Source organism: Phoxinus phoxinus, assembly GCF_949152265.1.
Source record: "Phoxinus phoxinus genome assembly, chromosome: 1".
Lineage (NCBI taxonomy): Eukaryota > Metazoa > Chordata > Actinopteri > Cypriniformes > Leuciscidae > Phoxinus > Phoxinus phoxinus.
This window is the reverse complement of record NC_136876.1, coordinates 48,247,381-48,313,237: the sequence shown is the minus strand read 5'-3', so window position 1 is coordinate 48,313,237 and position 65,857 is coordinate 48,247,381. Positions and strand designations below refer to the sequence as shown.

At 40.8% G+C, this 65,857-nt stretch overlaps 2 protein-coding genes across 4 annotated transcripts in view; both read left to right on the top strand.

Moving 5' to 3' along the window:
* Positions 1–11,420: 11,420 nt before the first annotated feature.
* On the top strand, positions 11,421–50,447 carry LOC307009442 (kelch-like protein 24). 3 transcript variants are annotated; one of them, XM_079633204.1, is made up of 12 exons: positions 11,445–11,571; positions 11,805–11,859; positions 12,730–13,004; positions 16,182–16,508; positions 18,452–18,595; positions 37,293–37,479; positions 41,125–41,271; positions 42,228–42,356; positions 43,723–43,899; positions 45,920–46,066; positions 47,187–47,352; positions 49,597–50,447. In XM_079633204.1, exons 3-12 carry the CDS (start codon positions 12,747–12,749, stop codon positions 49,766–49,768), a joined length of 1,854 nt encoding a protein of 617 aa, XP_079489330.1. In that variant the 5' UTR covers positions 11,445–11,571; positions 11,805–11,859; positions 12,730–12,746; the 3' UTR covers positions 49,769–50,447. The 3 variants fall into 3 exon arrangements, with proteins under 3 accessions (XP_079489329.1, XP_079489330.1, XP_079489331.1); XM_079633205.1 differs by having other exon boundaries at positions 11,471–11,571; positions 11,805–11,871; XM_079633203.1 differs by lacking the exon at positions 11,805–11,859 and having other exon boundaries at positions 11,421–11,571.
* Positions 50,448–54,232: 3,785 nt separating this feature from the next.
* uqcrc2a (ubiquinol-cytochrome c reductase core protein 2a) overlaps positions 54,233–65,857 on the top strand; it is a 38,617-nt gene continuing 26,992 nt past the window's right edge. Inside the window, exons 1-3 of the mRNA XM_079633189.1 lie at positions 54,233–54,390; positions 56,455–56,556; positions 56,627–56,776. Coding sequence (XP_079489315.1) covers positions 54,358–54,390; positions 56,455–56,556; positions 56,627–56,776 — 285 coding nt within the window. The 5' untranslated portion in view covers positions 54,233–54,357. The remainder of the gene's footprint in view (positions 54,391–56,454; positions 56,557–56,626; positions 56,777–65,857) is intronic.

Sequence of the window (65,857 nt, the reverse complement as noted above, 5' to 3'; positions counted from 1 at the left end):
TCAGCCATGGACAAAATAAGTAATTGGCTTAAATCTTCTTGATTAAAGGTGCTCTAAGCGATGTCACGCATTTTTTAGGCCAAAAATGTTTTTGTCACATACAGCAAATATCTCCTCACTATCTGCTAGCTGTCTGTCTCCTGAACACACTCTAAAAAAACGCGGTCTCACACCCCAGGCTCCACAAACAGCCACAAAAACAAACTGGGCCAACCCGCACCACAACATAACAAACAGTGTTCCAGCCAATAACCGACAAGAAGGATGTGGGGTGGGGTTTGGGGGGTTAGTGCACGGATGAGGAGGAGGGAGGGTCTAGCTAGCCTCCGTTTTGTTTGACTGTGACAGAGATAAAATATCTAGGTGTCCATTTGGACCAAACTCTAAGTTTTAAAAAAACATACAATGACAGTATTAAAAGTATGTGCAACTCTATTAAATATAATATCTCCACCTTTAGACACATTAGGAATAGTTTGACAACTGAAGCATCTTTCATGTATTTTAATGCCATGATTTCTCCACACATCACGTACTGTTTGTCCTGTTGGTCTCAGGCCAACGAGATCGGTCTATAATCAGGCTTTAAAGGTGCTTGACAGAAAAGCCCCTCGCTATCATCACTGCGATATTCTTAGTAAATATAAAATGTTAAGTTTTGACTCCCTAACTCGATATACAAATTTAAGAACCGTTTTCAGAATTGTTAATAATATTGCTCCACCTTCAATGATAAAAATTCATAAAACTTTATTCAGAACAAACAAACCGAACATCCCGCTCCACTGCTCACAGAAATTGTGCTATCCCGAAAAGGTCCTCTGCCTTTGCACAGAAAGCCTTCTCTTTTAAAAACATTAAACAATGGAATCAAATTCCAGACTGTATAAAGTTGTCTGTAGATCTCAATAATTTCTCTCGAAACTTAAAGCTCTGTCGCCATCTCTGTTAGAAATCTGCAATTGCAGTTATTCGCGGAATTATTAACTGTGCATGGGTGGTAAATCGGCATGAAACAGCGCGGATGAACAATGTATTGAGGAGAACCTGTCGCTGCCCGCGTCGCTGTGGATACTGTACTGTCATCAGCAATCTCAGAGTATACTTTTTGAAAGTGTCAACATTAGAATTTTCATCTGAAAATGTCATCTGAACAAGTAAGTAACATTCACTTTTGTTCTGACCAAATTCGGGGGGTGGGGGGAAGCATTGCAGTAGGGTAGGCTACCATGCTGATCAAATCTGACGATTGCTTATATCACGTCAAAACGTGAAAAATATATTTTTTCTGTAGCCAATCTGAAGTCCGAAGTCTTTGGGTTTTACAACTGGTGAATCTCCAGTTGTCACTGGTGATTGTCGCTTTAAACTTTCAGGATCCGCCATACCAAGTGCTGAGCTAAATCTCCACCTCCATCATCCACACACGCTAGCGTACAGAAGTGACGTAATGACGCAAAGACATGCTCGAAATTCCCGCGGAAAACCACCAGTACACAGCAAAAACTCCAGTGTTCACAGAAAACACTCCAGTGTTAAATTAACACTCATGGGAGTTTATATGAGTCCACACTCAAGAGTGTAAAGTGTTAAAATATGAGTGTTAAATGAACACTCAAGAGTGTTAAAGTTAATGAGATAATTAAGTAAATAATTGAGTGATGATTGAGCATTAGTGATGAACACCTGATGTTAACAAGCAGAATCACTGAAGGAGAAAATCACAAATTGTAAGCCACCATTATGGAGATCAGTGTTTGCTTTAGTTGGGCTCTTGACCCTTATTTACATAAAATTCCGTGTGTCTGCTGTTATTAATTTATAACAGACAGATGAACAAAGAAAAAAAGTGATCTGTTGGCTATGTTATGACAATCATAATATGAACTTGATCACTGAACCCTTATTTCCAATTAAAATTTCTGTTGTTTATTACAGCATAACTGTGATTCTACATAAATATCCAGCATTTTTGATAAATAAATATCGAAGAATTTATTTTAAAGTTGTTTTGAAAAAAAAATCTCTCTTTTAGGTACACACAGACATCAAGATTCAGTCTATGCATCTCAACAATGGTGACAAGCAAAATATTCAATTAGGAAAATGAAATGACTTCATATAATTTGTTCATTCCGCAATGCATGATGGGAGCATTAATGAGTTGATTGGTGGCAGCCGCTGCAACATGCTTTATTATTGTCACCATTGTTGAGATTCACAGGCTGATTATTGATGTCTGTGTTTCTAAATAAAGTATTTAAAAGTCTCTTGATCAGAACAATGTTTAATAAATAGTTGTGATTATATTAAAAATACTGAAAATCATACGCTTTAGTATCAAAGAGCTGCTTTACAAACAAGGTATACCAAACTATGTGAATAAGTTTTGTTTATTTCAGATCACAACATTATTGTCAAAACATGACCAACACCATCAGATCACATTTTCTCTTTGTTCATCTGACTGCTATTAATCAGAAAAGGCAGACAAGCAAAATCTAAAGTTAATAATATAAGGGTCAAGAGGCCAACTAAAGCAAACACTGATCTCCATAATGGTGACTTATAATTTGTGATTTTCTCCTTCAGTGATTCTGCTTGTTATCATCAGGTGTTCATCACTGTTCAATAATCACTCAATTAATAAATGAATTATCTCATTAACTTTAACACTCTTGAGTGTTCATTTAACACTCATATTTTAACACTTTACACTCTTGAGTGTGGACTCATATACACTCCCAGGAGTGTTAATTTAACACTGGAGTTCTCTTACGTAGAGTTCTCTCCTACTGCGTCGAAGCGACGCTACGGGAAAGATATTCTTTTTCGAGATTGAAGCCAAAAATTAATCCTTAATTTTGTAAATATGTAAAACGCTTTTCTGTAGCATACAACCTAAGGCGGAGCGAATCGCGCGCCCATTGGCTGCTTAGCCAGAAAAGCACAGCCTATGCGAGGCCAGTGACGCCAACCAATGAGGGCGCACCGCGCCCTCTGCGTCACCTCCCGCCGAAACGGGCGTGGTCTAGGCCTATAAATATGAGCATAGCTGTCTCCACTCTGATTTTCTATTCTTCACGAAGCTACACGCATCGTAAGACCGGATTCGAGCCACCACAGCCGTCTGATACAAGCACCTCAGCAGGACGAGCCCTTACCTGAAGCCGCTGGTCTTCGCCGCCTTCAGCCGCCGTTCCCTGCTGCGCTTCTCCGGCGTGGAATATCCTTTCTTTATCCTTGTGTGTGTTTTGTGTGTGTGTTCGCCCCCGCGTCACACATTTTTTCTCACAAAAGAGCAACGAGTGTCTTTTTAAAGATGCCTCGTGATTCCTGCGGCTCCTGCCGAGCCACGCTCATCGACGGGGACCACCACGTGCTGTGTGTTTCCTGCTTGGGCGAGGAACATGCAGCTATCGCTCTCGGTGATGGCGTCTGCCATCACTGTGACATGATGCCAATCGCGACTCTGCGGACTCGTCTGGCATCTTTCACGGAAGCTGCTCCTCCACCCCCTGTAGCGCCGCGCCGTAAAAAGCGCCGCGCTCAGCGGGTCCCGGAACCCCCCTCCACGAGGAGCTCGCCGCCGCTGCCGCCGCCGCTAGCTCCTCTCTCCGCTTCGCTGGAGTCGCTCTCCGACGGACAAAGGCCGCAGCCCGCCGCCTTGTCTGTCATGGACGACGACCAGCTAGCCGCATCTGAGGGGGATGACGACTGCTGTTCGCTTCTCGCTTCGGAAAGCGAGGGATGGGCGAGCTCCGTGGATCTCCCCTCCCCTGCTGTCCCGGAACGTCGAGGAGGGAAGAAAAGCATCGAAGCAGAGCTAATGCGTCTGCTCGCGCAGGCCGTGTCGAGCCTCGGCCTCGATTGGTCGACGCCCGAGGAGCCTGCCTTCAACCGGCTGGATGGATGCTTCCTTTCTGGAGACCGCGCTTCGCCCCCCTCCAGGCACGCCCCGTTTCTTCCTGAGCTTCATGAAGAGGTGGCGAAATCATGGAAGGCGCCTTTTTCAGCCAGAGTACGTACTTCTGCCTCGCCAGCATTCTCCGTTGTGGACGGTGCTCGAGACAGAGGCTACCATGCTCTCCCTCCGGTCGAGGAGGCCGTAGCGACTCACTTTTGCCCGCCCTCTGCTGGACGGCGGGCTAAGGGAGTCCTACCATCCAAGGCCTGCCGCACGTCGTCAGCTTTGAACGGCCGCGTGTATTCCGCCGCCGGACAACCCACATAGCAACATTTTGTCGGCCCAGATCCGGCCCACATCTGGCACTTGTGGAATGCGGATCTGGCCCACATGCAGCGTGGAATGACGGCCCTTGGGTGGCCCACTCCTGTTTGCCAGATCTGGGCCACAAGCAGGCCATAGCAATGCCACATGTCAGCCAAGAGCAAATAAATAAACCAAAACTGGAGCTTATCTGAGCCACAAAATCTGTGTATATTAAATATGAAGTCATTTCAGCCTTAATAAAGTCTGTTAACAAGTAGAATCACTGAAGGAAAGAAGAGAACAGAAAAAAAAGACAAGCAGAAACACAAGAACTAAAACTGACTTCAGTCACAGCCTTAGAAGAAATCCACTGAAGAGAAAAGACATTCAATCTGTGAAGATCTCAGCAGAGGAGGATTAAACAACTCCACAAACAGCATTACCAGCTTCACTTATTACTAACCAGACTGACTTTATTTCTGTCAGACGTCTACAAAAGTTTTATTGAGAATTAACAGAGGTTTAACTCTGTTTAATTTGAAGTTACCGTAATGGTGATTAGTGTGTCCATTAGTTGGGCTCTTAAATCTTATTATGTTTTTATGGCTGCTATGACAGCGTGTCAAACACATTTTCAGCAGCAAAGAAAGCTAATGTGAATCAGGTCAGGTGATGAAGGTGATCTGTTGATGGTTTTATAATCATCATGAAATAGACTGATTCACTGATGTTTTTTTAATATAACAGTTGTGTTGTTCCATTAGTGTTTGCACATCACAGACCCTGTGTTACTGCAGCATGAGGTCTGGCAATATTACAACATTCAGTTAGAAGATTTTAACAAACACGATCACAAAAAGCTAGCCTGCAATGACACACACAGACATCAACAATCAGTGTATGAATCTCATAAATGGTGACAATCAACAAGATAAACAGATCATTTCAGAACAGCACTGAAAATCTACTAAGTCACAACAAAAACAACAGCAACAAAATAAAAGCTAAATATTTAGAATTAAACAAAATAATAGGACAATTCAGCTGCATAATTTATTTATGTTGCAATGCATGCTGGGAGTTTTTTTTCAATGCTGGTACCCAGCATGCATTGCAGCAAGGTAATTGTCACCATTGTTGAGATTCATACGCTGATTATTGATGTCTGTGTGTGTTATGACTGATCAGATTTTTGTCCTCGTGTTTGTTAAAATCTTCTAACTGATTGTTGTAATATTGCCAGATCTCATGAGGCAGCACAGGGTTTGAGATATGAATATATTAATGGAACATCACAATTGTTAGAGTCAAATGACATTAGTGAATCAGTCTATTTCATGATTAGTATATAACCATCAACAGATCACCATCATCATCTGATCTCGTTTCACTTTAGGTTTCTTTGCTGCTGCAAATGTTTTTGAACAACACATTGTCACAACAGCCAAAATGGACAATACTTATTTTAAGAGTTAAGAGCCCAACTAATGGAAACACTAATCACCATTACGGTAACTTCAAATTAAACAGAGTTAAACCTCTGTTAATTCTCAATAAAACTTTTGTAGACGTCTGACAGAAATAAAGTCAGTCTGGTTAGTAATAAGTGAAGCTGGTAATGCTGTTTGTGGAGTTGTTTAATCCTCCTCTGCTGAGATCTTCACAGATTGAATGTCTTTTCTCTTCAGTGGATTTCTTCTAAGGCTGTGACTGAAGTCAGTTGTAGTTCTTGTGTTTCTGCTTGTCTTTTTTTTCTGTTCTCTTCTTTCCTTCAGTGATTCTGCTTGTTAACAGACTTTATTAAGGCTGAAATGACTTCATATTTAATATACACAGGTTTTGTGGCTCAGATAAGCTCCAGTTCTGGTGTATTTCTTTGCTCTTGGCTGACATGTGGCATTGCTATGGCCTGCTTGTGGCCCAGATCTGGCAAACAGGAGTGGGCCACCCAAGGCCCGTCATTCCACGCTGCATGTGGGCCAGATCCGCATTCCACAAGTGCCAGATGTGGGCCGGATCTGGGCCGACAAAATGTTGCTATGTGGGAAGCTGCATCGGCGCTGCACACCATGGCGGTGCTTCAAATCCACCAGGCTAACCTCCTCCGCAAGCTAGACGAGGAAGGCCCGGGCGCGATCAACGTGCCGGACTTGCGTAGCGCCACAGACCTCGCTCTTCGTGCTACTAAGTCCGCCGCACACGCCATTGGTAGGATTATGGCCTCAGCAACTGTTTCTGAGAGACATTTGTGGTTGACGCTATCTGAAATGGCGGAGTCAGAGCGCTCTGCGTTCCTCGACGCACCCGTTTCAGCGACTGGCCTCTTCGGATCGTCCGTCAAAGACTTCGCGGACCGATTCGCCGAGGTGCAGAAAACATCGCAGGCAATGAAACATTTCCTGCCAAAGCGCTCCAGTTCCGCAACAGGCCGCCCTAAACAGCCGTCTGTTCGAACTCAGCAGCGCCCCGCGCCAGCCGCGCCAACCCAGCAGCAACAGGCCCGAGAGAGACCACGGTCTCGCTCCGCCGGACGCCGCCCGCCGCCACGAGGTCCTCGGCCTAAGATTACACTCAAGCCCGAGGCCTCGGCGCCATCCTAGCCTTGCTAGGAAAAAGACGGTGTTCGAGTCCCGCTGCGGCTGGACTTCCACCCAAGATTCCCGCTTGTACAGCCCTAAGTTCTGTGTTTGTACCAGCGTATTTAGCAGCCAACAAACCGGCCGTAAAGCCCGTTTGCCTGCACACAAACGCCGTTTTCACGGCCACCCAGATAAATTTAAAAAAGAGTTTAATTTCTGGTGTTCCGGCCACGGCCGATGGTGTAATGTGTGTATATGCAATGCCCACCCAGTGCCCATTCATTCACACAAGCACAGCCCCGTACAACACAGGGTTTGCACACATAAAATCGGCTCATGCCGATTGTGCTTTACATGTAGTGAGCGTGCCCACTGTCCAGTGCCCACAACCACTATACACTGCACACTCCGCGGTTTCTGTAAAAACGAAACCAACGAACGATCAGTCAGTTCACAAACACAGTATTCCCGGTGTTATAAGTGTGCCCGCCACCCCGCGCCCACATTTATTCACAAATATAACGAGCCCTACGGGACTCGTCCCGCGCACTCTCTCTCGACTCAGAGAACAGAGCGCACGCGGGGTGCATACTGTGTTAAACATGCCCCCCGCCTCAGACGCCACGGCGTCCATGTTACAGCACACGGTTGCTCTCGTGTCGCCGCCATTTCGCGACCAGGGCCCAGATTACATTCAACCCCTAGTCACGCGTGCAGATGCATGGGAAAGACTTCCCGGGGTCTCAGAATGGGTGCTAGAGACTATAAAAAGAGGCTATTCGCTACAGTTTTATCGACGCCCTCCCCGTTACACGGCGAGAGTCGAAACCACGGTAAAAACAGAAGTAGCACATCTACTTCGAGCCGAAATAGCGAAGCTATTGAGCAAAGGGGCCATAGAGCCTTTATCTCAAGCTCAGAGCGAAGGGGGTCTGTACAGCAGATATTTCCTGGTACCAAAGAAAGACGGGGTCTCAGACCCATTTTAGATCTGAGGCATCTGAACAAAGCGCTAACAAAGCGAAAGTTCAGAATGCTCACGACCAGAAAAATCCTCGCGCAGATTCGCCGAGGAGACTGGTTTATGGCAATAGATCTGAAAGACGCGTATTTTCACGTACAAATTGCGTCACGTCACAGGCGATTTTTGAGATTCGCCTTCGAGGGCCGGGCATATCAGTACACAGTCCTGCCATTCGGCCTGTCCCTAGCACCTCGTACATTTACAGTGTGCATGGACGCGGCGCTGGCACCCCTGAGACTCCGAGGCATCCGAATTCTGAATTATTTGGACGATTGGCTGATTCTAGCTCAATCGCCTTCAGAACTCATGCGCCACAAGACCCTAATACTCGATCACCTCGAGCACTTAGGTCTGAGAGTCAATTGGGAGAAAAGTTCACTGTTTCCCAGTCAAGGGATCTCCTTTTTGGGACTGGAACTGAACTCGCTGTCTATGACAGCGCGGCTGTCATCACAGCGCAGGCAAAACACCCTGCTGATGGCGAAATCCTTCCGCAGCGGTCATGTAATGCCGCTCAAGAGGTTTCAAAAAATGCTGGGCCTCATGGCTTCAGCCTCGGCAGCTCTACAGTTGGGCCTGCTGCGCATGCGTCCACTGCAGTTCTGGCTGAGAGCGCGCGTACCGCGCCGAGCATGGGTTTACGGTCGTTATCGCCTCAAGGTCGATCAGGAATGCATTTCAGCCCTGACACCATGGAGAGCGTCAGATTGGTACCGCTCAGGTGTAAGCCTGGGGACTTCCTCGAGCCTGAAGGTGGTGTCCACGGACGCGTCCACCTCAGGCTGGGGAGCACTGCTCGAAGGCAGACCGTTCTTTGGCCAGTGGGCGGAACGAGTCGAACTACCGCACATAAACTGCCTAGAAATGATGGCGGTGGACTTAGCGCTGAGGCGTTTTCGTCCTCGGATAAAGGGACACCACGTCCTGGTCCGTTCGGACAACACGTCGGTAGTGGCCTATATAAACCGCCAGGGTGGCGTGAGATCCAGAAACCTCTTTAGGTTGACGGAACGCATACTGGTGTGGGCCCAGCACAACCTGCGCTCGCTGAGAGCAATACATGTGCCAGGTCACCTGAACGTAGGACCAGACAGACTCTCACGGGACAACGTCCCGACGGGAGAGTGGTCTCTACACACACAGATGGTGAGTCTGTTGTGGGAAAGGTTCGGCAGAGCGGAAATAGACCTGTTTGCAAACCAGGAAAACGCTCACTGCCCGGAATTCTTTTCAAAGAGCGTGAACGCGCTGGCCAGTGTCTGGCCTCGCCGTCCGCTCTATGCTTTTCCCCCTGTCTCACTCCTGCCTCAAGTGCTGGAGCGGATCAGGAAAAGCGGATGCGCAGTGCTTCTTGTCGCACCATACTGGACGAATCAACCTTGGTTCCCAGTTTTGATGCAGCTGAAGAGTACTGCCCCGTGGCCGATCCCGGTGAGAAGGGACCTCCTCTCGCAGGCCATGGGCTCGATTTTGCATCCTCGCCCGGATCTATGGTCCCTACATGTGTGGGCCATAAATGGGTACCCGCTAACCTCCCTAGAGGAGTGTTAGACACGATCGAGCAGGCTAGAGCCCCGTCTACTAGACGGCTCTACGCGTCCAAATGGTCGGTGTTTTCTGGTTGGTGTTCAGACCAAGGTCTGTCACCACTCCAGTGCGGGGAAACAGAGATCCTCTCCTTCCTGCAGGAGCTATTGGATAAGGGAAGAACCCCATCCACGCTCAAAGTCTATGTGGCAGCCATATCAGCGTTCGTTAATCCAACGCTTGGCCATTCACTGGGCAGGAACGACCTGGTGGTCCGTTTCCTTAGAGGAGCCAGGAGGTTGAATCCTCCAAGGCCTCCTTCAGTCCCCGTTTGGGACCTTTCTACGGTGTTGAACGCCATGAAAGGGGCCCCTTTCGAGCCTATTCACACAGTTGACATGAAGCACCTGTCTCTTAAGACCGTGTTTCTTTTGGCTCTCGCTTCAGTGAAGCGTGTTGGGGATTTGCAAGCGCTCTCAGTTAGAGCTTCTTGCATGGAGTTTGGGCCCAACGACTCTGTAGTCGTACTGAAACCGAAGCATGGGTACGTGCCTAAGTCCCTCAACACTCCGTTCAGGGCTCAGGTCATCTCCCTGTCGGCTCTGCCGGCCTCTGAGGACGGAAATAGCTCCCTTTGCCCGGTTAGGGCATTAAGAGCTTATGTGTCCCGCTCCGCCATTTTTCAGCAGTCGGAGCAGCTCTTTGTTTCGTTCAGTGGGCGCTCTAAAGGGTGAGCTGCGACGAAACAGAGTCTATCTCGATAGGTAGTGGACGCCATTGCGCTAGCCTACGCATCTAGAGGTTTGGAATCTCACTACAAGATATCTGTATGGCGGTAGGCTGGGCCTCCCCGTCTACATTTATAAGGTTCTATAACCTAGAGGTTCCTGCGCTGCAGGCTAAACTGCTCTCGGTCTAGAAAGACTATATATAGTGTGTTCCTGCCCCACGCTGCGGCCCAGGTCACTCTTATGTTTAAGCATCACTCACTGACAATGTGTCCCATGAGCATGCTATTACCCCTCACATATATATCTAATATTCATATATATGTTTTTTATGCCCTTATGAGGTATTATTATTATAAAGGGATGATGCTATTTAGCCGCTCTCCCTATACATTCTTGGTGTAGGCGCTTGTACACCAGGGCGCGCGCGCCCTCGGGTGTCTGTGTCGGTCCAAGAGCACGCACGGCGTGTTACAAGGGTTCCCGTAGCGTCGCTTCGACGCAGTAGGAGAGAACTCTACGTAAGAGAACGTACTCGGTTACTAACGTAACCTCGGTTCTCTCTAGGAGAGGGAACGAGTACTGCGTCTCAGGCCGTGCGTGCCCACGCTGTGTCGCTTCAAGTGACGAAAATCAGAGTGGAGACAGCTATGCTCATATTTATAGGCCTAGACCACGTCCGTATCGGCGGGAGGTGACGCAGAGGGCGCGGTGCGCCCTCATTGGTTGGCGTCACTGGCCTCGCATAGGCTGTGCTTTTCTGGCTAAGCAGCCAATGGGCGCGCGATTCGCTCCGCCTTAGGTTGTATGCTACAGAAAAGCGTTTACATATTTACAAAATTAATTATTTTGGCTTCAATCTCGAAAAAGAATATCTTTCCCGTAGCGTCGCTTCGACGCAGTACTCGTTCCCTCTCCTAGAGAGAACCGAGGTTACGTTAGTAACCGAGTACTTTTTTGCATTATTACAAGCTTACCGTTTTGAATCGAGGTAAGGCAAGCAGATCGTTTTGAACACTGGCTGGTTACGTTTTTTTTCAAAAATGTCTTTTTTTATATTTTTAAACCCCAAAAAGTGCCGGACTGCAGCTTTAAAGAAATACATCCTCGATAACCAGCTGTGTCAGCATCAGCACACTTAATATACAAATGTAATAGAGAAGTTTTTTTTTGTTTTTTTTAATTATGTTGTACATATTTTAGGCTGTGATGATTTTTTTGGTTAGTTTTTCATTTAAACATCTAGTTTAAAATGATAATTGTTTAACTAATATTGCATGTATTTTTTAGTACTGACAGTTATTTGCATAGGTTATAATAACATGACACATTGTGATATGCTGCTGATATCCTCCAGATCGAGAGGAGGCGCTGATGCCTCGTGTTCACACTCGCTCTATTCTCACAGAAGAAGACATGGCGTCACGACTCTTCATAAACACTCTCAGGTGAAGAAGATATGGAGAATTTGAGCTGATTTCAACTCAGACATGTTTCTCGGTAAGATCATAATGCTGCTGTTTTTACATGCGTGTCTTTATCGCTTCCAGTGACCTCGCCTTTACTGTCACTCATCATTCGTGTGAATTATTGGAGACATAACCAACTGCATTAACCAGTCAACTCCCCCTTATGCTTCACTTTATCGCATTTCTGCCTGTTGAATCTCTAATACTCTTTAAATATATAAACCACACCAAAATGAAGTATTTTATTCCTTTGTATTAATGTAGGAGTAATAAAAAAGCGGCAGAGAGGATCCATGTGCTGAACTGATCGACATTTGATGTAATTTGACAGGTTGTTTTTGCACGTTTATTTATTTATTTTTTCGTCAAAACACATTAATCTGACATTAGACTTGCTGTCATTATTATACAATATATTTATACTTAAATTGAAATATATATTTTATAATACATTTTACATTTATATATTGGTATTACATTTATATTAGTGTCTATTTTTTTAGGGCTGGGCAACGATTAATCGCATCCAAAATAAAAGTTTGTGTTTACATAATATTATGTGTGTGTACATATATATATATATATATATATATATATTATATTAAATATATATATAGTATAGAATTGTTTTATTTTGGGTGAAATATCCACAATACATATTGTTGCATTTTTGTATTGCGATATATTGTGACGATTTATTGTTACACCCTTAATATTTATATGTATAAATATATATACAGTATATACATGCAAATATTCTTATATATACATGCATATGTGTATATTTATATATACAAAATAATTATACACAGTACACACACATTATGTATAACAAACTTTTATTTTGGATGTGATTAATCGTTGCCCAGTCCTACTATTTTTATAAAAAATTGTTGCATTGACAAAATGAACGAATTAACAAGATTTAAGGTTAAAATTTATATCTGTTATCCTTAAAAAATGTTTTTTTTTTAAATCACAATATTTCAATAGCTTTTCGACAGTTCGTTTAAATTGTCCTATGCGGAAACTAAGAACAAATATTCAGTGTAGCCTCTCAATTGATATGAAGTCATTAAACAAACCACATCATGCATATTAATTGCACATTTATTAGCAGTGCTGTAATAGTATTATGTGATGTACATCATGTTTGCATCACGTTGTTCTCTCTCTGCTGCTCTCTCAGCCTGACTGGTTGTTGAGATGGAGATAATGGCCGTGAACCTGCCGTCCAGCTCCAGTCTTCCCCCGTCTCCGTGCGCCGAGGACTCGGGCTTCCCGCTGGCCTCTCTGGACAGCGAAGACTACGTGTTTGTGGAGGCTCGGCATCCCAACAAGGTGCTGGAGGGCTTGAACAGCTTGCGGCTCAACAAGGCCTTCTGTGACGTGACCCTGTGCTGCGGCGGACAGGAGTTTCCCTGCCACCGCATCGTTCTCGCCTCCTTCAGCTCGTACTTCCAGGTAATCACACATCAGTCAAGCTGAGCGCACTGCAAAACATGCTTTTCTTACTCGGCGTTTTAGTCTTGTTTCCAGTCCAAATATCTAAACATTCTTAAATCGAGATGCATTTACTAGATGGGTAAAACGACATAAGATATTATCTCCTGTTTTCCAGGGGGAATTAATCAAAATTGATGAATTCAAACAGAAACAACATTATTTTTCTTACCCCATTGGCAGATCATTTAGCTTGCTTTAAGGCGAGACACTACATGTGAATAGTGTAAAGTTTTTTAAATAACAGATGAAACTTCCTCAGTTGATTACTTACACAAGTATATAAAAAAAATGTATTACAAGTTTTTGAAATTTGTATGTTTAATTATGCAAATTAGGCATTCTCTCATTAAATATGCGCAATTTTGCATATATTTTCAGTAGATAGATCTGAACAGATGATAAAGCCAGGTGCAAAATTATTTTTTCATTTTGATTACACACAAGATGAAAAAAGATGATCAGAGGGATTTCAGGATATATGCTTTCATTACCTAGGGAATCTAAATATACTGTCCATAGCCTTAAAAAAAATATTTTTTTTATTAAAATATCACATAAATCAGGCCAGGAATGATTTATTAACAAATCCCTCTGGAAATATCTTCAGAATACTGCTAAGTGTATAACTGGAGAGTTTGGTGTACATCGGCGCTACATCGGCTGAGATGTGTCACTGGAGAATGATAAAAAACTCATTTTGAGAAAAAGGCATTTAAGATTTGTAATGTAAAAATTCATAATTTTTTAGTGGAAACAACTATTTACAGACACAATATCTTATCAAATCATTAGCACCAACAATACAAACAACCTAAATCACATCAAAACTTATAAACACAGCATTTATGGCCTTCAACTGAACAGAAAAACAGTCAAAAACACACACATCTAAGTGTCAGATCGCGTCACGTGATGCATCTGAACCAATCACGGTGTCAGAAATTGACATCAGCCAATGAGATTTCGCTTTTAGAGTTAAATGCCCATTGTACTTTCACGATTGGTTGCTGATAAAAAGGAAATGACCATATTTGGATCCGACAACATTGTACAAGAGAGAGAGAGCTTTCCAGCGGTGTGTGTGATTAAAGGAGCAGACAGAGATCGCGGAGCAGCGCGTTGATTTATAACGCCAACTTTTGTTGAATTCAGGAGAAATCTACACACGCAAACAGACAAAGTGTAGTAAAATAAAGACCTAAATGTGTATTTTGGACTTTTTTTTCACCACAAGTCTGAAAGAAGACATGTTATTGAAGACAAATAGCCCAAAATCTCAAAATTGACCAGTGAAAAAAAAACTATGTTTTTGCCTGCCGTGTCTCGCCTTAAGATATTAAGTCCTGTTTACCAGGGGAATTAATCAAAATGAAGTGAGTTTTTGCTTATGTCATTTTACTACTTTAGTAAATGCATCTTGATTTAAGAAATGTTTGATATTTGCACTGTAAACAAGACAAAAATACTAAGTAAGAACAGCATTTTTTGCAGGTAGTTGTTGACCGAAATAGTTGCCAGTGCCAAACCTGGCAAAACTTTAGCAAATATTTTCAGATATTTAACATTTAGCAAGCAACATGACCTCTTTGTTTCACACTTTTTGCCATTTTTAAGTGCATTCCATGCCATTCTGCAAATTTAACCCAAAATCAGTAGAGAAAACATTTTTTTAAATGTTAAATGTGCATTCATTTCACAAATTATTTATTCAAATCCTGAGAGATAAAAGTGCCTGAAACATCAATTTATCGGTGGCTGTAAGTGGAAAATTAAGTAAAACACATTTCTTGGATTAAGTTAAAACATGCAATGATAAATAATGAAATATTGTTTACAAGACACCGTTTTCTACTAAAATCAGAAAACTTTTACAGCTTTTTGACTGTTCATTTGCACAACAACGGGTGGAAAATGCAAACTTTTGATAATGAGTTTCAAAGTGTACTGAGTGTTACATAGTGTTTCAATCAATACTGTTATAGACTCTGTTTACACTACAAAAACATGACTCATATAATTTATAGATTATATTTATAGGTGTGAGTGATTTGACCACAATCATAAATCGCTGTATTAATGATTTCATATGAATCCATACAAATTGTTTATATATTAAATAACCATGTGGAAACCAAAAGAGAAAGTATTCATATTAACAAATGTAAGTCTGGCATCAGTGTAGAAACATTATTGAATGTTTGAGTTCAAACTAAATTAGTAAAAGTAAAAAAACAGTACTAGATTTATAAAACGGGTTTCAGTTCTACTCTAATCACTCCTATCAGTCACATTATGAATATGCCGTACATTAAAACTGTTGTGAATAAATCGATTAAAGGGATAGTTTACCCAAAAATTAAAACGATCCCATAATTTACTCACCCTCAAGTCATCCTAGGTGTATATTGGTGAGTTGTTGAATAATATCCTGGCTCTTCCAAGCTTTATAATGGAAGACAACTAGTGCTTGAAATAGGTACTGCAGTTCAAATGATAAATATCGGAGATCGCTGTTAACGAGCGCAATTGGCGACGAAAGCCGAGGAGACTTACAGACTGTTGATGAGTTGATTTATCCGCGTTTTAATATGATTTTTAGATGGATACCGAGGCTTTTTAGGTTGTGTGGAATCTACAATCTCTGACCCAGTTTGTTCGCTGGCTGCAATGCGCTGTGTTTCCCGCTAACTGGCATCCCGGGGTGTCGAAATACTATTGGGTGAACTGGCAGTGGGCGAGATCACACAGACCAAAACAAAAACAGACATTCAGACCCGTAAAATAACTGGCTGTAGAAGTTTTTTTCAGAGACACGAGTATGTGAACTCAGCATTCTTCCTCAATATCTGCAAACATACGGTATTTTTATGCTTTAGTAGAGTGAAAAACTTACATACGGCACTTTTAAAGCTGTGTTGTGTTGTCGGCACAAGCCATGCTCGATGTGTATGAATTAGCTTATTCAATTAGTTCTGCTTACTTAAACGTAAAATGTCTTAACTTAAAAAATTGTATTTAACTAATTACCTCAAACGATTTGAGTTTTGCCAACTTAGAAAACTGAAGTTTTCAGTATTATAAAGATGTGAGCAGCCCCGGCTGATAGCCTAAAGCTGTGTTGTGTTGCCGGCACAGGCCATGTTCTCCACCGACCTGATGGAGTCGCGTCAGGAGCGCGTGGCCATCAACGGGGTGGAGCCGCAGATGATCGGGATGCTGGTGAACTACGCCTACACGGCGGAGGTGGTGATCTCCAAGGCTAACGTGCAGGCGCTGCTAGCGGCCGCTAACCTGCTGGACGTGCTGGCGGTGCGCGAGGCCTGCTGCCGCTTCATGGAGCGCCAGATGGACGAGATCAACTGCGTGGGCATCCACTGCTTCGCCGAGGCGCACTCGTGCCGGGAGCTGGAGCGGCGCAGCATGGAGTACATCCAGCAGCACTTCAGCAGCGTCTGCCAACAGGTCAGACTTCACACACTCACACGGCAGAGCTGATCCTGAAGCCATGCTCACTCACCACAGCAGTTCACCCAAAAATGCAAAATAAGCCCATGATTTACTCTCCCTCAAGTCATCCTAGGTGTATATGACATTCTTCTTTCAGATGAACACTATCAGAGTTATGTTTAAAAAAGACCTGGCTCTTCCAAGGTTTATAATGGCAGTGAACGGCTGTTTCTGTTTTGGAGTCCATAAAGGTTTATCTATCCATGATAAAAGTGCATCGATCAATCATAAAAGGGCATTTATCCATCATAAAAGTGCATCTATCCATCATAAAAGTGCATCTATCCATCATAAAAGTGCATCTATCAATCATAAAAGGGCATTTATCCATCATAAAAGTGCATCTATCCATCATAAAAGTGCATCTATCCATCATAAAAGTGCATCTATCCATCATAAAAGTGCATCTATCCATCATAAAAGTGCATCTATTCATCATAAAAGTGCATCTATCCATGATAAAAGTGCATCGATCAATCATAAAAGGGCATTTATCCATCATAAAAGTGCATCTATCCATCATAAAAGTGCATCTATCCATCATAAAAGTGCATCTATCCATCATAAAAGTGCATCTATCCATCTTAAAAGTGCATCTATCCATCATAAAAGTGCATCTATCCATGATAAAAGTGCATCTATCCATCATAAATGTGCATCTATCCATGATAAAAGTGCATCTATCCATCATAAATGTGCATCTATCCATCATAAAAGTGCATCTATCCATCATAAAAGTGCATCTATCCATCATAAAAGTGCATCTATCCATCATAAATGTGCATCTATCCATCTTAAAAGTGCATCTATCCATCATAAAAGTGCATCTATCCATGATAAAAGTGCATCTATCCATCATAAAAGTGCATCTATCCATCATAAAAGTGCATCTATCCATGATAAAAGTGCATCCATCCATCATGAAAGTGCATCTATCCATCTTAAAAGTGCATTTATCCATGATAAAAGTGAAAATAATAACTTTATACCGATTATTGGCTGATGCATCGGTGCATCTCTAATAAAAATATTTTTTTTTATTAGTGAATAATAATAAAATGGATAATCTAAACAATGAATGGTTGAATACATTTCTGATCAGCTTTAATAACAAAGTAACAATAGTCTTTAACCAGATATCTCTGAGTAAAATAATATTACCAGGTGAGTAATGGAGCAGAAGGAGACAAATAGTTGGTTATTGCCATATATTGTCATAATAATTGAAGACGTCAGATGCAAAAGCCTCTAAGTGATTTTATTTTATTTTATGTTCAGTTAATTTCACTTTAATGCCAATTAATAGGTAATTTCCATTGCCATTAAAGTGAAATTACTGAACTTAAATATACGATCTTGATAAAAATGCTAATTTTGGAAGAAATTTTCAGATGGCACTTAGAGGCTTTTGCATCTGAAGTCTTCAGTTATTAATGTCAAATAACTCAATGCATTACAAATGCCTGTGTGTGGAGAAACAAACCAATAACCTTTTATTGATTCATCCGAACGCTTCTGATTGGCCGTTGCGTTCATACGCTCAACAGATAGGTGTGTGATTGGTCCAAAAACGCTGAAAAAAAAAAACAATTTGTAAAAATAAATCTTTGATGCAACACGAACAAACCTGTAATTCCAACACATTTAATTCATTTCCACTGTGTCCTGTAATATAAGTATGTGTATTATCTGTGTAAGTTGCCTTATCATATCATTGTAAGTGAAAATAAAACCTAGAATGTGTAGAAAACAGTGATGAATACTGAAGTTCACAGTATTAGAAAGATGTGACATGATTTTCAGCCTTAAATCACGAGGAATCTAACTGTCATTGATAGATAAGAGTTATACATTATACTATGGAGATATACCTTCAGTCCCTCTGTCTCACCCTACAGGAGGAGTTTCTTTCCCTTTGTGCCGATAAACTGACCGAGATCATTTCCAGTGACGACCTGAACGTGCCGAAAGAGGAGACGGTGTTTGAGGCGGCCATCGTCTGGCTGGAGAAGAGCTCCTCGCGCAGACAGAGCTTCGAGAAGGTCAGTCATAAGCCTTATTACAGAGGATTAGTTCATACTTTACTTTTTGTCACTTTCAAAAAAAAATGTACTCACCCCGATGTCATCCAAGATATCCATGACTTTCTTTCTTCAGTCGAAAAGAAATTAAGGTTTTTGAGGAAAACATTCCAGGATTTTTCTACACAGATTGGACTTCAATGGCAACCATCTATCTCAATGTTCAAAGAAGGTTCAAATGTCCGTCTCAATGCAGCTTCAAAGTCTCTACACGATCCCAGTCGAGGAATTACGGGTCTTATCTAGAGAAACGATCGGTCATTTTCAAAAAAAAATAAAATATATATATATATACTTTTTAACTACAAATGCCCGTCGTGTACCATCTCTGAGATGTGTATTACGTCATCACGTTGGAAAGGTCACCAAAAATAAAAAATTAAAACAAAGATGTTGGACGATTTTTAAGTTTTTTAAGAGTTTTTCGCCCTTCCCTTTTTGAACCGAGTACACAGACAAATAACTTAGATAGATGACGTGACCCGTGACCTTTCTAATGTGATTACGCAGTGCGTGGCACATCTTAGAGATGGTACATTACGGGCATTTGTGGTGAAATTTTTTTTGTTGTTGTATAAAATAACCGATCGTTTCTCTAGATAAGACCCTTATTCCTCGACTGGGATCATGTAGAGACTTTGAAGCTGCATTGAGACGGACATTTGAACCATCTTTGAACATTGGGATAGATGGGTGCGGTTGAAGTCCATTCTGTGTAGAACAATCCTGGAATGTTTTCCTCAAAAACCTTCCAGAAAGCTTATTTTATTTCATTTTGATAATATCTTTTCAAATTTTTTTACTGTTTTTGGAGATTTTTGTGTTATTTTTTTATTTTATTTTCCCTTTTAAATTACTAGATTTTATCGATGAATAAATAAATAGTAATTTAACCCTCTGGGGTCTGAGGTGTTTTCTGGGTCCTGGAGGTGTTCTGACATGCTCTAACATTTGTGCTTATTTCTGTTACTTGTGACATTTTCATGACTCAAGTCTTATTACACTGCATTCAGCACAAACTCTGCTACAATAATATGTCAGCAGCATGTATGTAAAAGTTTGTAGTTTTGAGATAATAACATTTATGCGTGGTTTGTGAAAATGACCAAAAAAAAAGTCACTGAAATAATGTCATGAAACACAAACTAATTATTTCTTCGCAAGGCTTTTGAAAATTGTATCACGTAGCCTAGAATATTTGCTCCAAAACTATGTGAAAATCATCCTGAATACTCATTCAGATAAGACAATATATTGATTTAAAATTTGTATGACATGTTTTGTGTAAGAAAGCTTTATGCGAGGAGGCGTTAACCACCATGAATATTGAGTGTTTCACACCTGAGAGAGACAAAGGCCCTCCCATAATGGCCCTATTAGGAGCTCTCAGGCACTATCATTTCATTACCTTGCACAAAGAATGAGGAGATTTAAAAAAGAATGGCTTTTTGATTGTTTGGATTTATTTACAACACAACATCATCCAAAGATACACAACAAATGGCAAAAAGCACATTATTTAACACACTGAACTAAAGACAGAGACTTAACCAGTCACACACCTTTCCTTTCCTGAAACATAGTGCATAGCCTACCTGTCATTTCCAAGGTGTTTGATTTTTCACTTTACCTCCTCATGCTCATGTTGAAGTCAGCAGGACGGGTAGCTACCTAAAAAAAATATATATATATATCAGTGGCGGGCCGTGCATTTCACACCTAGGCCTTCAGTGATGTCCACCCTGAATTAATAACTTTTAATAGTGTAGCAGCGCACGCACATACTCTCTATAATTGTTGTGAAATTCCTGTTTTTATTTTGCACCGACAGTTATAGGGTTAATGCGGTGAGTTCGCGAAAGGCCGGGTAGAGAGAAACGAGCAAGTGAGTTCGGCTTTTGTGTAAGTTACAGTGGTTCTTGCGTTCCGATTATAAATTCAGAAACGGATCCTCATCCCTGTCTTATCCTTCAATGGCTATATTAATGTTTGAAAAAAAGAAGTTGTTTCGATCATAAATTTACAAGAAAAATTAGGAAGAAAATCATATTCAGCACGGACAAAAACATGGGCAAAAAATGCATTATACTACTCTCCAAAACTGATTTTTTTACACAAAATCCATCCTAATTTCTTTCCTCAAAAAGACTTGAATTACTTGGTTTTACAGGTTGTCTGTGCTTTTCAGTCCCAACAACCTTTTCTATCGCCATCGAGGTTAATGTGCTGAAAGTCGAGTTTGTCCCGTCGTATTTCTGGCATAAGTTTTAATTCGCTTTAGTGCTGAGACGAGAGTGTCTGCTCGATAGAAGCGTAACGTTAAACAGGGAAAACACAGCAAAACATGACGATGTGTAACGTTACAGCCGACACAAGCTCTCACTCTCACACAGATTTTCGAACGATATCAATGAGATCAGCGGGACTTTTGCCTTCAAAATCAGCCCTGGCATAACTTTACATTGCAGTCAGTTCTGTTTTTACCCGGACAGATCGATAGAGGTCCGAGACTCTGCGTAAGCTGGATAAGGGATTTTTTCCGGGAGGTTTGAACCTGCTGGTGGTCGAGGAAGGAAATAAACATTATCTTGTGGGTTTAAAAACTATTAAATCTACAGGTATTTTAGTTTACACAGTTAGCTACAGATACGGTTAGCTAGCTCTGACTACCAGTAATAATAGTAAACGCTCTGACCATCCAATCAAAGGGCGTGAAAATGCTTACCTTATTGTATGCCTGCTAGATGGCCCCGGTGCAGTCAACTCGATATCTGATTGGCCGATTAAATCTGACCGATTATCTGATTGGTTAAAGCAACAGTTTCATTGTCATTAATTTTAAGCTACAGGCGCCCGCACTATCGATTCTGAAGGCCTCGAAGCAGATATATTTGACCCTGGCAACACATGATGACTGAAATATGATTGGATAAAAGCACTAAAATAAATATACACTACTGGAAGCAGCACAACCAAGAGAAAAGCTATAAAATTATGAGAACGGACTATTGGGAATAATTTAATACTCATTCATAAATATATAAATATATTAAAGTGCAAGTCAGTGATTCTCATAGTGTTTAGGCCAGCAGAGAAGGCCTTGCTGGCCCTGACGGCCCACCACTGATATATATAAAAGCTGTGAACATGCTGATATCAAGAAGAAACCAGGGCTGCATGATTGTGGGAATACATTTTAGATTTCTGGTGAAAATTCCTTTTTAAAATTTACAAAATACACACACACACACACACACACACACACACACATATATATATATATATATATATATATATATATTTGTTGTGCCTTGTAGGCATATACCTGCAGGGCTGAATCAAATAATAAGAACAGTATAGCAGGCATAGTTAAAAAGGAACACTTCAGTAACACTACACTTGAGAAAAACATATTGATTATCATATGTTACTTCAAATGTTTACATCGATATGACGTTATGAAATGAGATTGGAGTAAAATCATGGTGCGTTTTGCTTTTCAAACGCAAGTCGCGCGACTGCGTTTTCAAACTCTCACAGCGCGTGCAGGGAACATTCACTGAAGCATCGAGCAACAGTTCAATGGCAATATGAAGTTTATGCAACAATAACACTAACTAATATAATTCAGGATTATTTCTTACCTTAAAATCGTTCTTGTCTTCAAATCGCGATCTTCTTCTTCAGATGTAAACCCAATAATCTCACAGCATGTCTTCCAAACTCGACGACTGCAGAGGACTGATAAAGTTTGCCGCTTTGTTGTTGAGGTAATGGGGGCGTTCGCGCGACACGTGGACGATTTGCATCTCTATATGTTTTGCGCGTGTGGGTGTGGTCACATTAAAACTAATGAGGAAGGGTTAGAGAAACTGAATATCTTGTTGGTTTTATACAAATTACTTAAACAGAGAATATTTGTTTTCGTTTTGAATCAGATAATTTAAAACTACACACTTAAATGATTATAAATATATAGAGCTCACAAATGTGTGACAAGTATTCGCTGAGTTTTTTTTATGTTTAGAGACGTGCTCAAGAAAAAAAAGTTCACGAGACGGAGAGGCAGAAAGCACACCCTGTTTAATTTCTTTATTTTACAAAAGCACAACGTTTTGTTTTGATTGTAAGTGGACACATACAAAAGTAGACATCTCACAGATTCTTTTTTCATTTTTATTAAGTCTGTATGACCACAAATGACGGAGTATTTTAAGTTTATTCAGCTGCTATGTGAAAAAAAACGCGCAAATCACGCCGGCGTGATTGCCGACCCCAGGGGGTTAAGCACATCCCTCACATTCTTTCAACTTAACTTCAAAATAATTCAGAATTTCATGCCTAAACCTTTCAATTCAGCTCAAAATATCTTACATTGGGTGTCTTTGTCGACCTCTTGTGGAAAAATAATAATATAACATTATATTTCATAACTTTAGCCACTAGATGGCCTTATAGCTCTATATGGAGCAAATTAGCTGTTCTGCTGGGTCCTAAAGTCAGTTTACATTTGTATTTATTTACATTAGTAAGCAACAGGACATCGTCTTTCAAAACATGACCTGCGTGAAAGAGAAAAAAAAAAAAATGCGTCTTTGTCCCCAGCACATATCAAACCAAACTGACGCCCTTAAAAATACGGTTCTTTACCGGCATCGGTGGTTCCATGTAGAACTTTGATCATCAATGGAACCTTTCCATTCCACAAAAGAATTTTATAATGGAATGAAAGTTCTATAGATTGTAAAGATGTTCTTCACAATTTAAAAAAAGAGGCTATTTTATGAACTTGTCAGTGAAAGGTTCTTTAAAAAATGTTCTTTTCTTTTAACAGTGTTGGATAAAACGTTGTTCATATAGGAAATAACCTGTTGGACACTGTTTCTGAGACACGTTTGCAGGGGGGTTTGTGTATCATGATCTCTGCAGATGTCTGGGATTAGCCGCCGTTGTGTGTTTGATGAACTAATGAAAGGTCACATGCTCTTTACAGGCTGTGATTATGAAGAGAACAGTCTCTTCGCAGGACTCTTTGAGAAACGCAAAACGAGCCCTGATTGGATGGGATCGGATTGCTGTGTTTGCATATTGTTGTTGCTATGCAGTTATTTAAAGACCTTAGTAGCAGCTCTTGAGAAAAGCTCATTGCACATCTCATGGGAATTAATGCAGTTCTGAATGTTCAGGAATGATTTTAGGTTTGCTAAGATGAGCATCATGGTCACAGTTAATCATAATGTGGTCATAAAGTAATTGTTTACCCGAAAATTTAAATTCTGTCATCATTTACTCACCAAACCCATCAGTGTGAAAACCCAAAGAGTGTGTTTTGCAGGTTTATCCCTGAACTGGTGTGATTGTGAGTGTGTTTTGCAGGTTTATCCCTGAACTGGTGTGATTGAGTGTGTTTTACAGGTTTATCCCTGAACTGGTGTGATTGTGAGTGTGTTTTGCAGGTTTATCTCTGAACTGGTGTGATTGAGTGTGTGTTTTGCAGGTTTATCCCTGAACTGGTGTGATTGAGTGTGTTTTGCAGGTTTATCCCTGAACTGGTGTGATTGTGAGTGTGTTTTACAGGTTTATCCCTGAACTGTTGTGATTGAGTGTGTTTTGCAGGTTTATCCCTGAACTGTTGTGATTGAGTGTGTTTTGCAGGTTTATCCCTTAACTGGTGTGATTGTGAGTGTGTTTTGCAGGTTTATCCCTGAACTGGTGTGATTGTGAGTGTGTTTTGCAGGTTTATCCCTGAACTGGTGTGATTGAGTGTGTGTTTTGCAGGTTTATCCCTGAACTGGTGTGATTGAGTGTGTGTTTTGCAGGTTTATCCCTGAACTGGTGTGATTGTGAGTGTGTTTTGCAGGTTTATCCCTGAACTGGTGTGATTGTGAGTGTGTTTTGCAGGTTTATCCCTGAACTGGTGTGATTGAGTGTGTTTTGCAGGTTTATCCCTGAACTGGTGTGATTGAGTGTGTGTTTTGCAGGTTTATCCCTGAACTGGTGTGATTGTGAGTGTGTTTTGCAGGTTTATCCCTGAACTGGTGTGATTGTGAGTGTGTTTTGCAGGTTTATCCTTGAACTGGTGTGATTGTGAGTGTGTTTTGCAGGTTTATCCCTGAACTGGTGTGATTGTGAGTGTGTTTTACAGGTTTATCCCTGAACTGTTGTGATTGAGTGTGTTTTGCAGGTTCATCCCTGAACTGGTGTGATTGTGAGTGTGTTTTGCAGGTTTATCCCTGAACTGGTGTGATTGTGAGTGTGTTTTGCAGGTTTATCCCTGAACTGGTGTGATTGTGAGTGTGTTTTGCAGGTTTATCCCTGAACTGGTGTGATTGAGTGTGTGTTTTGCAGGTTTATCCCTGAACTGGTGTGATTGAGTGTGTGTTTTGCAGGTTTATCCCTGAACTGGTGTGATTGAGTGTGTGTTTTGCAGGTTTATCCCTGAACTGGTGTGATTGTGAGTGTGTTTTGCAGGTTTATCCCTGAACTGGTGTGATTGAGTGTGTGTTTTGCAGGTTTATCCCTGAACTGGTGTGATTGTGAGTGTGTTTTGCAGGTTTATCCCTGAACTGGTGTGATTGAGTGTGTGTTTTGCAGGTTTATCCCTGAACTGGTGTGATTGAGTGTGTTTTGCAGGTTTATCACTGAACTGGTGTGATTGAGTGTGTTTTGCAGGTTTATCCCTGAACTGGTGTGATTGAGTGTGTTTTGCAGGTTTATCCCTGAACTGGTGTGATTGAGTGTGTTTTGCAGGTTTATCCCTGAACTGGTGTGATTGAGTGTGTTTTGCAGGTTTATCCCTGAACTGGTGTGATTGAGTGTGTTTTGCAGGTTTATCTCTGAACTGGTGTGATTGTGAGTGTGTTTTGCTGGTTTATCCCTGAACTGGTGTGATTGTGAGTGTGTTTTGCAGGTTTATCCCTGAACTGGTGTGATTGAGTGTGTGTTTTGCAGGTTTATCCCTGAACTGGTGTGATTGTGAGTGTGTTTTGCAGGTTTATCACTGAACTGGTGTGATTGTGAGTGTGTTTTGCAGGTTTATCCCTGAACTGGTGTGATTGAGTGTGTGTTTTGCAGGTTCATCCCTGAACTGGTGTGATTGAGTGTGTGTTTTGCAGGTTTATCCCTGAACTGGTGTGATTGAGTGTGTGTTTTGCAGGTTTATCCCTGAACTGGTGTGATTGAGTGTGTGTTTTGCTGGTTTATCCCTGAACTGGTGTGATTGTGAGTGTGTTTTGCAGGTTTATCCCTGAACTGGTGTGATTGAGTGTGTGTTTTGCAGGTTTATCCCTGAACTGGTGTGATTGAGTGTGTGTTTTGCAGGTTTATCCCTGAACTGGTGTGATTGTGAGTGTGTTTTGCAGGTTTATCCCTGAACTGGTGTGATTGAGTGTGTTTTGCAGGTTTATCCCTGAACTGTTGTGATTGAGTGTGTGTTTTGCAGGTTTATCCCTGAACTGGTGTGATTGAGTGTGTTTTGCAGGTTTATCACTGAACTGGTGTGATTGAGTGTGTTTTGCAGGTTTATCCCTGAACTGGTGTGATTGTGAGTGTGTTTTGCAGGTTTATCACTGAACTGGTGTGATTGAGTGTGTTTTGCAGGTTTATCCCTGAACTGGTGTGATTGTGAGTGTGTTTTGCAGGTTTATCCCTGAACTGGTGTGATTGTGAGTGTGTTTTGCAGGTTTATCCCTGAACTGGTGTGATTGAGTGTGTGTTTTGCAGGTTTATCCCTGAACTGGTGTGATTGAGTGTGTTTTGCAGGTTTATCCCTGAACTGTTGTGATTGAGTGTGTGTTTTGCAGGTTTATCCCTGAACTGGTGTGATTGTGAGTGTGTTTTGCAGGATCATCCCTGAACTGGTGTGATTGTGAGTGTGTTTTGCAGGTTTATCCCTGAACTGGTGTGATTTTGAGTGTGTGTTTTGCAGGTTTATCCCTGAACTGGTGTGATTGTGAGTGTGTTTTGCAGGATCATCCTGAACTGGTGTGATTGTGAGTGTGTTTTGCAGGTTTATCCCTGAACTGGTGTGATTGAGTGTGTTTTGCAGGTTTATCCCTGAACTGGTGTGATTGTGAGTGTGTTTTGCAGGTTTATCCCTGAACTGGTGTGATTGTGAGTGTGTTTTGCAGGTTTATCACTGAACTGGTGTGATTGTGAGTGTGTTTTGCAGGTTTATCCCTGAACTGGTGTGATTGAGTGTGTGTTTTGCAGGTTTATCCCTGAACTGGTGTGATTGAGTGTGTTTTGCAGGTTTATCCCTGAACTGGTGTGATTGAGTGTGTGTTTTGCAGGTTTATCCCTGAACTGGTGTGATTGAGTGTGTTTTGCAGGTTTATCACTGAACTGGTGTGATTGAGTGTGTTTTGCAGGTTTATCCCTGAACTGGTGTGATTGTGAGTGTGTTTTGCAGGTTTATCCCTGAACTGGTGTGATTGTGAGTGTGTGTTTTGCAGGTTTATCCCTGAACTGGTGTGATTGAGTGTGTTTTGCAGGTTTATCACTGAACTGGTGTGATTGAGTGTGTTTTGCAGGTTTATCCCTGAACTGGTGTGATTGTGAGTGTGTTTTGCAGGTTTATCACTGAACTGGTGTGATTGAGTGTGTTTTGCAGGTTTATCCCTGAACTGGTGTGATTGTGAGTGTGTTTTGCAGGTTTATCCCTGAACTGGTGTGATTGAGTGTGTGTTTTGCAGGTTTATCCCTGAACTGGTGTGATTGAGTGTGTGTTTTGCAGGTTTATCCCTGAACTGGTGTGATTGTGAGTGTGTTTTGCAGGTTTATCCCTGAACTGGTGTGATTGTGAGTGTGTGTTTTGCAGGTTTATCCCTGAACTGGTGTGATTGTGAGTGTGTTTTGCAGGTTTATCCCTGAACTGGTGTGATTGAGTGTGTGTTTTGCAGGTTTATCCCTGAACTGGTGTGATTGTGAGTGTGTTTTGCAGGTTTATCCCTGAACTGGTGTGATTGAGTGTGTGTTTTGCAGGTTTATCACTGAACTGGTGTGATTGAGTGTGTGTTTTGCAGGTTTATCCCTGAACTGGTGTGATTGAGTGTGTGTTTTGCAGGTTTATCCCTGAACTGGTGTGATTGTGAGTGTGTTTTGCAGGTTTATCCCTGAACTGGTGTGATTGTGAGTGTGTTTTGCAGGTTTATCCCTGAACTGGTGTGATTGTGAGTGTGTTTTGCAGGTTTATCCCTGAACTGGTGTGATTGTGAGTGTGTTTTGCAGGTTTATCCCTGAACTGGTGTGATTGTGAGTGTGTTTTGCAGGTTTATCCCTGAACTGGTGTGATTGTGAGTGTGTTTTGCAGGTTTATCCCTGAACTGGTGTGATTGAGTGTGTTTTGCAGGTTTATCCCTGAACTGTTGTGATTGAGTGTGTTTTGCAGGTTTATCCCTGAACTGTTGTGATTGAGTGTGTGTTTTGCAGGTTTATCCCTGAACTGGTGTGATTGAGTGTGTGTTTTGCAGGTTTATCCCTGAACTGGTGTGATTGTGAGTGTGTTTTGCAGGTTTATCCCTGAACTGGTGTGATTGTGAGTGTGTGTTTTGCAGGTTTATCCCTGAACTGGTGTGATTGTGAGTGTGTTTTGCAGGTTTATCCCTGAACTGGTGTGATTGTGAGTGTGTTTTGCAGGTTTATCCCTGAACTGGTGTGATTGAGTGTGTGTTTTGCAGGTTTATCCCTGAACTGGTGTGATTGAGTGTGTTTTGCAGGTTTATCCCTGAACTGGTGTGATTGTGAGTGTGTTTTGCAGGTTTATCCCTGAACTGGTGTGATTGTGAGTGTGTGTTTTGCAGGTTTATCCCTGAACTGGTGTGATTGTGAGTGTGTTTTGCAGGTTTATCCCTGAACTGGTGTGATTGAGTGTGTGTTTTGCAGGTTTATCCCTGAACTGGTGTGATTGAGTGTGTGTTTTGCAGGTTTATCACTGAACTGGTGTGATTGAGTGTGTGTTTTGCAGGTTTATCCCTGAACTGGTGTGATTGAGTGTGTGTTTTGCAGGTTTATCCCTGAACTGGTGTGATTGTGAGTGTGTTTTGCAGGTTTATCACTGAACTGGTGTGATTGAGTGTGTTTTGCAGGTTTATCCCTGAACTGGTGTGATTGTGAGTGTGTTTTGCAGGTTTATCACTGAACTGGTGTGATTGAGTGTGTTTTGCAGGTTTATCCCTGAACTGGTGTGATTGTGAGTGTGTTTTGCAGGTTTATCCCTGAACTGGTGTGATTGTGAGTGTGTTTTGCAGGTTTATCCCTGAACTGGTGTGATTGAGTGTGTGTTTTGCAGGTTTATCCCTGAACTGGTGTGATTGAGTGTGTTTTGCAGGTTTATCCCTGAACTGTTGTGATTGAGTGTGTGTTTTGCAGGTTTATCCCTGAACTGGTGTGATTGAGTGTGTGTTTTGCAGGTTTATCCCTGAACTGGTGTGATTGAGTGTGTGTTTTGCAGGTTTATCACTGAACTGGTGTGATTGAGTGTGTTTTGCAGGTTTATCCCTGAACTGGTGTGATTGTGAGTGTGTTTTGCAGGTTTATCCCTGAACTGGTGTGATTGTGAGTGTGTTTTGCAGGTTTATCCCTGAACTGGTGTGATTGAGTGTGTGTTTTGCAGGTTTATCCCTGAACTGGTGTGATTGAGTGTGTTTTGCAGGTTTATCCCTGAACTGGTGTGATTGAGTGTGTTTTGCAGGTTTATCACTGAACTGGTGTGATTGAGTGTGTTTTGCAGGTTTATCCCTGAACTGGTGTGATTGTGAGTGTGTTTTGCAGGTTTATCCCTGAACTGGTGTGATTGTGAGTGTGTTTTGCAGGTTTATCCCTGAACTGGTGTGATTGTGAGTGTGTTTTGCAGGTTTATCACTGAACTGGTGTGATTGAGTGTGTTTTGCAGGTTTATCCCTGAACTGGTGTGATTGTGAGTGTGTTTTGCAGGTTTATCCCTGAACTGGTGTGATTGAGTGTGTGTTTTGCAGGTTTATCCCTGAACTGGTGTGATTGAGTGTGTTTTGCAGGTTTATCCCTGAACTGTTGTGATTGAGTGTGTGTTTTGCAGGTTTATCCCTGAACTGGTGTGATTGAGTGTGTGTTTTGCAGGTTTATCCCTGAACTGGTGTGATTGAGTGTGTTTTGCAGGTTTATCACTGAACTGGTGTGATTGAGTGTGTTTTGCAGGTTTATCCCTGAACTGGTGTGATTGTAAGTGTGTTTTGCAGGTTTATCCCTGAACTGGTGTGATTGAGTGTGTGTTTTGCAGGTTTATCCCTGAACTGGTGTGATTGTGAGTGTGTTTTGCAGGTTTATCACTGAACTGGTGTGATTGAGTGTGTTTTGCAGGTTTATCCCTGAACTGGTGTGATTGTGAGTGTGTTTTGCAGGTTTATCCCTGAACTGGTGTGATTGAGTGTGTGTTTTGCAGGTTTATCCCTGAACTGGTGTGATTGAGTGTGTGTTTTGCAGGTTTATCCCTGAACTGGTGTGATTGTGAGTGTGTTTTGCAGGTTTATCCCTGAACTGGTGTGATTGTGAGTGTGTGTTTTGCAGGTTTATCCCTGAACTGGTGTGATTGTGAGTGTGTTTTGCAGGTTTATCCCTGAACTGGTGTGATTGTGAGTGTGTTTTGCAGGTTTATCCCTGAACTGGTGTGATTGAGTGTGTGTTTTGCAGGTTTATCCCTGAACTGGTGTGATTGTGAGTGTGTTTTGCAGGTTTATCCCTGAACTGGTGTGATTGTGAGTGTGTTTTGCAGGTTTATCCCTGAACTGGTGTGATTGTGAGTGTGTTTTGCAGGTTTATCCCTGAACTGGTGTGATTGTGAGTGTGTTTTGCAGGTTTATCCCTGAACTGGTGTGATTGAGTGTGTGTTTTGCAGGTTTATCCCTGAACTGGTGTGATTGAGTGTGTGTTTTGCAGGTTTATCCCTGAACTGGTGTGATTGTGAGTGTGTTTTGCAGGTTTATCCCTGAACTGGTGTGATTGAGTGTGTGTTTTGCAGGTTTATCCCTGAACTGGTGTGATTGAGTGTGTGTTTTGCAGGTTTATCCCTGAACTGGTGTGATTGTGAGTGTGTTTTGCAGGTTTATCCCTGAACTGGTGTGATTGAGTGTGTGTTTTGCAGGTTTATCCCTGAACTGGTGTGATTGAGTGTGTGTTTTGCAGGTTTATCCCTGAACTGGTGTGATTGTGAGTGTGTTTTGCAGGTTTATCCCTGAACTGGTGTGATTGAGTGTGTGTTTTGCAGGTTTATCCCTGAACTGGTGTGATTGTGAGTGTGTTTTGCAGGTTTATCCCTGAACTGGTGTGATTGAGTGTGTGTTTTGCAGGTTTATCCCTGAACTGGTGTGATTGTGAGTGTGTTTTGCAGGTTCATCCCTGAACTGGTGTGATTGTGAGTGTGTTTTGCAGGTTTATCCCTGAACTGGTGTGATGAGTGTGTGTTTTGCAGGATCATCCCTGAACTGGTGTGATTGTGAGTGTGTTTTGCAGGTTTATCCCTGAACTGGTGTGATTTTGAGTGTGTGTTTTGCAGGTTTATCCCTGAACTGGTGTGATTGTGAGTGTGTTTTGCAGGTTTATCCCTGAACTGGTGTGATTGAGTGTGTGTTTTGCAGGTTTATCCCTGAACAGGTGTGATTGTGAGTGTGTTTTGCAGGTTTATCCCTGAACTGGTGTGATTGAGTGTGTGTTTTGCAGGTTTATCCCTGAACTGGTGTGTTTTTGAGTGTGTTTTGCAGGTTTATCCCTGAACTGGTGTGATTGAGTGTGTGTTTTGCAGGTTTATCCCTGAACTGGTGTGATTGAGTGTGTGTTTTGCAGGTTTATCCCTGAACTGGTGTGATTGAGTGTGTGTTTTGCAGGTTTATCCCTGAACTGGTGTGATTGAGTGTGTGTTTTGCAGGTTTATCCCTGAACTGGTGTGATTGTGAGTGTGTTTTGCAGGTTTATCCCTGAACTGGTGTGATTGTGAGTGTGTTTTGCAGGTTTATCCCTGAACTGGTGTGATTGTGAGTGTGTTTTGCAGGTTTATCCCTGAACTGGTGTGATTGTGAGTGTGTTTTGCAGGTTTATCCCTGAACTGGTGTGATTGTGAGTGTGTTTTGCAGGTTTATCCCTGAACTGGTGTGATTGTGAGTGTGTTTTGCAGGATCATCCCTGAACTGGTGTGATTGTGAGTGTGTTTTGCAGGTTTATCCCTGAACTGGTGTGATTTTGAGTGTGTGTTTTGCAGGTTTATCCCTGAACTGGTGTGATTGTGAGTGTGTTTTGCAGGATCATCCCTGAACTGGTGTGATTGTGAGTGTGTTTTGCAGGTTTATCCCTGAACTGGTGTGATTGAGTGTGTTTTGCAGGTTTATCCCTGAACTGGTGTGATTGAGTGTGTTTTGCAGGTTTATCCCTGAACTGGTGTGATTGTGAGTGTGTTTTGCAGGATCATCCCTGAACTGGTGTGATTGAGTGTGTGTTTTGCAGGTTTATCCCTGAACTGGTGTGATTGTGAGTGTGTTTTGCAGGTTTATCCTTGAACTGGTGTGATTGTGAGTGTGTTTTGCAGGTTTATCCCTGAACTGGTGTGATTGTGAGTGTGTTTTGCAGGTTTATCCCTGAACTGGTGTGATTGTGAGTGTGTTTTGCAGGTTTATCCCTGAACTGGTGTGATTGTGAGTGTGTTTTGCAGGATCATCCCTGAACTGGTGTGATTGAGTGTGTGTTTTGCAGGTTTATCCCTGAACTGGTGTGATTGTGAGTGTGTTTTGCAGGTTTATCACTGAACTGGTGTGATTGAGTGTGTGTTTTGCAGGTTTATCCCTGAACTGGTGTGATTGTGAGTGTGTTTTGCAGGATCATCCCTGAACTGGTGTGATTGAGTGTGTTTTGCAGGTTTATCCCTGAACTGGTGTGATTGAGTGTGTGTTTTGCAGGTTTATCCCTGAACTGGTGTGATTGTGAGTGTGTTTTGCAGGTTTATCCCTGAACTGGTGTGATTGAGTGTGTGTTTTGCAGGTTTATCCCTGAACTGGTGTGATTGTGAGTGTGTTTTGCAGGTTTATCCCTGAACTGGTGTGATTGTGAGTGTGTTTTGCAGGTTTATCACTGAACTGGTGTGATTGAGTGTGTGTTTTGCAGGATCATCCCTGAACTGGTGTGATTGAGTGTGTGTTTTGCAGGTTCATCCCTGAACTGGTGTGATTTTGAGTGTGTGTTTTGCAGGTTTATCCCTGAACTGGTGTGATTTTGAGTGTGTGTTTTGCAGGATCATCCCTGAACTGGTGTGATTGTGAGTGAGTTTTGCAGGATCATCCCTGAACTGGTGTGATTGTGAGTGTGTTTTGCAGGTTTATCCCTGAACTGGTGTGATTGAGTGTGTTTTGCAGGTTTATCCCTGAACTGGTGTGATTGTGAGTGTGTTTTGCAGGTTTATCCCTGAACTGGTGTGATTGTGACTGTGTTTTGCAGGTTTATCCCTGAACTGGTGTGATTGAGTGTGTTTTGCAGGTTTATCCCTGAACTGGTGTGATTGTGAGTGTGTTTTGCAGGTTTATCCCTGAACTGGTGTGATTGTGAGTGTGTTTTGCAGGTTTATCACTGAACTGGTGTGATTGTGAGTGTGTTTTGCAGGTTTATCCCTGAACTGGTGTGATTGAGTGTGTTTTGCAGGTTTATCCCTGAACTGGTGTGATTGTGAGTGTGTTTTGCAGGTTTATCCCTGAACTGGTGTGATTGAGTGTGTTTTGCAGGTTTATCCCTGAACTGGTGTGATTGTGAGTGTGTTTTGCAGGTTTATCCCTGAACTGGTGTGATGAGTGTGTGTTTTGCAGGTTTATCCCTGAACTGGTGTGATTGTGAGTGTGTTTTGCAGGTTCATCCCTGAACTGGTGTGATTGTGTGTTTTGCAGGATCATCCCTGAACTGGTGTGATTGTGAGTGTGTTTTGCAGGTTTATCCCTGAACTGGTGTGATTGTGAGTGTGTTTTGCAGGTTTATCCCTGAACTGGTGTGATTGTGAGTGTGTTTTGCAGGTTTATCCCTGAACTGGTGTGATTGTGAGTGTGTTTTGCAGGTTTATCCCTGAACTGGTGTGATTGTGAGTGTGTTTTGCAGGTTTATCACTGAACTGGTGTGATTGAGTGTGTGTTTTGCAGGATCATCCCTGAACTGGTGTGATTGAGTGTGTGTTTTGCAGGTTCATCCCTGAACTGGTGTGATTTTGAGTGTGTGTTTTGCAGGTTTATCCCTGAACTGGTGTGATTTTGAGTGTGTGTTTTGCAGGATCATCCCTGAACTGGTGTGATTGTGAGTGAGTTTTGCAGGTTTATCCCTGAACTGGTGTGATTGTGAGTGTGTTTTGCAGGTTTATCCCTGAACTGGTGTGATTGTGAGTGTGTTTTGCAGGTTTATCCCTGAACTGGTGTGATTGTGAGTGTGTTTTGCAGGTTTATCCCTGAACTGGTGTGATTGTGAGTGTGTTTTGCAGGTTTATCCCTGAACTGGTGTGATGAGTGTGTGTTTTGCAGGTTTATCCCTGAACTGGTGTGATTGTGAGTGTGTTTTGCAGGTTCATCCCTGAACTGGTGTGATTGTGAGTGTGTTTTGCAGGTTTATCCCTGAACTGGTGTGATTGTGAGTGTGTTTTGCAGGTTTATCCCTGAACTGGTGTGATTGTGAGTGTGTTTTGCAGGTTTATCCCTGAACTGGTGTGATTGTGAGTGTGTTTTGCAGGTTTATCCCTGAACTGGTGTGATTGTGAGTGTGTTTTGCAGGATCATCCCTGAACTGGTGTGATTGTGAGTGTGTTTTGCAGGTTTATCCCTGAACTGGTGTGATTGTGAGTGTGTTTTGCAGGTTTATCCCTGAACTGGTGTGATTGTGAGTGTGTTTTGCAGGTTTATCCCTGAACTGGTGTGATTGTGAGTGTGTTTTGCAGGATCATCCCTGAACTGGTGTGATTTTGAGTGTGTGTTTTGCAGGTTTATCCCTGAACTGGTGTGATTGTGAGTGTGTTTTGCAGGTTTATCCCTGAACTGGTGTGATTTTGAGTGTGTGTTTTGCAGGATCATCCCTGAACTGGTGTGATTGTGAGTGTGTTTTGCAGGTTTATCCCTGAACTGGTGTGATTGTGAGTGTGTTTTGCAGGATCATCCCTGAACTGGTGTGATTGAGTGTGTGTTTTGCAGGTTTATCCCTGAACTGGTGTGATTGTGAGTGTGTTTTGCAGGATCATCCCTGAACTGGTGTGATTGTGAGTGTGTTTTGCAGGTTTATCCCTGAACTGGTGTGATTGTGAGTGTGTTTTGCAGGTTTATCCCTGAACTGGTGTGATTGTGAGTGTGTTTTGCAGGTTTATCCCTGAACTGGTGTGATTGTGAGTGTGTTTTGCAGGTTTATCCCTGAACTGGTGTGATTGTGACTGTGTTTTGCAGGTTTATCCCTGAACTGGTGTGATTGAGTGTGTGTTTTGCAGGTTTATCCCTGAACTGGTGTGATTGTGAGTGTGTTTTGCAGGTTTATCCCTGAACTGGTGTGATTGAGTGTGTGTTTTGCAGGTTTATCCCTGAACTGGTGTGATTGTGAGTGTGTTTTGCAGGTTTATCCCTGAACTGGTGTGATTGTGAGTGTGTTTTGCAGGTTTATCCCTGAACTGGTGTGATTGAGTGTGTGTTTTGCAGGTTCATCCCTGAACTGGTGTGATTGTGAGTGTGTTTTGCAGGTTTATCCCTGAACTGGTGTGATTGTGAGTGTGTTTTGCAGGTTTATCCCTGAACTGGTGTGATTGTGAGTGTGTTTTGCTGGTTTATCTCTGAACTGGTGTGATTGTGAGTGTGTTTTGCTGGTTTATCCCTGAACTGGTGTGATTGTGAGTGTGTTTTGCTGGTTTATCCCTGAACTGGTGTGATTGTGAGTGTGTTTTGCAGGTTTATCCCTTAACTGGTGTGATTGTGAGTGTGTTTTGCAGGTTTATCCCTGAACTGGTGTGATTGAGTGTGTTTTGCAGGTTTATCCCTGAACTGGTGTGATTGAGTGTGTTTTGCAGGTTTATCCCTGAACTGGTGTGATTGAGTGTGTGTTTTGCTGGTTTATCCCTGAACTGGTGTGATTGTGAGTGTGTTTTGCAGGTTTATCCCTGAACTGGTGTGATTGTGAGTGTGTTTTGCAGGTTTATCCCTGAACTGTTGTGATTGAGTGTGTTTTGCAGGTTTATCCCTGAACTGGTGTGATTGTGAGTGTGTTTTGCAGGTTTATCCCTGAACTGGTGTGATTGTGAGTGTGTTTTGCAGGTTTATCCCTGAACTGGTGTGATTGAGTGTGTTTTGCAGGTTTATCCCTGAACTGTTGTGATTGAGTGTGTTTTGCAGGTTTATCCCTGAACTGGTGTGATTGTGAGTGTGTTTTGCAGGTTTATCCCTGAACTGGTGTGATTGTGAGTGTGTTTTGCAGGTTTATCCCTGAACTGGTGTGATTGAGTGTGTTTTGCAGGTTTATCCCTGAACTGGTGTGATTGAGTGTGTTTTGCAGGTTTATCCCTGAACTGGTGTGATTGAGTGTGTGTTTTGCTGGTTTATCCCTGAACTGGTGTGATTGTGAGTGTGTTTTGCAGGTTTATCCCTGAACTGGTGTGATTGAGTGTGTTTTGCAGGTTTATCCCTGAACTGGTGTGATTGTGAGTGTGTGTTTTGCAGGTTTATCCCTGAACTGGTGTGATTGAGTGTGTTTTGCAGGTTTATCCCTGAACTGGTGTGATTGAGTGTGTGTTTTGCTGGTTTATCCCTGAACTGGTGTGATTGTGAGTGTGTTTTGCAGGTTTATCCCTGAACTGGTGTGATTGTGAGTGTGTTTTGCAGGTTTATCCCTGAACTGGTGTGATTGTGAGTGTGTGTTTTGCAGGTTTATCCCTGAACTGGTGTGATTGTGAGTGTGTTTTGCAGGTTTATCCCTTAACTGGTGTAATTGTTTGTGTGTTTTGCAGGTTTATCCCTGAACTGGTGTGATTGTGAGTGTGTTTTGCAGGTTTATCCCTGAACTGGTGTGATTGTGAGTGTGTTTTGCAGGTTTATCCCTTAACTGGTGTGATTGTGAGTGTGTTTTGCAGGATTATCCCTGAACTGGTGTGATTGAGTGTGTGTTTTGCAGGTTTATCCCTGAACTGGTGTGATTGTGAGTGTGTTTTGCAGGTTTATCCCTGAACTGGTGTGATTGAGTGTGTGTTTTGCAGGTTTATCCCTGAACTGGTGTGATTGTGAGTGTGTTTTGCAGGTTTATCCCTGAACTGGTGTGATTGAGTGTGTGTTTTGCAGGTTTATCCCTGAACTGGTGTGATTGTGAGTGTGTTTTGCAGGTTTATCCCTGAACTGGTGTGATTGAGTGTGTGTTTTGCAGGTTTATCCCTGAACTGGTGTGATTGTGAGTGTGTTTTGCAGGTTTATCCCTGAACTGGTGTGATTGAGTGTGTGTTTTGCAGGTTTATCCCTGAACTGGTGTGATTGTGAGTGTGTGTTTTGCAGGATCATCCCTGAACTGGTGTGATTGAGTGTGTGTTTTGCAGGTTCATCCCTGAACTGGTGTGATTGTGAGTGTGTTTTGCAGGTTTATCCCTGAACTGGTGTGATTGTGAGTGTGTTTCGCAGGTTTATCCCTGAACTGGTGTGATTGTGAGTGTGTTTTGCAGGTTCTCGAGCACATCCGGCTGCCGCTCATCAGTCCGTACTACATTCATGACGTGGTGGAGACGCTGGACGTGGTGAAGGAGTCGCTGAAGTGCCAGAAGCTGATCTCTGAAGCCAAGGACTATCTTCTGCTGCAGGACCGGCGAGGAGAGCTGTACGGGCCCCGGGCTCGGCCCCGGCGCGCCACAGGTGAACACACACACCATGTGTATCTAGACCTTCTGTGTGCAGGATCAACATACTTACACACATGCTAGAAATAACCCGTTAGCAATCGTATTGACGGCTCAATCGGACTGAAAAGCCTTATGACCAGGGTCCGAAATGAACTTTTTGGCTCACCTGCCACGGGGACTGGTAGATGAAAAAATCCACCAGCCAAGCATATTTTTTACCGGCCAAAATAATAAACAGCCTTTTTGTGTCACATATACATTAATTTCAGTACATTTAATTGAGATAATAAGGTATTATGTTGAATACAAACATAAAAAATTGTCCAGAGCAAAATTTGAAATGTAGGCTATAATAATTTTTTTATTTTTTATTTTACACACACACACACACACACACACACACACACACACACACACACACACACACACACACACACACACACACACACACACACACACACACACACACACACACACACACACACAATCTCTCTCTCTCTCTCTCTCTCTCTCTCTCTCGTTTTTATGTTGAAAGGAATGGCTACTGTTTGTTCATTTAGCTGTTCATAATCTGTCCATTACTGTTCACACACATTTCTGTCATTTTCTATCTGAAGCTATTGCCTGCAACATTGAAAACTCCGGTCTCTTGTGTTTAGCGCGAAAGCTCATGGACAGTCGTGCCGTGTACCAGCTGCTTTGAAGCGAATATCAGTTTAACTGACTCGTAACGTGTGCAATATCTCACGACCTCCCGAGTGTCCGAACATTTTATTTTATTATTTATTCGCTAAACGGAAAATCTACCAGCATTTGGCGCTTGGCGGGTGTTAATTTCGGATGCTGAAGACAGCGCTTAGGAGACGGTGAAGCCTTTCGCCTGTCTCCACTGAGAGAGAGAGAGTGCGCGCGCGCGACCGGGGCTCGCTCTCTCTCTCTGCTCGTTCTTCAGTTAAACATGCGCCCTGTCACACGCGCAGCAGTTCGTCTACATTCGGCTACTCACCGATCAGATAAGACTATGGCGGGACAAACATTTTATTAAAAACATTTTATTACATTACTATTTTGGTATGAACATTCACCCGCCAGTGTGGCGGATAGCCTTTTGAGATTTATTCGCCAAATGGAAAATCTACCCGCATTTGGCGCTTGGCGGGTGTTAATTTCGGACCCTGCTTATGACGCCTTATAGTGCAATTGTCTTATATATGTGACCCTGGACCACAAAACCAGTCTTATGAAATTCGGTATGTGTCATCGGCACCATGTCCTTTAAGTACTTACCTTGTGGTCAAAAAGTATAATGACATTTCCAAAAATGCTAATAGCTTTTAAATAAAAGCTTGTTTGTTGTTGTTTGTTGAAAACATACTTTTTCAAACTCTTCATTTTTTCGAACTTGGCATGACTTTTCCAAATTCGATTCAGATCATTTTGAGACCATGCTGGCAAAAAGTAAAAAAAAAAAAAAAATGTATTAGATCGAATCGTTCTCATTAGCGCACTGACGAATCTGATGGCATGATGCCAAACTGAGTCTAATGCTGTATATCTGCAGCGCTTTCCCGTATTGACACCAAACTTCTGTCCTTCTTACCTCACACTGACCACAACACATCAATTTGGTGACAGCATCTAAAATCATCTACAAATATTGGTGTGCTTGGCCCTGATAATCGCTGTTTGCAGCTAATTTTGGGTAACACTTTATCTTAAGGTGATACATGTACTTACTATAGTAATACTGGTACATTTTGTAAAAAGTAACGTTGTAAAAAAAAATACGTTAAGTAAAAAACCCTAACCGTAACCCTATAGACCCCTTTTTAGTTAGTAAACATGGTGATGTTGTTTTTGTGGGCGGAGCTTAGGTGGAGGCAGACCGATCCCTCTGGCCGCTTCACTAACGCTAGTTTGCCAGTTTTGTTAGCTTGTTTTTTTAACAATGACTGGAGAAAATCCGATTTTATCTTAATGTGCAAGCTCACTCCCTGTCCAGGGGCCGGTTTCACAAAGATAGACTTTGACTATGGCTTAGATATAGTAGATAGTCAGACTTCAGATAGACATCTAAATCAGACCGTTTCACAAAGCACTTAAGACTTTGACTATCTTAAGTAGGACTACACTGCAATGCATTCTGGGTAAACTAAGACACTTTTCAAAACAAAAAAACATGGCGGATCGAGTAAGCGCATTCAGCCGCTCAGTGCAGTTTACCCCAGCAGAAAATATGTGTTTGTTGGAGGAGTATAACAGTTACAAGGACATTTTACTTGGGAAATTTAGCGGAGAAAGTAGTAACAAGAAGAAATGTTTGGAAAAAGATTGCTATGCCAGTTAACAGCGTTAATCCGACCGTTGAGCGTTAAAGACGTACAGAAAAGATACAAAAACGAAACCGACGATGAAGTCCTCATTATTATATATTTCCAGTAGATTACTGCGGCCCCTAAAAACCCTTTCCCTTCTCAGCGCTCTCCACGTCGTCTGCAAACCACAAATTATGAGCCATTTTCCCTTTTCTTTCGGCTGTTTGTGATGTAACTGATTGTTACTGCTGGTTGCCAAGGTAACAGAGTCTTAGACCGAAGTGTCTAATTTTTTGGTCTAAATTAAGTCAGTCTTTATTTTTGTGAAACAACTTGCATTAGACTAGTCTATGAGCAAACTTTAGACTTGTCTAACACTATAGGCCGCCTCCGGTCGAGTGCCTGACACCGACCCGATAGAGAAACTGAGTGTAAAGAGAAACTGAGCGTATAAATATTTAGATGTGATAAATGCTCACATACAAGACTTGAGTGGTACGACCCGAGGTTCTGCATATCCAGCGGCGATGTTAAGAGTGACATTACGGTGCAATTTTAATCATGTGAATATTTTCTTGCAATAAAAATTCCAGATACAGCATATTCATTTTTTAACTATGTATTTGATTACGCTTTCTCACCAGGTTCTTCAAAAAGTCTAGTCACAGTCAATCAAAACTACAATCATAGACGATTCACAAATAATCACAATCATTTAGAAAACATTATGCGATAAAATGTCAAATTGTACTCTCGATTCTAGAACCCAACAACACAACAAGATGACATTTAATAATGATAATAGTAATGTAAGCTCCTTATTATGTGGCCGAATCTGTGCTGGTTTGTATTGGCCGCCTCAGTTTCTCTGTTTTGCCGTGACGTCGGCGCAAAAGGGGTCTATAAAGTACATGTAGTTAATTATAGTTACTAGTGTTTATTTGAGTACGTACATTGTAACTACGTCACCTTAAAATAAAGTGGGTTACACTTTAATTACAGGTTACAGTGTAATTATAATATTTAAGTTCTGAGTTATAATAATTAACAACATTTACTTACTTTAGAGTTACGGTTAGGATTAGGTTTTGTTTGAGGGTTATTTGCATGTAATTATGCGTAATTTACTGTTATTACTATGATAAGTACATGTAACTTATGTAACAAGGACACTGTCAAATAAAGTGTTACCATATTTTGTCATTGTAATTAGACAGATCGGTTGAGTCCATTTTCCACATTTTACAACGATAGTAAAGTCATTGAAACTCTGTGTGTGTGTGTGTGTGTGTGTGTGTGTGTGTGTGTGTGTGTGTGTGTGTGTGTGTGTGTGTGTGTGTCAGGCACAGCGGAGGTGATTGTGACAGTCGGAGGAGAGGATGATAAGGTGGTCCTGCGCAGCGTGGAGAGTTTCGACCCGCTCACCAGCCAGTGGAAGAGTCTGGCGTGCCTGCCCTTCGCCGTCAGCAAACACGGCCTCGTCGTCTCTGGTGAGTAGCGGTGGAGGAACATCAGGCGTCGGGATGCTCTCTACAACCACTCTGAGCTTAGCTTTTCACTGCAGATGCGCAATGTTAAAGGGACAGTTCACACAAAAGTGAAAATAATCCCATGATTTACTCTCCCTCCTGAAGTCATCCTAGGTGTATATGACATTCTTCTGTCAGACGAATACTATCAGTTATATTAAAAAATGCCCTTTTTTATTTATTTGATGAATAGAAAGTTCAAAAGAACCATATTTATTTTGAATAAAAAAATATGTTGTAAGAATATACATTTTCACTGTCACTTTTGATCAGTTTAATGCATCCTTGTGGAATAAAAGTGCTACTTTCTTTAAAAACAAAACCCTAATCTCTTTACCTTATGCAGCTTCATATTTCTGTGTGATATAACAACTGCAATTTATTTAGAATCGTAATCTTTTGTTGTATTATAAAAGTATTAACTGATCAATTTGATGCATCATTGCGAAATTTAAAATTTCTTAAAAAAACTACTTTTTGTTGGTAGTGTAAATGAGTTGTCGTTTACCCAAGAATTCAGGTGCCAGTGATCAGAGGTGTGTGTGTGTGTGTGTGCTTGTTTATATGATTTATGAGGACACAAATTTGTATAATGACATGTGTATTACAACTTAAACGTTGTTTATGAGGACATGTCATGAGTCCTCGTAATTCAAATAGTTTAAAAAACATAAAAAAACAATGTTTTATTAAAAATGTAAAAATGCAGAATTTTTCCTGAGATGGGCAGGTTTAGGGATAGAGGCAGTGTGTGTGTGTGTGTGCGTGTGTGTGTGTGTGTGTGATGGGTAGGTTTAGGGATAGAGGCAGTGTAAGGGGACAGCATATACAGTATAAAAACCATTACGCCTATGGAGAGTCTTCATAATGTAGTTGCACCAATGTGAGTGTGTGTGTGTGTGTGTGTGTGTATCCAGGCTCCATGCTGTATCTGGCTGGCGGTGAGTTTCCAGACGGCTCGGCCAGTCGAGAGATGTGGCGCTATGACCCGTGTTTTGACTCCTGGTTGGAGATGGCACCCATGAACGTGGCTCGATCAGAACTGGGTAACACACACCACATCTGCACAAACTTACGCAAGAGAGCAACTTCTGCTGCGTCCCCTTCAGCTCCAGAAGTCATGAACGGGCAGTGGAACGACACCGGTGTTTACTACGAGTCAAAGTTTCACATCTTTAATCTGTGCTCTTCGAGTGACGGTCAAAAATGACCGTTTTTGTTTTTTTTTCATTGAAAGGAATGTACTATATTTCAGTTTGATAATGTTTTTTTATTTAATATTTTGTGTTTTTAGGGGATTTTATGGTACTACATTATATTTACGCTGTAGTTATAATCCATTTGTTCATGTTTTGAGCATAGACCTGAACATTAAACTTCCAACTCAAACTCGTCGTAAATCTCGACTGCTTTAGAGCGCAGACTTCAGTTTGATCTCTATTCAAAGACCACACTTGGCAGATTGTTGCTGAAGTGAAGAAAGTTAAAAAAAAAAATCTAACTTAAAAAAAGGTACAGAATTTTACGTTTATTGTTATAGAAAATGTGCAAAAATTTATAATTTTTATATGAAATATATATTTTCAAAAACACATTTACGGCAAGAAAAACAAAGCCATAAATTTAAACAAGTTTTGTTTCAAATTTGAACTTGATATCTCAAAAAAATGAGCTTTCAGTGAGATTTAGTTTGGCTGCAGTACCATGGGTTTCCACTAGATGAAATTAGTCTCACATTAATTTCCAATGCGCTCATTTATGACCGCGAGGAGCCTATGTGTGACTTTTTTTTTTAATGATTTTTCAATTTTTTTGTGTGCCAAAACCTTTACCAAGTTTCGTACCATTCCGATGAAGTAAAATCTGTGCTTTTACAAACAACAACAAAAACGCACATTTTCATTTATATATGACCCTGGACCACAAAACCAGTCTGGAGTCGCACGGGTATATCTGTGGCAATAGCCAACAATACATTGTAGGGTCAAAATTATAGATTTTTTTTTTATGCCAAAAATCATTAGGATATTAAGATCATGTTCCATGAAGATATTTAGTAAATTTCCTACTGTAAATATATAAAACTTGTATTTTTGTGAGTGAATGCAGCACAATCGTGAACATAAATGCACAACTTTAAAGGAGATTTTCTCAATGTTTAGATTTTTTTTCCACCCTCAGATTCCAGATTTACAATAGTTGTGTCTCGACCAAATATTGTCATATCATAACAAACCACACATCAACGGAAAGCTTATTTATTCAGCTTTCATGTGATATCAAAATCTCAATTTCAAAAAGTTGACCCATGTGACTGGTTTTGTGGTCCAGGGTCACGCATATATCGTTTCTTACCGTTGTTTGTAAATAAACAAGTTTGAGAAGCTGGCGTAACCCAGTGTTGTTCCCCAGGGCTGGTGATGTTGGACGGGTATGTGTTCGCTGTGGGCGGCTGGGAGGGCCGTTCTCGCCTGGACTCGGTTGAGTGTTATAATCCGCACACGAACACATGGCAGTTCATGGAGTCGGTGAAGATGGCGGTCACCAGTCCGGCTGTGGTGGCGCTGGACGGGTTGCTCTACGTGACAGGTAGCAGGTTTCCTCCAACACAAGCTCCAGGCACTGTCATGTGATTCCTGAGTAAAACACAACTGAACGGACAGCATGTGCACTGGAAATAATGTTGAAATAGACAATACATGTCTAAAAGGCATCAATCAAACCGTTTCAGAAGTGTGTGAAAAATGTGAGTTTAAAGGAGTAGTTCAATTCGCCTTTGGCTAAGCCACGCCCTAGAATGTAGATTGACCAATCACAGCGCAGCCAAGAATGAGCTCCCACACAGCGCTCCATTGACTTCAACGCAGGAGGCTCATATTTTTGGTCTCGTCAGGCTATTACCGTCGTAGTTTTATCAGAAATATGGTTAACCGTTGTGCCTGGGGCATTTGTAACACAGATACGCGTTTCCCAGAGAGGTTGGAGGGGGGTGTCCGTGTTTTTCCCTTCCCAAAACCGAAGTCAAATCCTGACAAGTGTCGTCTTTGGATTAAACTGTGTGGACGTCCTCAGTCAGCGAAACCCCTCAAGAAATCAACAACACACTTTTGCTCTAAGATACATTTAGCTTTTAACCTTACTGTGAAGTTACACTAGTTAGACAGTTTTAGGTTATGATTTCGGTTCTCTACCCTAATTGTTGATACGCTAGCACACGCTGCTAATAAATACAACTTTATACTTTATACAGTTAAATGAACATGTAAAAGCCGGCTATTCGGCCCAACTTCCGGTCTCCAAATAGCAGGTAAAGGACGCGCGTGTTCAAGTCTTCCCAGCGTCTCAAAAGTAATTTGGTTAAATAAGACACATGTTCTCATATGCAATTATCTCGTTTTAATCTGACTCCATGAATTAAAAAAGTTAAATGTGCAATAAGGTTATGTTTACACTTAAAATAGTTACAACATGGATGTAATGTAATGATGTAAACCATTTGTACCCAGCATAAATGTAAAATATTACCTGAGAGAGAGAAAGAGAGAGAGAGAGAAAGAGAGAGAGAGAAAGAGAGAGAGAGAGAGAGAAAGAGAGAGAGAAAGAGAGAGAGAAAGAGAGAGAGAAAGAGAGAGAGAAAGAGCGAGACAAAGGCAGAGCCTCTGTCTCAAGACCAGTTCAGCATCCCCAGAAAAGAGACAGAAGAACATTTGCAATCCTGTTTTGTCATCTCCTCCGACCATGTGACTAACACCTAGGTGTGAGATATTCAAACTGACCAATCAGATGATCACAATTTCCCCCATTGTCCAAAAGCTTTGGCCTACAGGCCCACATCAGTCTTAGCACTGCTGTACTGGAAATGTCTGAGAGAAAAGCAAGTGTCTTTGTTGATTATTTCCAACCTTACAAACATAAAGAAGAGTTGTGAGAGAATGAGGCGCGTGTGAGATGTCAGCAGCGGCTGCTCTTAAAGGGACAGTAGCCAAATAAAGCTTTCTGTCAGTAAAGTTAATCACAGAACAAAGGGAACAGAGAATTTCCTACCTTTTAGACAAATATTTAAAATATACTGTCTTTGTTGTTTCTACATTCATTTGGAGATTAAATGTGAAATTATGACATTATAAAATATATTAAAAACATAAGGTTTTTATCGTGAGTAATCACATTTTTTTTAGACCCCCCTAAAAAAAAAAAAGACCCCCCCCGTATTTTAGTACCCAAATGTTGACGGGTATGGTCCTGACAATGCCAAATGTCTGATGTTACCAGTAAAAATCGCCTACATTATTTAAAATATATCTAGTCAGTGACAGTGCAAGCATATTTGTCTAAAATAACTCTGTTTTCAGCTTCAGAATCGTGAATATTGTTATTCTGGTGTCTCTATTGTCCTGTGCTTTGGGTTTCCAGCACTGTCCTATTCATTTACACACATAATGTAACACCAAATTTAGCATTTTAATCCATAGTTAATTTTTTGTTAACCTTTTATCATATGTCTTGGAGTATAGCAATAATATCGCATCGTGATATGTCTCGAATCTTGACATGAGGGTTATGGTTGATATGGTTACACCCCTATTGATAACGCTTGTGAATCCCACAGGCGGAGCCGTTTTAGAAGATGGCGACGGCACGGACTTGGCGCAGGTGTACAACCCTAAAACCTGCGTGTGGGCCGAGGTGGCGCCCATGCAGATCGCCCGCTCGGGGTCGGCCGCCTGCATCCTGAAGGGGAAGATCTACGTCATCGGTGAATATGGAGACCTTGAGTTCTCATCCGTCAGGGTCACGAGTGTCGTCCTGTACACTGCAGAACATGCTGCTCGTACCGTCCAAATATCAAACATTTCTTAATATCTTATGGCATTTTATTTTAAACCCAAATAAGTTGGCAAAACTCAAAAAATTTAAGGTTTTTAGTTTGTAAATATATATTTTAATTGTTCTTAACTTGAAATGTTTGAGTACAATAGTTTATTTAAATTTAACTTGAAACTTTCATGTATTCTCAATGTGAACACTTTTATTAATATAAACTTTAACAAGCTAGTTTGCTAACATACTAATTTGTTATCATATTAGCAATAGCATGTTATACTGAAGCTCTTGCTGTATGAGCGTAACAATATAAAGGTATTATTTGCTCTCAAATCAAGTGCATACTCCACTCGTCACCATGATGGTAACTCTCCTAAAACCAACATTAACAGAAATTCTTCTAAATTAGCATAACAAAACATTAATCACGACTAAATCTCCCACTTAACATTAATCTGGCACAAAAACACATTATATTACACTTAATTTGAGCATTTACTCTCCCTTTCGAGTGCCATCGGCAAAGCATGCTGGGAAATAGACATCCCAGCCGTTTCAGTGAAACTTAAGTTCGTCTAAATTAAAATAAATAATTTCATAAAACTCAAAACAATTAAATGTTAAATTTAAGTAAAATATATCAGTTCTGTGAACTTGAAAGAAAAAGAAAGTGCTAAATACTCATAAAAGTTAATTTGACTGAACTAATTAGTTTAATTTAAGTCTGTCCTACTCAAACCAATTGATTATTTTGAGGGTTTACAGATTAAGTGAGTTTTTGCTTAAAACGAGCTAAATTATCTGCCAATGGGGTGAGAAAATAATCTTGTTTCTGTTTGAATTAAGTTTATTTTTCTCACCCCGTTGGAAGATAATTTAGCTTTTTTTAAGCATCAACTCACTTAATTTTAATTAATTCCCCATAATATCTTATGTCGTTTTACTCCTCTAGTAAATGCATCTCGATTTAAGGAATGTTTGCTATTTGGACAGGAAACGAGACAGAAATACTATGTAAGTTTTGCAGTGATCTCACAGATGTTCCTCTGCAGGCGGCTGGCACGCGTCCACCGAGAACACGGATAAGGTCGAGTGCTACGACCCCAAGACCAACCAGTGGACCATGTGCGCGCCCATGAAGGAGAGGCGCTACCGGCCCGGCGTGGCCGTGGTGGACGGGAAGATTTACGTTTTGGGAGGAGAGGAGGGATGGGACAGGTGAGAGATGATGCCACACTAGAGTCCTGTGACGTTACTGAATGTTCACACCACATTTGGCAATGATTTCAGACCCAAAACCAGTCACATGACGCACGGGTATATCTGTGGCAATAGCCAACAATACATTGTAGGGTCAAAATTATCCATTTTTCTTTTATGCCAAAAATCATTAGGATATTAAGATCATGTTCCATGAAGATATTAATTTTCTGCCGTAAATATATAAAACATGTATTTCTGTGAGTGAATGCAGCACAATCGTGAACATAAATGCACAACTTTAAAGGAGATTTTCTCAATGTTTCGATTTTTTTGCACCTCAGATTCCAGATTTTCAATAGTTGTATCTCGGCCAAATCTTGTCCTATCATAACAAACCACACATCAATGGAAAGCTTATTTATTCAGCTTTCATGTGACGTATACATCTCAATTTCAAGAAATTGACCCATGTGACTGGTTTTGTGGTCCAGGGTCACATATGTCTCTCTTTATTTATTTTTATTTTAGTAGATTTGAAAGGCGAAGACCTGCGACTGAAACTAGTTTTTAAAAGAAACCCCGCTACTTCACTTCAGGTCGACTTTGCACCGGGGACGTTCCCCCATTACAGACTTGTTTTGAATATTGAGCGTCAGAGATGCGATACTTAAAGGGTTAGTTCAGCCAAAATTTGAATTTCTGTCAATAATTACTCGCCCTCATGTCGTCCACAAACCCGTAAGACCTTCGTTCATCTTCGTAACACAAATGAAGATATTTTTGATGAAATCCGAGAGGTTTCTGACTATTTAGTTTTTCTTAGTTACAAACCCGAACCCGAGGCTGTTCATTAAACATTAACCCGACCCAAAACCCGCACATTTTGCAGACCTCTAGTAGTAACGTACAGATTTAGTTTATATTTGCCTATTGCGCCCTCTTGTGGACATAGGAGACCATACAGCACTTTCCCCCGTAACATTAAATATTGCCTTTAGAATTCAAGTACAATTTGAATTTTGCTAATATCTTAAGACACGGCAGGCAAAAACATCGTTTTTTTTTCACTGGTCAATTTTGAGATTTTGGGCTATTTGTCTTCAATAACATGTCTTCTTTCAGACTTGTCGTGAAAAAAAGTCCAAAATACACATTTAGGTCTTTATTTTACTAACTTTGTCTATTTGCGTCTGTAGATTTCTCCAAAAATTCATCAAAAGTTGGCGTTCTCAATAATCACGCTGCTCCGCGATCTCTCTCTGCTTCCTTTAATCTCACACACGTCTGGAAAGCTCTCTCTCTGCTGTACAATGTTGTCGGATCCAAATATGGTCATTTCCTTTTTATCAGCAACCAATCGTGAAAGTACAATGGGCATTTAACCCTAAAAGCAAAATCTCATTGGCTGATGTCAATTTCTGACACCGTGATTCGTTCAGATGCATCACGTGACGCGCTCTGACATTCAGATGTGTGTTTTTGACTGTTTTTCTGCTCAGTTGAAGGCCATAAATGCTGTTTATAAGTTTTGATGTGATTTAGGAGGTTTGTATTGTTGTTGCTAATGATTTGATAAGATATTGTGTCTGTAAATAGTTGTTTCCACTAAAAAAGTATGAATTTTTACATTACAAATCTTTAAATGCCTTTTTCTCAAAATGAGTTTTTTGTCATTCTCCAGTATAAACATCTCAGCCGATGTACACCAAACTCTCCAGTTACACACTTAGCAGTATTATGAAGATATGTTCAGTGGGATTTGTTAATAAATCATTCCTGGCCTGATTTATGGGACATTTTAATTAAAAAAATATGTCGAAAATCATTTTTTTAAGGCTATGGACAGTATATTTAGATTTCCTAGGTAATGAAAGCATATATCCTGAAATCCCTCTGAACATCTTTTTTCATCTTGTGTGTAATCAAAATGAACAAATAATTTTGCACCTGGCTTTATCATATATATTCAGATCTATCTACCGAAAATATGTGCAAAACTGCGCATATTTAATGAGAAAATGCCTAATTTGCATAATTAAACATACACATTTCAAAAACTTGTAATACATTTTTTTTATGAACTTGTGTAAGTAATCAACTGAGGAAGTTTCATGGTGATATCTATTACTTTAAAATTGTACCCTATTCACCTGTAGTGTCTCTCCTTAAGAAAGAAATTTTGAATTTAGCTTTTCAGCCATTTTGACAGCTCTTCTGACCTCCCCCCCCCCTCACACACACACACACACACACACACAGGTATCACGACACCATCGAGCGGTACTGCGAGGACTCGGACAGCTGGGAGCTCGTGGGAGAGATGCCCACCAGCCGAAGCTGGCTCAGCTGTGTGTCCCTGCGGCTCCTGAAGGACACACACACACACACCCGTCCCGGGACGGCCCTGGAGACCGAGTTCCCCGTGGACTGAGAGCGACGGGACCACACCGGCAGCAGAACCGGCCCGGGACCGAAGGCCTTCAGGCTCTCCGAGCGAACGCATCCGCGGACCGTGCGCTGTAGGGCCGGAGACGGCCTGACCCGAGCACTGGACGGTCTTCAGAAAACACTCATGTCATAAGCTACAGTCTCCAGTGTGACCCAGAGTCAGGCTGGTTTGACGGATCCATGGATATCTGTGGTGATTGTAAGTGTGTGTGTGTTTTTTTGCGCCATAAAGTCTCCACAGTATCAGTTTCACGTGATGTTCAAGTGTCGTGCGCTGAGCTCCTCATGACTGTGACTTGTACTCAAGTACTGATTTGTTTTCTAATGAAGTATTGTGGTGTACATGTTTTGTACTGTGATTTTGTTGTTGTATTTATTATTAGACGTTTTTTGTTGTGCCGAGTAACTAGCACAGAAGACACACTGAAACATGACTGACATTCATCAGAGCCGTGAATAGTCTGCGTATATTGTGCACAGTATGTGATTTATTTTTCTGTATGTATACCCAGATTACCGACTACTTTTGCCAAAATCTGCAGGATACAACGACAGAGCACATTGTGCTGGGTACTGTATCCCACAATGCGCCGTGTTTAACTTGATTGTGTCCACTGTATAATGAAAGAACCTGAATTACAGCTTACATTTTTACCATCTTTTCTTGTCTCATTGTTTGTTTGCATTTCTGGACGTTAAGTGGGCTGTTTTGTGTCATTCAGAAACCAGTTATTAGCGAATTAAGTGAACTGCACACGCGTAATAACCAGACTGTAAAAAAAAAAAAAAAACGCACGATTCAAGGTCTTATATATTCATGGCGATGTTCTTTTTTTTATTGTTCTTTGCTTAGAAAGTAAAAATAAGTTGGAAATAAGTTGGAAATAATTTTTCAGCGATTAGCGAACATCCCGACGCCGTCCACGCTACTGAGAGTGACGTAGATGAATATGTAAATATGTGCAGCACGCGCGTTCCTCTCAATAACAAAATAAATTACACAAGATAAAAGACAGCAGTTCAGAAAGCAACCGATTACCGGCATCACGTCGACAGATGACATTACAGAATAGATATTTCTGCATCCTGGACACCGTAAACATTTTTTTAATGTTTTTTTTATTTATTTATTTTTTCACCTTTATTTAACCAGGTTAATCGGTTGAGAACAAGTTCTCATTTGCAACCGCGACCTGGCCAAGATAAGGCAGAAGGTGCAAGACAACAAAGTTACACACAGCATACAAACATTCAAATACACAATCATACATATAGAAGACATTTAAAATAAGAAGGTAAAAGTAGATTGTTTAAAAATGTAAAGTGGCAGTGCGAGAGGAATATCAGAACAATAATAGTATAATCCAGACTTAATAGTAATGTGCAAATAGTTTTAGTTGAATTCAATTGAATATGTGCAAAATACGTTGAGGCTTTGTTGAAGGTGCAAGAACATTAACGAGCAGAGAGCGTCAACATGTACAATGATCTGTCAGTAAGTTGGAGAGTAGTGTTTTAAAAGTAGTGACAGGAACAAGGGATTCGAGTTTGAGAGACTTTTGTAAAGTGTTCCAATCATTTGCAGCTGAAATTTGAAAGAAAAACGGCCAAATGAGGTGCGAGTTTTTGTAGCAACTAAAGAGATATATCTACTCGAACGCAAGTTAAGTGTAGGTGCAGATATGGTTATTAAAGTGCTTAGATAAGATGGTGTTTTACCTAGTAAGGACTTGTAGATTAACTGGAGCCAATGATTTAGGCGTCTGGTGTGTAACGAAGGCCATCCAACTATTGAGTAAAGAGTGCAGTGGTGGGTGTTGTATGGGGCTTTAGTAACAAAACGAATGGCACTGTGATAAACAACATCCAATTTCTTGAGTAGAGAATTAGACGCAGTTCTATAGACAACATCACTGAAGTCAAGTATTGGGATGACGGTCATTTTCACAAGGGCCTGTTTTGCAGAGAGAGTAAATGAGGCTCTATTTCGAAATAAAAAGCCGATCCTGGACTTGATCTTAGACTGTAGATGGTTTATGTGGATCTGAAAAGAGAGCGAGGGGTCTAGCCAGACCCCTAAATATTTGTATTTCTCCACATTTTCCAGCTTAGACCCATCCAGGGTGGTGATGTTTATTGGGCAAGAAGGTGCAGAACGTGACCGGTTGAAAATCATGCATTTTGTTTTACCAGAATTTAAAGACAATTGGTGGCCTCGAAAGGAAAGTTGAAGGTCATCAAAACTCTTTTGGAGTTTTTCTAAAACGTTTTCCAATGTAGGGCCTGATGTGTACAAAATGGTGTCGTCTGCGTAGAGATGGATAAGAGAGTTGCCTACAGCACGAGCGACATCATTAATGTAAACAGAAAATAATATTGGTCCAAGAATCGAGCCCTGGGGTCCCCCGATAGAGACAGCCAGGGGCTCTGACAGCAGGCCCTCGGACTTAACACACTGAAATCTGTCAGAGAAATCATTTGAAAACCAGGAAAGGCATTCGTTTGAAAGACCCAGGCCCTCGAGTCTGCCAATAAGAATACTGTGATTGACAGAATCGAAAGCTTTGGCCAAGTCAATAAAGACAGCAGCACAATATTGTTTTTGGTCAATAGTTGTTATAACATCATTTAGGACCTTAAGTGTTGCTGAGGAGCACCCATGACCAGCTCTGAAGCCAGATTGCATATCAGAGAGACAATGGTAGAACTCAAGATGACCTATTATCTGTTTATTGACTTGGCTTTCAAAGACTTTTGAGAGGCAGGGCAAGACGGAGATGGGTCATTGAACGGAAAAGAGGCTATAAAGCTTGTTTCCGCCACAGAATATATATATATATATTTTGTAATAATTGCGACTTCTCGTGTTAAAATCAGATAAACCAGCAATTGCGAGTTATATAAAGTCTCAATATGTCTGAGAAAATATGTCAGAATTGCGATATAAACTCGCAATTCCGGAGAAAACCAAGAAGTTTAAAATGAATACCTATATTGTAGTCTATGTTGAGAGACCAAGGACGGAGTGATGTGTTCACGTGTTTTAATAATCTCGCTGCGGCGTTTTGAACCTTTTGCAGCTGTAGTAGAATAGATGCTTGACTAATACCCTTATATATATAAAGAGTTACAATCAAGTCTTGATGATATAAGAGCATGGGTTGCAATTTAAAGGCTCTTATACGTCAGACATAATTTCATTTTAGATACATTTCTCAGATGAAAAACAATTGACTTTACCACATGATTTATCTGTGCATTCAACTTCAGGGAGCTGAAAACACACCAAGTGTTTAACACTCAGGCTGGAAGAGAGAGAACAGTATTAACAGTGTGTGAGTTACACTGAGTCATTCACATGTACAGTGAGATCTCTAACTGGACCAGAGAAGCATGAGCTCCTGCATCAGCATAGAAACACGTGACAGATCGCGGGCTGTTGTTGTTGTTGTTGTTGTTGAACACGTGTGTGTGTGTGTGTCACACACTTGAGACGAGGGATTTCAGGATGTGCGCCGGTAAATAGCCATTAAAACACCAGTAGAAACAAACCAATAGTGTAACATGATAGAAAAGCAAAGAGCAGCAGGTGTTGAATGTACAGTCAGATACACACACACACATGATGGAGATTATCTAGACACAAGTTAAAGCCTATGATTAAAAGGCAAGCACAATGTCTGCACGCGTCAGATGTGTGTGTGTAATCGCGGTCAGTCCTCTCGGCGTGCGTTGCTTCACGGAGGACCGACAGATTCAACGCGTGATTCGCACGGCGAGCGAGCGTTCAGTCCGTGCGTCGTGTCGCTCCGTGTTGCGTCATCAAAACGAGACGAAAAAGAGGGAAACAAACGTTTAACAAAAAACTACACAATGAGGGCACAAACAATATAATCAAATGCATACTTGATGTTTTTTAATGAGCAAGCTAAAATAGGGTGATTATATGACTAATTAAATGAACTGAAATTTACACAAATAAAGAACGTTTAAAATATATATATATATAAAAAAAAATAAACACAATCCTCTAAGAGTCTTCTGTCTTAAACGTAAAATATATTCGACTGTGTGTCTGGCTTTCCTCCGCTCGTGCATCATCAGGAGCATTTATATATGTGTGTAGGTGTGTGTGTGTGTGTGTGTGTGTGTGTGTGTGTGTGTTGCACATTTCTGGTTGTTTTCAATTATATGAGCAGATGTTCCTTTAAAATGTAAAAAATATTATAATTTTTTTTCGTTGTTGTAGTAAATCAGCTCAATCTTGGTTTGTTTTTGGCTAATATATATAAACATTAGTGTACATACATTTTAAATAGTTTAACGTATTTGTTTTATAATTTTTTTCATATTTATTTATAATTTAATAATTTATTATGCATGTAAAAAAAAAAAAAAGAAACTCGTTTTAGATTTTATAAATGCCAGAACGTCTCGTTAATATTAAACAGCTCTTGGTTCCGGTGTGTCCATATATGGCGCGTGGCTTCGGCGCAGTGGATTGTGGGTAGGTCTCCGGGTCGGCCATAGCATTAGCAGAGTTCCCCCGCGGCTGAAGGAGAGACCAGAGTCATGACGGGCTTCAGAGGTTTCGCTCATCTCTCCGTGAGTCCTCTTCTCTCACACTGCACGGCTTTCTCCTCGCTGTCTACATGTCGTGTTTTAAACACACGAGCGCGGTTTAGGGCCAGCACCAGCGCCCCGGTGCAGTGCGGCAGGCTAACGCTGCTAGTGTCATTGATGAGCCGGTGTTTGGACAGCGAGCCGCCGGTGGACACTTTCCTCTCTTTATTAAACACCCGAACACACTGATCACGGACCCTTCAGATCCTGGTGTCCTCTTAGTGCGGGTTTATTGTGAATCTGCTGCTGTTTCTGCGATGAAGGTCACCGTGACACACACACACACTGATACTGTACTTTCAGGCACATATGTGACCTTTGACCCGGTCATCATCATCATCGTCGTCCAGGATCACGATGAGACCTTTAGATCAAAAACAATATGATGTGGGAGTCTGGGTTCATAGGAAAACCTAGGGATCTCAGGGATGACATTTAAAAATTTTGATTTCTAGGTTTGAAAAAATATTGAAAATTGACCAACTAGAAAAATAAACGTTTGGGTAAATGTTCTAATAACTGATAACGGCCTTTCGATTTGACTCAATTTGTATTAAGGCAAGTGGTTTGCGCAACATTTCTTAAAGGGACAGTTCACCTAATAAATTCATAATTTATTCACCCTTATGTTGTTTTAAAGCCTGTATGAGTTTCTTTCTTCTGCCGACATTCTTCAAAATATCTTCTTTTGTGTTCGACAGAAGAAAGAAAGTCATACAGGTTTGAAACAACATGACAATTTTTTTTATTATTATTTTTGGGTGAACTTTCCCTTTAAGTTTAAATATGCATTTTAGTTGAAGTCAGTCAATGTTTTTATGTTATGTCCACTCATATTGATCGGGAAGTTATTCGACAGCTATTGCGTTAGATTATATTCTTTAAAGTCGCCATGAAATCAAAACTGACTATTCTTATTTGTTATGGAATATTGCAGTATTTATTATAAATTATGTATCATAATCACCTCCTCTTGCATCTCTTCTCTGAATTATATAATTATAAAGTATTACAATAGAAAACAATTATTGTTTTTAGTAAATAAACACATTACTGTTGTACAGTATAATTTAGATAACTCATAATAACACATAATAATAATAATAATAAATTATCAAAACTTTAATTTTTAAGGAATAATCACAATTTTTCTTCCATGTTTTAATTTTAACAGTATAAAGCTCAGTTGTGTAGTAGCATGTTAGTTTGACAAAAAAGTTAAATTTCATATGGTTAAAAGATCAATTAAATTAATGTTGTATGTCTTCATTTGATTATAAATTAATTTGAATTTGTGGGGGGAAAAAAATTTCATAGAAATTAAATTGTTAAAATTGTTATTTTTATGAATTCAATTAATTAGACATTCTTTTTTAATATTAATTTTTTTTAATTTAATTAAAACATTAAAATGGAATCCCGGAAACAGAGAATTTGGTTAAAAAATAAATAAAGCAGAATTTGAGAAAGAAAATTATAATATTTAATAGGGCCCTAAACATGTAATATTTGTCAGACACATTTTAAAGTTTCATGCTTTCAATTATTTAAACATGCTTTTTGATTACTAAAAAAAATATTTAACCATTAAAATGGAGTCCCAAAAATTTAAATAAAAAAATAAAATAAAAAACGTAATCCAGAAAAATTAAATTGAGAAAAAATAAATGGAATTGGGGGGAATTTAAAAAAAAAATGAAATTATTAATATTTTCTTCCTCAAATTCAGTTTTATTTTTTACGGAATTATCTGTGTTCTGGATTCAGTTTTAACGGTTTAATTAAATGGTAATAGTCAAAAAGAATGTCTAATTCATTGAATTCATAAAATATAACATTAATTAATAACATTTAATAATTTAATAATAATGTCTCCCCCCCCCCCCACCCCACACAAATCTTGTTGTAAGCTTCATGAAGGGGTGTTTTGAAAGCGACAACCTCTACTAGTATTCTAATAATAACATTTAATAATAATTACTATTAGTAATAATAATGGCTATAATAATAACTGCAGTAGTGTACTGACAGTGAGTGTGTCCCCAGAGACGCTGCTACGCCTCCGCCAGGAGGAGCGAGGCGCTGACCGAACCTCTGCTGACCCGAAAGCCTGCAGCTCCGCCGGCCCTCACGCCACAGGACGTCCAGGTGAAGTGTGTGTGTGTGTGTGTGTCAGGTCACATGACCCACTGCTAACGTCTGATACTGTGGTCTGCAGGTGTCCAAGCTTCCCAGCGGCCTCCTCGTGGCCTCTCTGGAGAACTACTCCCCCGTCTCTAAAGTCGGCGTGTTCGTGAAAGCCGGGAGTCGATATGAGACCGTGGAAAACCTGGGAGCCACTCACATGCTGCGGTTAGCGGCCAATCTGGTGCGTTCACACTTACCAGCCACTATAGCAATATACGTGTGACCCTGGACCACAAAACCAGTCTGGAGCCGCACGGGTATATCTGTGGCAATAGCCAACTATACATTGTACGGGTCAAAATTATACATTTTTCTTTTATGCCAAAAATCATTAGGATATTAAGATCATGTTCCATGAAGATATTTAGTAAATTTCCTACTGTAAATATATAAAACATGTATTTCTGTGAGTGAATGCAGCACAATCGTGAACATAAATGCACAACTTTAACTACTAGAACTGCCACAAGCAGCCATTTTGACCGCTAGACGCAAACTCTAAATCTGTAATGATAAATACTTAATTGAGAGATTAATGCATTTATTGTATTAGGATATCTTTTAAAAACAAAACAACACCAAACTGTACATTTAAACAAGTTTAATTAGGGCCCGAGCACCGATGGTGTGAGGACCCTCTTGGAATTGCTCTGTTTATTAGGGCCCGAGCACCGATGGTGCGAGGACACTATTGGAATTGCTCTGTTTATTATTATTATTAGGGCCCGAGCACCGATGGTGTGAGGACCCTCTTGGAATTGCTCTGTTTATTATTAGGGCCCGAGCACCGATGGTGCGAGGACACTATTGGAATTGCTCTGTTTATTATTATTATTATTATTATTATTATTATTATTATTATTTTCCGCATTTGATCGCATTTTTGAGGGCCTAAACATGCACGAAAACTCACGAAAATTTGCACACGCGTCAGAACTGGCGAAAATTGACATCTGATATGCGTTTCAGAATTGGGCGGGGTAAAATGGCTCGATAGCGCCACCTATAAAGGTTCAACGGAGTGCGCCTCCCGCTACGTTTCACGTACGTGTACGAAATTCGGTACATACATGTAATGACCCAATACCTACAAAAAAGTCTCTTGGAGCATAGCCTTAAACACAACAGGAAGTCAGCCATTTTGAACTTCCTCTCTGATTTTTGTGCAGTTTTTGGCATTTTCAGGCCTCGTACTTTAACGAACTCCTCCTACAGTTTTAATCTGATCATCTTCAAATTTGGTGAGTGTAATCTTAAGGCCTTTGCGACGTTAAATTGCGAAGATCTAGAGTTTTCGTCGAAGGGCGTGTCCTCGGCGGCCTGACAAATTTTGATGTTTCGCCATGAAACAGGAAGTTGCTGTAACTAAGGCAAACAATGTCCAATCTGCCCCAAACTTCACACGTTTGATAAGCGTTCTGTCCTGAACACATGACCATGCTCAAATTCAGTTACAGTCATAGCGCCACCTGCTGGCAACAGGAAGTGACATGTTTAACACCGTTTTGGACTCCTAATTAACATATACAAAATTGCCAGCAAGTGCTAAACATGTTAACACCATACTAGAAACATGCTAAAACATGCTAGCAAACATTAGCTAAGTGCTAAAGCATGCTATTACTGCAATTAAATAGGAATTTGCTGTAACTCAGGCATTGAATGCCCAATCTGCCCCAAACTTCACACGTTTGATAAGAGTTCTGTCCTGAACACATATACATGAGAATATTCAGTTATAGTAATAGCGCCACCTATTGGCAACAGGAAGTGACATGTTTAACACTGTGATGCTGTACTAGCAACATATTAAATAAACCATTGAGTTATAAACATGTTAGAAACATGTTAAAACATGCTAGCAATTCTTAGCTAAGTGCTAAAGCATGCTAATGCAATGAAACAGGAAGTTGTTGTTACTCAAGTAGGCAATGTCCAATCTGCCCCAAACTTCACAGGTTTGATAAGAGTCCTGCCCTGAACACATCTACATGAGAATAATCAGTTAGAGTAATAGCGCCACCTGCTGGCAACAGGAAGTGTCATGTTTAACACCATTTTGGACTCCTAATAACATATAAAAAATTGCCAGCAAGTGCTGAACATGTTAACAACACACGGGAACCATGCTAAAACATGCTAACAAACATTAGCTAAGTGCTAAAGCATGCTATTCCTGCAATTAAATAGGAATTTGCTGTCAGGCATTGAATGTTCAATTTGCCCCAATTTCACACGTTTGATAAGAGTCCTGTCCTGAACACATCTACATGACACTTTTCAGTTATAGTAATAGCGCCACCTACTGGCAACAGGAAGTGACATGGTTAACACTGTGATGCAGTACTAGCAACATATTAAATATGCCATTGAGTAATAAACATGTTAGAAACCTGTTAAAACATGCTAGCAATTCTTAGCTAAGTGCTAAAGCATGCTAATGCAATGAAACGGGAAGTTATTGTTACTGAAGAAGACAATGTCCAATCTGCCCCAAACTTCACACGTTTGATAAGAGTCCTGCCCTGAACACATCTACATGACAATTTTAAGTTAAAGTAATAGCGCCACCTACTGTCGACAGGAAGTGACACGTTTTAAACTGTGATGCATTGCTAGCGACATATTTAATATGCCATTGAGTTCTAAACATGCTAGAAACATGCTAAAACATGCTAGCAACACTTATCTGAGTGATAACGCATGCTATTATACCCATGATAAAGGACATTTTTGTAACTGACTTTGACATACTACTCCTATTTTTACCTACTTAAATGCACATTGCCCACCGTGCTCTGTCTTCCTAAAGCCACCGGGTGGCGGTGGCACGGGTGCGAGGGCCCTTTCATCGCTGCTTGCAGCTTTAATTATTATTATTATTATTATTATTATTATTATTATTATTCTTCTCCGCATTTAATCGCATTTTTGAGGGCCTAAACATGCACGAAAACTCACGAAAATTTGCACACGCGTCAGAACCGGCGAAAATTGACATCTGATATGTGTTTCAGAATTGGGCGGGGCAAAATGGCTCGATAGCGCCACCTATAAAGGTTCAATGGAGTGCGCCTCCCGCTACGTTTCACGTACGTGTACGAAATTCGGTACATACATGTAATGACCCAATACCTACAAAAAAGTCTCTTGAAGCATAGCCTTAAACACAACAGGAAGTCAGCCATTTTGAACTTCCTCTCTGATTTTTGTGCAGTTTTTGCCATTTTCAGGCCTCGTACTTTAACGAACTCCTCCTACAGTTTTAATCGGATCATCTTCAAATTTGGTGAGTGTAATCTTAAGGCCTTTGCGACGTTAAATTGCGAAGATCTTGAGTTTTCGTCGAAGGGCGTGTCCTCGGCGGCCTGACAAATTTTGATGTTTCGCCATGAAACAGGAAGTTGCTGTAACTCAGGGAAACAATGTCCAATCTGCCCCAAACTTCACACGTTTGATAAGCGTTCTGTCCTGAACACATGACCATGCTCAAATTCAGTTACAGTCATAGCGCCACCTGCTGGCAACAGGAAGTGACATGTTTAACACTGTTTTGGACTCATTATAACATATAAAAAATTGCCAGCAAGTGCTAAACATGTTAACAACATACTAGAAACATGCTAAAACATGCTAGCAAACATTAGCTAAGTGCTAAAGCATGCTATTACTGCAATTAAATAGGAATTTGCTGTAACTCAGGCATTGGATGTCCAATCTGCCCCAAACTTCACACGTTTGATAAGAGTTCTGCCCTGAACACATTTTCATGAGAATATTCAGTTATAGTAATAGCGCCACCTACTGGCAACAGGAAGTGACATGTTTAACACTGTGATGCTGTACTAGCAACATATTAAATATGCCATTGAGTTATAAACATGTTAGAAACATGTTAAAACATGCTAGCAAATCTTAGCTAAGTGCTAAAGCACGCTAATGCAATGCAACAGGAAGTTGTTGTTACTCAAGTAGGAAATGTCCAATCTGCCCCAAACTTCACACGTTTGATAAGAGTCCTGCCCTGAACACATCTACATGACACTTTTCAGTTATAGTAATAGCGCCACCTACTGGCAACAGGAAGTGACATGTTTAACAGTGTGATACAGTACTAGCAACATATTAAATATGCCATTGAGTTATATACATGTCAGAAACATGTTAAAACATGCTAGCAAATCTTAGCTACGCTAATGCAATGAAACAGGAAGTTGGTGTTACTGAAGAAGTTAATGTCCAATCTGCCCCAAACTTCACACGTTTGATAAGAGTCCTGCCCTGAACACATCTACATGACAATTTTAATTTAAAGTAATAGCGCCACCTACTGTCGACAGGAAGTGACACGTTTTACACTGTGATGCATTACTAGCGACATATTTAATATGCCATTGAGTTCTAAACATGCTAGAAACATGCTAAAACATGCTAGCAACACTTATCTGAGTGATAACGCATGCTATTATTGTTGTGGTTTCAATCTTTTTATGAAATCACTTCTCAGAGATCTTTGATGCCAGAAATATTGTAGACTTTATTTAACAAAACAAAGCCGAGCAACCTCCCGCAGGAGATGACTCCCTGCAGGAGATGACTCCCGAACATCGGTTAGCTTTTCACATATATACATACATCGCCTCCAAAAATGGTCATACATCCTAGATAGGGTCTTGCACCATGTGACAAACTTAAATAGAATCCACTGCTGCATCAGCATTCTTGACCTTTCTGTAAGCCCCCAAAAGACAAACCAAAGTCACACACTCATAAAGGAAATAAATAATAGTGTCTTAATATGTAACTAAATTACTGATCTTCTAAATAATAAAATCTTCAACATTATCCCCATAATAAAGGACATTTTTGTAACTGACTTTGACATACTTCTATTTTTACCTACTTAAATGCACATTGCCCACCGTGCTCTGTCTTCCTAAAGCCACCGGGTGGCGGTGGCACGGGTGCGAGGGCCCTTTCATCGCTGCTTGCAGCTTTAATTATTATTATTATTAGGGCCCGAGCACCGATGGTGTGAGGACCCTCTTGGAATTGCTCTGTTTATTATTATTATTATTATTATTATTATTATTATTCTTCTCCGCATTTAATCGCATTTTTGAGGGCCTAAACATGCACGAAAACTCACGAAAATTTGCACACGCGTCAGAACCGGCGAAAATTGACATCTGATATGCGTTTCAGAATTGGGCGGGGCAAAATGGCTCGATAGCGCCACCTATAAATGTTCAACGGAGTGCGCCTCCTGCTACGTTTCACGTACGTGTACGAAATTCGGTACATACATGTAATGACCCAATACCTACAAAAAAGTCTCTTGGAGCATAGCCTTAAACACAACAGGAAGTCAGCCATTTTGAACTTCCTCTCTGATTTTTGTGCAGTTTTTGCCATTTTCAGGCCTCGTACTTTAACGAACTCCTCCTACAGTTTTAATCTGATCATCTTCAAATTTGGTGAGTGTAATCTTAAGGCTTTTGCGACGTTAAATTGCGAAGATCTTGAGTTTTCGTCGAAGGGCGTGTCCTCGGCGGCCTGACAAATTTTGATGTTTCGCCATGAAACAGGAAGTTGCTGTAACTCAGGCATTGAATGTCCAATCTGCCCCAAACTTCACACGTTTGATAAGCGTTCTGTCCTGAACACATGACCATGCTCAAATTCAGTTACAGTCATAGCGCCACCTGCTGGCAACAGGAAGTGACATGTTTAACACTGTTTTGGACTCCTAATAATTTATAAAAGATTGCCAGCAAGTGCTAAACTTGTTAACAACATACTAGAAACATGCTAAAACATGCTAGCAAACATTAGCTAAGTGCTAAAGCATGCTATTACTGCAATTAAACAGGAAGTTGCTGTAACTCAGGCATTGAATGCCCAATCTGCCCCAAACTTCACACGTTTGATAAGAGTTCTGCCCTGAACACATTTACATGAGAATATTCAGTTACAGTCATAGCGCCACCTGCTGGCAACAGGAAGTGACATGTTTAACACTGTTTTGGACTCCTAATAACATATACAAAATTGCCAGCAAGTGCTAAACATGTTAACAACATACTAGAAACATGCTAAAACATGCTAGCAAACATTAGCTAAGTGCTAAAGCATGCTATTATTGCAATTAAATAGGAATTTGCTGTAACTCAGGCATTGAATGCCCAATCTGCCCCAAACTTCACACGTTTGATAAGAGTTCTGGTCTGAACACATTTACATGAGAATATTTAGTTATAGTAATAGCGCCACCTATTGGCAACTGGAAGTGACATGTTTAACACTGCAATGCATTACTAGCAACATATTAAATATGCCATTGAGTTATATACATGTTAGAAACATGTTAAAACATGCTAGCAATTCTTAGCTAAGTGCTAAAGCACGCTAATGCAATGAAACGGGAAGTTGTTGTTACTCAAGAAGGCAATGTCCAATCTGCCCCAAACTTCACACGTTTGATAAGAGTCCTGCCCTGAACACATCTACATGACACTTTTCAGTTATAGAATAGCGCCACCTACTGGCAACAGGAAGTGACATGTTTAACACTGCAATGCATTACTAGCAACATATTAAATATGCCATTGAGTTATATACATGTTAGAAACATGTTAAAACATGCTAGCAATTCTTAGCTAAGTGCTAAAGCACGCTAATGCAATGAAAGAGGAAGTTGTTGTTACTAAAGAAGGCAATGTCCAATCTGCCCCAAACTTCACACGTTTGATAAGAGTCCTGCCCTGAACACATCTACATGACACTTTTCAGTTATAGTAATAGCGCCACCTACTGGCAACAGGAAGTGACATGGTTAACACTGTGATGCTGTACTAGCAACATATTAAATATGCCATTGAGTTATATACATGTTAGAAACATGTTAAAACATGCTAGCAATTCTTAGCTAAGTGCTAATGCATGCTAATGCAATGAAAGAGGAAGTTGTTGTTACTAAAGAAGGCAATGTCCAATCTGCCCCAAACTTCACACGTTTGATAAGAGTCCTGTCCTGAACACATCTACATGACACTTTTCAGTTATAGTAATAGCGCCACCTACTGGCAACAGGAAGTGACATGTTTAACACTGCGATGCATTACTAGCAACATATTAAATATGCCATTGAGTTATATACATGTTAGAAACATGTTAAAACATGCTAGCAATTCTTAGCTAAGTGCTAAAGCACGCTAATGCAATGAAACGGGAAGTTGTTGTTACTGAAGAAGGCAATGTCAAATCTGCCCCAAACTTCACACGTTTGATAAGAGTCCTGCCCTGAACACATCTACATGACAATTTTAAGTTAAAGTAATAGCGCCACCTACTGTCGACAGGAAGTGACACGTTTTACACTGTGATGCATTACTAGCGACATATTTAATATGCCATTGAATTCTAAACATGCTAAAACATGCTAGCAACACTTATCTGAGTTATAACGCATGCTATTATCCCCATAATAAAAGGACATTTTTTGTAACTGACTTTGACATACTCCTCCTATTTTTACCTACTTAAATGCACATTGCCCACCGTGCTCTGTCTTACTAAAGCCACCGGGTGGCGGTGGCACGGGTGCGAGGGCCCTTTCATCGCTGCTTGCAGCTTTAATTAGGGCCCGAGCACCGATGGTGCGAGGACACTATTGGAATTGCTCTGTTTATTATTATTATTATTATTATTATTATTATTATTATTATTATTATTTTCCGCATTCAATCGCATTTTTGAGGGCCTAAACATGCACGAAAACTCACGAAAATTTGCACACGCGTCAGAACTGGCGAAAATTGACATCTGATATGCGTTTCAGAATTGGGCGGGGTAAAATGGCTCGATAGCGCCACCTATAAAGGTTCAACGGAGTGCGCCTCCCGCTACGTTTCACGTACGTGTACGAAATTCGGTACATACATGTAATGACCCAATACCTACAAAAAAGTCTCTTGGAGCATAGCCTTAAACACAACAGGAAGTCAGCCATTTTGAACTTCCTCTCTAATTTTTGTGCAGTTTTTGCCATTTTCAGGCCTCGTACTTTAACGAACTCCTCCTACAGTTTTAATCTGATCATCTTCAAATTTGGTGAGTGTAATCTTAAGGCCTTTGCGACGTTAAATTGCGAAGATCTAGAGTTTTCGTCGAAGGGCATGTCCTCGGCGGCCTGACAAATTTTGATGTTTCGCCATGAAACAGGAAGTTGCTGTAACTCAGGCAAACAATGTCCAATCTGCCCCAAACTTCACACGTTTGATAAGCGTTCTGTCCTGAACACATGACCATGCTCAAATTCAGTTACAGTCATAGCGCCACCTGCTGGCAACAGGAAGTGACATGTTTAACACTGTTTTGGACTCCTAATAACATATAAAAAATTGCCAGCAAGTGCTTAACATGTTAACAATATACTAGAAAAATGCTAAAACATGCTAGCAAACATTAGCTAAGTGCTAAAGCATGCTATTAATGCAATTAAATAGGAATTTGCTGTAACTCAGGCATTGAATGTCCAATCTGCCCCAAACTTCACACGTTTGATAAGCGTTCTGTCCTGAACACATGGCCATGCTCAAATTCAGTTACAGTCATAGCGCCACCTGCTGGCAACAGGAAGTGACATGTTTAACACTGTTTTGGACTCCTAATAACATATAAAAAAGTGCCAGCAAGTGTTAAACATGTTAACAACATACTAGAAACATGCTAAAACATGCTAGCAAACATTAGCTAGGTGCTAAATCATGCTATTAATGCAATTAAATAGGAATTTGCTGTAACTCAGGCATTGGATGTTTAATCTGCCCCAAACTTCACACGGTTGAATATTCTCATGTTTAACACATTTACATGAGAATATTCAGTTATAGTAATAGCGCCACCTACTGGCAACAGGAAATGACATGTTTAACACTGTGATGCTGTACTAGCAACATATTAAATATGCCATTGAGTTATAAACATGTTAGAAACCTGTTAAAACATGCTAGCAATTCTTAGCTAAGTGCTAAAGCATGCTAATGCAATGAAAGAGGAAGTTGTTGTTACTAAAGAAGGCAATGTCCAATCTGCCCCAAACTTCACACGTTTGATAAGAGTCCTGTCCTGAACACATCTACATGACACTTTTCAGTTATAGTATTAGCGCCACCAACTGGCAACAGGAAGTGACATGTTTAACACTGTGATGCAGTACTAACAACATATTAAATATGCCATTGAGTTATATACATGTTAG

Coding starts and splice junctions, on each gene's coding strand:
- LOC307009442 (XM_079633203.1), top strand. CDS start 12,747: ATGGAGATAATGGCCGTGAACCTGCCGTCCAGCTCCAGTCTTCCCCCG. Junction 13,005..16,181: donor CCTTCAGCTCGTACTTCCAG/GTAATCACACAT, acceptor TTGCCGGCACAG/GCCATGTTCTCCACCGACCT. Junction 18,596..37,292: donor GCAGACAGAGCTTCGAGAAG/GTCAGTCATAAG, acceptor TGTGTTTTGCAG/GTTCTCGAGCACATCCGGCT.